This window comes from Lissotriton vulgaris, chromosome 11 (genome assembly GCF_964263255.1).
Source record: "Lissotriton vulgaris chromosome 11, aLisVul1.2, whole genome shotgun sequence".
NCBI lineage: Eukaryota > Metazoa > Chordata > Amphibia > Caudata > Salamandridae > Lissotriton > Lissotriton vulgaris.
In genome coordinates this window covers 204,424,875-204,496,963 of record NC_141699.1, presented here as the reverse complement: position 1 = coordinate 204,496,963, position 72,089 = coordinate 204,424,875, and positions in this window count along the sequence as shown.

Below are 72,089 nucleotides of genomic sequence, written 5' to 3'. Positions count from 1 at the left end.
CTGTAATGTATGCTGCCCCACTCTATGCCACTCCACTCTAGGCCACTCCACTGTACGATACTACACTCTGCAACATTCTATTCCATTGTACTCTATGAAAATCCACTTAAGAACACTCCACTCAATGACACTGCTGTCTGATTTGAACACTTTTTTATTTAAAAATAAAAGCCATTGAAATTCAATGACGAAAACAAAGTAAATGTAAATGTACATGAATTTATATAGCGCAAATCACCACTGGTTTCTAAGCACTTGCTTAGGGAACCCGTCCTGGTATTCCCCTGTGAGATAATCCAGCAGGGTATCCGTAAGGTGAAAGCCAGGCATCCCGCCGCAAGGGGCCATTATGGAGATTAAGCAAGCTATTGCCCAGAGTCACAGTGTGTGAACCCATTAATCGAGTAGGCACCGGAGCGAGGATGGTCGAGTTCATGGACATATTAGGACTCAAGACCCTGCCAAACCGGGAATTGAACCCTGGTCCCGGGCTGACGGCTGCTTCCAGGTCTGCCTCCTTTAACCATTGAGCCACACTACCCCACTAAGGTTAAAGGTTTGGTAAAGTTAGGGAAACTTTATTTACTCTTTCTATACAAACTACACTCAAACTACACAAACATTTGAAATTCTAAAGTTATATTAATACTAAAATGTACAATTTACAGACCACCATCAAATTACTATAACTTTATTTATTCCTTCTATACAGACCAAACTTAAACAACAAAAACATTTGAAATTCTGAAATACAGTTATACCTTTAATTCATAATAATTTATGCACCACCATCAAATTAGTGTAAATCGCACCTCCATACACAAAATACTCAACTCCCTAGCCCCACTTTAGTAATTATAATTTGCGCCTTTGCGGTGCACTGCTTATACTGTTTCATAGTACATCACTTGTACCATATATAACAATAGCACTTATAACAACAGTTATGACATCTCAAATGACATAATTTGTGAGAACCCTGTGCATGATAAAATTGCAAGTTACAGTTTATGTAGTGTGGTTAGTGAGTTGAGACCAGTGTGTATGGAGATACACGAGTTACAGTAATTTGATGTGTTGTGCAAATTATTATACATTTAAGGTATAACTATAACTTTAGAATTTTGATTGTTTGTTTAATTGAAGTTAGTGTTGTTGAAGTTGTTATAGAAGGAATAATTAAAGTTATAGTAATCTGAAGGTGCATAACCTAGACCCGAGTTATAAGTCATGGGGGTGAGCCAGGAGGGAGGGTTGGTGGCAGACAGATTTGGGATGTGGGAAGTTGGGGTTTGTTATTTCTTATTTGGCAAACAATGCAGGAAATCGGGATGCACGCCCTTATATTCAACTTTATCAAACTTATCCATTCCTGTGAGTGAAATGCGTGCAGCATTGGTATAGTGCCTTACCCTGTTGGCACTTAAATAAACAATGTAACGAGATGAGACGAATTTTCGCCCCAAACCAATTGCACTGGTTGGGCACAGTTTAAACATGAGAAATTTGGAAAAAAGCTGTATGAACTCCGCATGTAGAGCGTAAAACTAGCCAAAAAGGATGAAGTAAAGGAAAAGCTTTGGATTAAATTGATAAAAATGATTAATTGATGGTTGAACAGATGAAGGAATTCGCCAAGGAGGCAGTTTGAAGCTGTGCAATTGGTTTGGGGCGAAAATTCGTCTCATCTCGTTACATTATTTCTTATTTGCTCAGATTACCCTGTAGTGAAAGCATTAAGAGATGCACAAATACAACAACTATGACTAATGGTGGAGTTAAAATGTGGATAAAAGATGACAGATGCCAAATGGCACATAAAGCCAAGTATTTATAAGACAATGATCACATTGTTATAAGACAATGATCACATTGTTATTATGCAAACCCTGCAATGCTGTAATGTCTACTGTTGGTCAAAAAATGAAATATTCTGTTATGCTGTATCAAACCAAAATCAATAAAAATTATGTTTCAAAAAAATTCTGAAGGTGGTTACTGTAATTAAGTTTAGTTTGTAAAAATAGAATAAATAAAGTTTCCCTACCTATAACTAATCTGTAACTTTTTTATAGAAATGTATATAATAATAATAATAATCTTCATTCAACATTTAAAAATATGACCACTTAGTGCAAAAATGTCCAGAAATCTTCTGGGATCCAAGTATCCCTCATAGGTCTTAACATTAAAGCAGATCTTAAAAAGTTGGAAACATAGAAAAGTGTATAAACATCCTGATGACAATTTTAAAAATAACAAGACGACCCATGCCTGTTGAAATCGAAGCCGTTTTGGAGACCCTTCAGGAACATTCTTCTGGGATATGCATAGTGCAAACAGAGTAGGACAAAATGTAATGTGTCCTGTGAAGACCTATTGTCAGAGCCACAGGGTCCTCTCAGTTCTGTATTCACAATAAAACAGGAAGGCACAGCCAATAGATGGTGAAATAAGTTAGTCTATAACGAGTGAGTAAATATCTGTCATGTGCACTGGTTATGATAGATAAATATGGTTCTGTGCCCTGCATTGACTTGATTAAAATGCGTTCTCCCACCGTGGGCTTATAAAATTCACTATCAACATGTTGCCTCATAACATATTTAAAATACAGGTCTTTAATAAGTGCCTTTTCCTTAGTTCCCAACTTTTCAGGGTTAATGAACAGGTCTGCACACCCTAGTGTGGAGAAGGTATCCTTTACATATTTTAACCACGGAATTTTGAACGGATGGTCGAGGGAGAGACCGTCCTAGATTACCAGCCTATTAAAACCAACCGCTTCATTTGCCCAGATCTTCGCCCAACACAGTAGGGGTTTAACAGCCACCAAATCAGAAATGTATTTAGACCCCAATATACGCAGGGGTACTTTGAGGAACTTTAAGCAAGAGCCTAAAGGATTTGTTGTCTTCAGTTTGTAACTTATTAACCTCCTTGAATCCCCAAACCTCACTTTCATATACAACTTTAGAGTAGCAAATGTAATTGTATAACTTTAGAATCGTCCTGGTGACCAGCGGCCTAGTCAGTGAGCAAAATTAGCAATTGCTCCTGTGGACCTTATCAGAGCGAGGCACTTCTCCTCTAATAAGTGTTTAAAATTCAGTTTTCCATCAAATAAAATGCCCAAATATGAGAAGGCCAGTACTTTCCCTAAGATATGTGTGCCTATTGTATAATTGTGAGGCTTACTGGGCTTCTTACCAATTTCCATAATGTTGGGGGACAGATCAGATTGTTCATGAAGGTCACAAAACCGTCTAATAAAATCTGCAGACCCTTTGGGGTGTGAGCGAGGAGTACTGCATTGTCTGCATAAAGCAGAACAGGAACCGCTGTTGTGCCTATACTCGGGGTATCTGCATATATGGTCATCAGGGCAGAATCGAGGCCATTAATATATAAAGTAAACAAGAAAGGTGGTAATATACAGCCCTGTTTAACCCCGCTAGAACAGTTAAAATGGTCCGTGATCTTCCCCCCCGATGTGTATCTAACTACTGCCTTGGTGTTAGAGTGTAGGGACGTTAAGATGTTAAGTATTGCCAGTCCACCCCCAGCTCTCCGATAAGTGTCCAGAGTTTGCGCTGGTTCACTCAGTCAAAGGCCGCACTTAGATCCATAAATACTATACACAGCACCCCTGATTTAGCTAGTGTGTATTTAGCAGTGATAAGGTAAAGATTGAGGCATTGGTCTGTGGTAGATTTCCCAGGTCTGAACCCCATTCGTTATAATTCGATGGTCCTCTGCCCATTTCATTAGCATATTTAGAACCACCAGCACCAAAACCTTCACAGACAAATCAATGAGAGATATGGGACGATAGCAATGTGGACTGTCCTAATCTCCTTTCTTAAAAATTGGACAAAAGTGGCCGTGGACCATGATGCTGGTATTACTGATGCTACTGCCGCATCAGTAATGTCCCATTTAAAACCCTCGCTAGGAGTGGCACCCATACTTCTGTTTTACATCGGAAGAGGTCAGGCGGGATCCCATCTGGTATTGGCGCCTTATTCCGAGGGAGACCCTCAATTCTTGTTCTCACCTCGTCCAGAGAGAATATAATGGGGTTTGCTCTTTGCTCCAGGTTAGGGACCTGAGGTTGTTCTAATATACATATATACATATATATATTTACTGAAAAAACCATAGGTTTCAGGGGTGTTATAGTTAGCTGGACATTTCACAGATACAAAACCATTGAAATTCCGCCGTTATAGTTAGTTCAGCTAACTATAACTCGTGCCCCCGCAATGCATTGCTCATGACGTTGCATATTACATCATTCATGGCATGGTCAGTGACATCACTGATGACATCACTGATGATATCTCAGATGACATAATAAACATAGCTCGTACCATCGGGAGGATGGTAACCTCTATATGGCTTAATCCACTGACATTATAATATACTTTCCCCATTCGTACTTTCTGCAATTGTAACTATGCTAATTGTATTGTTTACATGCATTTCTTTCCTTACCTTAGCACGTATACTACATTATAGAGCTTGTTAGTTGAAGTAAACATTTTAAACTAAACAAAGTCTCTGGTTACTCACATTGTGAACAGGTATGAGTGTCTACGCGAAAGAGTGCCTTGTTCCCACAAATTCTGAGAGGACCTGAGTTGCATTGTTCTAGGATATCTAATCATTGGCAGCTCCGCTGTAGTACGCAGAACGAATGAGCCAGAGGTCTTCCACTGATATAATAAACATAGCTTGTAGCATGGGGGGGTGTTAAGCGCTATTTGGCTTAATCCACTGACATTACAATATGCTTTCCCCATTCATACTTTATACAATTGTAACTATGCTGATTGAATTGTTTACATGCATTTCTTCGCTCACCTTAGCACTTGTACTACAGAGCTCGTTAGTTGAAATAAACATTTTAAACTATACAAAGTTCCGCAACCCCTCCTGATCTTGTGCTGAGATCTGATTGGCTGCCAACTCTTCAAACCAGGAAGTATTGGCAGCCATCTTGGGACTAGGATAGAGCTAAGTGGCAGAAATATTTTTAAAAGGGGGGGGGCAAGGTAGAAATGCCCTGAACCCCCTTGGCCTTAGGGGGTGGTCGCACAGGGCCAAAAAAGCATATTTTTTTTACATTTTCAGTGGGAGCCATATTGGATCCATGGCTTCTGCAGGAAATGTAAACAAAAACAGAAGTGTGGGATCCCACGCTTCTGTAGTATTCGGTCCCCGGGTGGGCCAGGTCCCGGAGGCATTTTGTAAATCAATGATTTACATACCCCCCTATGCGCTGGGGACCACCACTTCCCCAGGGCTTTCAAATTTGTAACGGGGGCCTCAGGGACCCTCCCAGACCCAGGGACCACCACCTCCCCAGAGACAACTTCAACAAGAAAAGAGGGGCCCCTCCTGGAACCATTAAAGGCCCTGGGGACCACCACCCCCCAGGGCCAGCTGCTACTATGTCTCGGGGTGCCCATACCTGGGACATAGCTGTTTGCTGTGGCTTTGCAGAAGCTTTACAAATCCCACCAAGTCACAGCAAATGCTCCACTTCTAGCAAGCAAGAGTATTAAAAATGATCTTTCTTACTGGCAGCGGGGAAGAAGTGCTTTCACACACATGGAGCTGCCTTTCCAACAGTTCCCTGTGTGTGAAAGCAATGCTGGCCCCCATGGTCCCAATGGAATGAGGGTACTTTGGATCCACCCACTTTAAGATGGCCAGGCCCCAGGGAATGGGGTTTCCGGTGCTGAACTCAGCCCAGAGAGTGGGGCACAGTGCAGCCTCCATTCCCAGCTCTAAATAACCAAGCCCTGGGTAATGGGGTCCCTGGGTCTGAAATCAGCCTGGGGAGTGGGCCCCCCATCTTCTAGTACTATTTTAACATTATAATAAAAGGCCGGCCCAGGGGATGGGGTTCCTGGGTCCAAAATCGGCCCCGGGAGGGTGGCTGCGCGCCCACCTCTTCTATTATTGTGTGAGCTGCAGTGTACAAGTTCTAATCCTGGTAAATTCGTTCAGTCTGCAATGCATTGCACTGAAAATCTGCATGGAACTTGCAAGCTATGTGTTTAATTTTCGTTCTACTTAAGTTATTTAAATAAGTAGCAATGAGGTGGGCGGTAATCAAGGCCTACTAAGTGCCCAAAAATATTTTAATATGGATTGTACGCTGTAATTGGTCTTTATTGCATAACTGTAGACACGGAGAGTTGAACACAAAATTCATTACACCAGAAGTCATTTAAAAAGACATTATTTGCAGATGATCTGAGGAACATTTTCTGATGGGCATCAGGTCAGTAATTATTATCATTATTATTATTGTTGTTGGTGTTATTTTTGTAATTGTTGTTATTATTATTGTTTATTATTTATTGCTGTTTTTGTTTTGTTGTTTTTGTTACAATGAATTACTGTGCATACATGTAATTAGTAATTGCAGTAGTAGTAATTGTTCCTTTTAAAAATTAGCTAACAAAGCTGTAGAACCTGTAACACAATAAAAATATCAAGAACTAAAAAATTTACAAAATTATAGTAATAATAATTGATCACACAACTCAACAATGTTCGTTTGACTGAACTCTGGAGGAAGAGCTGGCCCTGCCCAGAATCGCGAGATGCAAAAAAAGACAGACCAATGTCAATGCTAACAAAATATATCGTGAGTCCTTACTCCTCTGCAATGGGTATGAGTCGGTGTGCATTTTAAGGGCAACCACCCAGAGCAGAAGTCCACGTGGTCACCCCTGACTGCAGTCCAGAGTTGACAGATTAAATCCACTCCCCGTGGAGGGTCGGGCAGCAGCGGCACAGCCACCTCAATGCAAACTCCTTCCTCGTCGCCACTGCGCTGCCCTCTACCCCTCAGCGCACCAGCCAGCAGTACTGCCTCCCTTTCATTCGTGTTCATTCGTACCTGACTAGTTTACTACCACTGACAGTCAAATAAATAGCACTTGTCATCGGTCTCCAGTCCTGAAAAAAGACGGTGCCATCTTGATTGATGGCGCTATCTGCCGCGAGCCCTCTCTCACACTCCGGGCTTGCCATAAGCGGGTTACCGCCAGCCGCCCAGAACGCAGTAGGCCTCGACAAACAAACAGCCAGCCTAGGGCTGACCCCCAAGCAGATCCCGCGCCCCGCGAGACTGCCCGCGGAGAATAATATATTGTGTGGGAGATCCTTGTCTGAGAAATCATTTTAGGAGGCATGAAGGAAAACAGACCCGCTTAGATATTGCTTCCAAGCGAAAAAGCATTAATATTCACCTTTGGGATGTTGGCGGGGAAATGGAGACAATACCGATAAGATAGGATGATTCCTCGCAATGTAGCCTCCCAATAATTATTACCCTGTTTCATATCTCCGCCAGCCGGTGATGAATGATCAAACGTCGCCGAGGCTCAAAATGCAGAGAATCTAATCTTGTGTAACATCGACAAATCAAGGCTGTTCATTATTGGAATGCTTTATTCAGATTGCACGCGGGGAAGCGGGGAAAAAACCCTGCTGCCGCAGATCCGTCCAGTTTTAAGAAAAATCGTGCGTGTTTCGCGGAAATAAATATTCCGCGCACAATCTGGGGCAGCTGCGTATGACACATAATAGAGACGCCCGAACAATATTGCCGCGGATCTGCTAATCTGACATTTTCAAACCCGTCAGCTTTTAATGAGGTTGATTCGGCATTGTCGTTCTGACAACTTACTTAGAGAGGAGATAAGATTTGGGTTTCCAAGGCGCCGAGATCTGTTACTTTTGCCCAAAGCCTGAACAGAATCTCACAAAAACTTCTTTTTTTTATTTCGACACGGTAATAACTCGCGCCGAGGCGTCTCTCTTCATCCTAATGGGATTGTAATGTCGTTTGACAATCAGCGCCTTTGAGGAGCAGAGATATTTCTAACTCCTGGTACATTCGTCTTTCACTGCGATACATTCTGCAGATTTGTATCATTAAAGTAATGTGGAAATTACCATTGAGGAGTGACAGAGCCACAAAGGGGCAGTGTTACGGCGCTATGTTGCAAGGTCACTGCGAATTCTCTTTGCATATGCCGTGTTACTCAGAGTGACCGCGTTCCAGCTGCAGATAAAGAAGTGTCTGACATACCGCTTTTGAAAAGGCAGCTTTTGTTTGGCGCCAAGAAATAGCTGCTAGCGCTCTTCACAACTATCCTCTGTGTTTCACTTTTCTGGGGCAAAGTCAAGCTCAGGACACTTTACACTGCAGTGCATAGGTCTCGTTTTAGGAAGAAGAGACCGTAAATGAGTAGGTCACAAGAGTAGAAATGTGGACATGTATACTACATCATCCTTAAGATTGCTTAATATTGCTTTACCATAATGTATGGGTGCTCACAATATACTCGTGGCATGCACAAGTAATGAATACCTGTATGTAAGGTATGTTAAAGTAAGGTATTCAGGTATATTGAAGACATATGAGGAGGACTCTAACTTGACTGCGTACATTATGCATGCACAAAGTTGTGAACAATATGAAATTGAATATAATTCGACAATATGAACTTTCCGGGAGTATTCATATGGTCGCACATGCAATTGTACATAGTCTACAAATGCACAGTGTACATGTTTAGCAAAGGTTCTTACAAACTTTTTTTTCCGCCTGCAAAATTTTATTTCCACCGGTGAAACACCTTTCCGTGTACACCCACTAATTTAGAGAACGTTCCTTCCTCCTTTCCCAGCCTCTCTCCTGCCGGTAACTGGAGTAAATATCCAATTTTGCTTACAATGTATATGCAACCTGGTAACATTTGTGAATATATATCCATTTACTCATGATGTTATGCATTCACTAAATTTCCACAGCATTCCTGGAGTAAGGATCAACTTTACACATACGTGCATATAAATAAAGCGAGTGCAATATTACGTGTATGTATTTCAATGTATGGCTATGAATTCACATTTTGTGAATTTGAGTCTATATATCATTCCATTTGCACCCTGTGTTGAAGATAGAGGTACAAATGGCTTGATAAATTGCCTCCATAATATTTTCCCACACAGACCACCCTATTCCTACAGGTATTCTGTGAAAATTGTAAATCGTTCCATGGTTTTTCAAACCCACGTGTCGGATCAATTTATGTGTTTAGGTGCACAATAAGTTTGGAAAGAGCATATCTCTATATCTAAGATTAGTGTTAGGTGGAATCCCAGGTGGATTGATTGCCGATGGCCACTCTGCTGACAATGGTATTGCTATGCCCACGTTTCACATCTGATTCTGTATGTATCCTATGTAGGCGTTGCACAATGGTCTCACTTGAGCACACAGACTACATTTACGTACCACGTTGTGAAATATGCATTATAAATTAAATAGATAAAATGGTACTTGGGCTTTTCCACATACACTAAAGTTACAACAGCAATACAAGTCCACACAGAGATACAGTAACCCTTCCACCCACAACGTGTTCTTAGTCCCTTATAAACCTTGGTTATGGTCCAAACGTCACATCCACGAGGGTTCCTGTTCCTCTTTTTCCATCCAATTCCACAATCCGGACATGTCCAATTTCTGTAATAATATTTATTTCAATTCATGTATGGATACAGGATCTTCTCCAAATTAGAGCATCAACCAAAGAGACAGAGAAGCTTCAACTCAGAAAAACAGACAATCAGATCCGTTTTTATTAATCCTTTTCTAGCTATTACATAGTGTCTGAACTTAATTGTCACTCAAATTGCCCATTACGGAGATGAAGAAACAGTTTTCGTGACATACTATTACATTGGAGTGTGTTTACTGGGAGAGACTTGTGACTAGTTCAGAAGAGCTGTGCAGCCTTTGTTGAACTTCAAGGGCCATTGCTTAATGTTGTGCATACATGTGTGTGGTAGGGCTTACTTCGCAGGTCATCCATCTCATAAGTACCCTCACAGGTGTGTCACATGATTTTGTTGCCCTCAGAAATGTTCTAGATTCTGCTTGGCAGTAGGGGTACAACTAAAGTCGAACTCTTAAGAGGGCACACTACCGTTCCCATTTTCAGGTCAGGACATGACTAACAGTTGGCGGCAGATATTTGATAGTCGTGTTTACTTGCCTTGCTACTGCATTCCAAGCTCGCAAGATTGCCTACTGCTCTTCCCATTCAGATAAATCCATATAGTTAGTCAAGACTGAACCCTCTTATTTCCCCTGAGGGCGAGAGTTGCGTCTACAGTCTTTTCTCCCTCTCTCCACGCAACCCATTGTAATCAACATGTAGTGTGTCTGATTCTGAATTCTCATCCGCCCCCAAGGAACAAGAAGAATTCTCAGTGTTCCCCTCCCCTGATTCATAACTGTTCCATACTATAAGCATGTGACCTGGAAAAAGTAACATGCAAACAACATGAACAAGGGCATAGTTTTTACCTTCACTTCAACAATAGTGATGGACTGCTTAGTCATACCTGACATTCCTTGCCTAGTATTAGCAAGTGGAGCAAAAGTCACTGAATAGGTGCAGATGAGTCTCAGACAGATTCACAAACTCAGTGGACATTATGGGAGGATTGCCCTCCCCATGGAAACAGAGTAACTGTGCATACCAAGGAGAAATGTTTCCATGCGGATAATCTGTACCTGATGCAGATGCCCTTAATCATCGTCCTCCAAAATTTGAGGTGTAGCTTTGAGTCTGAGCTGTGAATTGGCCTGACATGAGCTGCCACCATTTTTGCATCTAACCTGGCCCGGTGAGCTGGACATCAAGTTTGACAACTTAATTCTCTAGAGCACTGTGCACTAGCAGAAAACAAAAGGATGATCTAGAGACTGGAAGCATGGATTGCAAGCTCCCTTTTAGGCGGAGCTGTACATCAGGACTGAAGAAAAGCCTGCTGCTTCTGACAACTGAGGAAAAGAAGGAAGCCTATATTGTGAGCTTAGAACCTACACGTACTTACAGGAAGAACTACTTGAAATAGCTACAGAACCCTGCCAGTTTGAGAACAAACCCGAGAGCGGAAGGCCACTACTGTGTGGATCCCTGTAGTTTGTATCACAATGAAGGTGAGTGCCCTGGCTCTCTGAAATAAGCTCCATCTGAGAAAGGTGCCCCTTTGCATGTGGCACTTGATTGTAGAAGGGGAGACCTTGAGATTCTTTGTGTGGTGGACTAATGTATTCTACAAGTCTGCCTGAGATACTGCTCATTTCCTTCAACTTTTCTTCTCCCATGTGTAATTCTGTTTCTTTTAAGTATGTGTACCTTTTATGCACTTTCTCTGATGGCCGCATTCTGAACTTTATCATGCCAACTGTAGAGTTGATAAGAAGCTTCTACTCCTCCTTACCGGATAGCCACTGTACATCACTGCTGTACTGTAGTGAACTGTGAGTGACCACCAGTAGTGCAACACTTCCCAACCTTCGGTCTGTGTTCTTCAGCGGGGCCTCCTGGCTCCATCATTGACTGTCAAAGCAGCATTATGTGACCATAAACATTTTAAGAATCCGCTTGCTAAAAAATAGTTTCTCTCCTGGACTGCCCATTGCATCAGTATAGCCAGATACCCAAAGGACATAATAGTTTAGACAACGTGCTTGCAGAACATACAGAAATTTATAGTAACAAAATCAGGCCCTCAGAACTTAGGCCAAACAACAGTCTGAACTTGCAATTGTCCATATCTCACGTGTCCCTACTGTACTCTGTAGAAAAGGCGTTATTTTTGGAGCAATCAAGTTTTCTTTGTTTAAAGAAGAGCTTTATTTATAACTAAACAATATCATACGTACTATGCTGAGGAACTTATCAAATATGAAATGTCCTGTTTTCTGGTATATAATAGAACTGACTGAACAATTCAAAGAACTGAGCACTATTTAAGTGTTTAATATATCTGTGTTGTCCCACCCCACAATCTACCTTCAAGAGTCAGCCTTGACAGCTCAACCTCCTACTAGACAAAGCTGACCCCTGAAAAATGATACTAGGCAGGAGCGCAGGGGAATAGGCAAACAATAAAGAGAACAAAACTACTGCCTAGATCTAATGATTATAAGGGCTCTATTTGAGTCCCCAAATTTTTGAAATTAATCAGAAGCAGAATTGTAGAAACATGTGATGAATGGAAAAGCCGATTGGCACTAAGCATTTCTTTAGTCCAAGGGAAAAAATATCGCTAGTCAGGTTCCTAAAACAATCTGGCAAACAGACCGGGGGGGGTCATAGACCGGGGATTCAGTACAAAAGATTGGATCTCTTAGAGATTGATAAGCAGCACAGTTACCGAAAATACCCGAGAAACTGCCCAGAGCTGGAAGTAAATAACAGGGCAGACAGAAGGTGCAATGAGACATTGCTCGATGGACAGTTTCTGGGTCCCACACGCAATTCAATAAACCCTCAGCACAATGAGAGGGAGAGTGTAGTGAACTTCATACACTTGCGGGTTGGCCATCTTTTAAGCCTATTAGAAGGAGCTGATTGGCAAGGGTGCCCCGACATTCATGTACTGGCATTTTCCCACGGGCAATGTTCGTTGAGTCCCTTGTGTACAGCATTGAGGAAAAAGATCCAAAAAACCTCTCTTTTCTTTCTTATACTAGTAGGATCCTTTCCAGGGACTGCTCGCACTTTTTCCACGATGGACCACTTGATGTCAGATTCGTCATGGTTACTGTTCAAACAATGTTGGACCAATGGGGCACCATTCCTTCTAGTTCGGATGTTCGATTTGTGCTCCCCGATTCTCGTTCTACACTCACGACCCGTCTCGCCTACGTATATGAGCCCATATGGGCAAAAGACGATATTTATTACGTTGGACAAGCGAAAGTTGCTCATTTCACCCAGGGTGACAGTTTGGTGATTGACCTCAAGATATTGGCCCATAATAGCATTTGGGCAGACTTGGCAGGTACCGTACCGATGGTTGCCTAATACAGGGGCGGCTAAGATCTAGTTGGTTCATGCTAAATTGATCGTGTGTATCGTTGTTATTATTATTTTTTCTGAAGCTTACTGTTTTATGGCTGTGGTAGATAGTAGAACTATGAAACCTATTATGTGTTGCTGGAATATATATATAATCTATAATGTGAACAGCTCTACAGATATTTGAAGATGTTGTATTGATTCAGTGTTTTTTCTAACAAACTTTCCAGATTTGTGCTGCTGTCCCCCTCCCTTCACCACTGTGCCCTGATGAAGGTGCGGCCCACGCCTAGGCCGGACACCGAAACGCGAGTCGGCGCTTGAAGATAGTCCCAGAGTGTTCCTCCCCGGTCTCTGCCCTGCTCGAGACTCCATGGGTCTCTAGTTATTGCTTCATCAGTTGGCAACCTGAGTGTGTTTTGAGAGGAATGAATGAATTGTCCTGATGTATGCATGTCTGAGTATGACTGTATGTTTGTGTGAAGGGATGAGTGGGACTTTGTTTTCAGTGTTGTGATTATTTATTATGGATGCAGAACTATTTTCGCACTAAAATTTCTGAATTGAAAAATTTAAAATAATACAAATTAAAACTTTTTTCTACCATCTCTGTGGCCGTTTGATGACAATTGTTTGTACCAGTCTGCTTCAGATTAATTTCAGAAATTTGGGGACTCATATAGAGCCCTTATAATCATTAGATCTAGGCAGTAGTTTTGTTCTCTTTATTGGTAGCTCAACCTCCTACCTCATAAGGGGCAAAATCCAAAAGTAGATACTTTGTGAGCTTGAAGTAGTTTCTGATTCCTGTGGTTCCTGGGGCAACCCAAAATACCTGTCAAATATTGTCCTATTGCTCAAGAAGACTGCAAGCCTAGGAGAACTGACGTAACAATGTGTTGTGTAGTTCCTACTAATCCGTAGGATCAGTGCATTTATTGGACAACATAAACTAGGGGCTTAGTGCCTAGACTGATTTCGTACACCGCGCAGGATATGTTGGCTTAGAGATCAGCTAGCTTTCAGGGCTACCGTAAGCCCCCCTAACCATACCAGGGAGCGAATGGTTTTCTGGCAACCACTGAACATGACAAGGATGGTGGAAACAGTACAGAACCTTTCGCTCAGTCACTGGTGCTTACTTATTCTCAAAGAGAATACACAGTGGGACATTTTCAATATGAACCATTGTTATTATAGTATAAAATACAAGTGCTGCAATGATTAATGACAGAAGCAGATAAAAGTGATTACAAGCTCCAAAAGAGTAAATCGTAGATATAGTTCTACCATGGTGCTAAAACAATGTATATATGCAGAGATATAAAACAAGGCAGTAATCGAACATACTCCTACTATGCAAACCCTACTCTAAGTTACCTAGAGTGCGTGAAGGTGTGGAGCCAAGATTCCTCTCAAGGGATGATCCAACCCCATTACCTGGTGGGAGAGAATAAAGGTCCCGATCCTGGTCACAAACTGGACATTCCTCACCAGATGTCGGACCGCTGCATGAAGAAGTCTCAGCATGCAAGGACCCTCGGTGTCAGCTTAAGTGCCCCCTCTTCTAATCTATTGGGATGCACATCTTTTATAATAGAAAGTAGCCTTGCGATGTGTGTATAGATTAGTGATGCTATGGATCTGTAGATAGCCCTGTCGCCCCGTGGATGAAGATAGAGATAACATTTGAACATAGTGCAAGAAGAGACCTTGTCCATGATGTTCAGGGCATTGTGATACTGTTGTGCGAAGCTAGATGTGTAAACAAGCTTTGTTTCTGGGAAACTAATCCAACATTTTCCTACGCGCAAATATGTGCGAAAGGTCACTGCTGAAAAATAGGACAGCGTAAGAAATAAGCTGCTTCACTACGTAGGCCTAACTCGGGAAATTAACAAATGTACCACAAACTAAATGGATGCAAAGTGACTAAGTCTGATGGATAAAAGTATAGGAATGATTTGGGACAGTGTCAAAACCTTCCTGACATTCTAAGACTGTTCATATATTAAAAAGTAAGAATATTTACAAGGACAAATATCCTTAAATAATGCACACCAGAACCTGAGATCTCCACTCATAATGAGATCTCTTAAGAAATGTCACATTTCATGCTACTTTATTGCAGTCACTGCCAGTCCTGGATGCAACCGAAATGGCTTTAAGGTTTAATCATCTCGAGCCTGTGCTACTAGGATCAATTTTAAATAAATCTGGTGCAACTTTTTTGTTCACCTGTTGTGTGAAGAACACCAAAAGAACAGCAGCCATACTGTGCAAGGTAAGTCATTGACTACGCAGAGTTGGCTAATCAGGTACTGCATGAAAGATAAAACCCGCATTGCTTTTAAAATGGTAGACAAAGCAGCTTTGGAGATGTAAGAAGGGTTAACTGAAAGAATATTCAATGGTGTCCCATGTTGTGCTGCTTTTAGCAGTTTAACACTATGGGCCATATGTATGAAGCTGTTTTCCGATCGCAAACACTGTGAATCAGAAAAAAACGGTGTTTGCGATCACAAAACACCGCTCCGCTACGTAGGAGAGAAATCCAGCTCGCAAACTTGCAAATCGCTACATTTGAGATTAGCAATTTTGCGACAGATAGATTCTGCGAATATTTATGCAAATTCACAAACAACCACAGCACAATTGCAAAAATCTCAAATGTAAACTTCTCAATTTACGAATTCGCTAAACAGAATGTATGAGAAAATCTAATTCGTGAAAATCACAATTTTTGCTAATCGCTATTACCACTAAGTCTGAACAGGTGGTAACCATGTACATCCTATTTAAAGAGGCCCACAATGCCACAGTATTTTTACACAATTGCTGGGCTGTATGTAATAGCCAGGAGGCTGCGACTCAGCGCTGATGCACAGAGGAGTAGACGCAAGGAAAGGATATTTAGAGCGCACATTACCCACTTCCAGCGGACTGAAGAGGAGATCCATATTAATTACAGGCTGGATGAAGAGAGCATCCTGGACTTAATAGAGAAGCTCAAACCTATACTTGAACACCCCACATTCAGGACTCACACCATCCCCACCCATGTACAGATCCTGTGCTCACTGCACCTCTTGGCATCTGGGAGCTTCCAGGGGGTGATGGCCACAGCAGGAGGGGTCTCACAGAGTGCACTTTTGCGCTTTTTCCACATGTTCCTTGATGCAATGGTACAGAGGCTGCAGCACCACAGCACTTCCCCAGCACACCACAGGCACTAGACCAGACAAAGCAGGAGTTCTATCAAATTTCACAATTTCCCCACGTCATCTGCTGCCTAGATGTGACCCATGTCGCTATATCCCCCCCTCCCCGAACAAGTTTGTGTTCAGGAATCGCAAGTCCAACCATTCCCTGAATATACAGGTGGTGTGCAATGCCAAGCATATTATCACTGACATTGTAGCAAAATACCCAGGCAGCACCCATGACTCATTCATCTTCCACCACAGTGGGATCCACTGTCGACTCACAAATGTGAAGTTTGGTGAGGGCTAAGCATGGGCGAATTTTGCGAATTTGCGATCCGCAAATTTGCGGATTTGCGAATTCGCAATCTGCAAAATTTGCGAATTCGTGCAAATTTTTATATTTTTGAGTGTTCGTGGGTGTTCGTTGGGCGCTTTGCGTGTTTGCGGGTGTTCGCAGGTTTTTTTTTGCCTGGTTAATCACTGCAACCCTCTCGTTTTTTATGCCCTTCTGCCCTCTGTACCCCTCGTTTCTGTGCCCTTCTGCCCTCTGCCCAACTCATTTTTTGTCCCCTTCTGCCCTCTGTCCCACTTTTGTGCCCTTCTGCCCTCTGCCCCACTTAGAATGGCGCCGGCAAGCTGCCAGCGCCATTCTAAAATAGCTACAAAGAGCTTCAACAGGAAGCACTAATAGATAAAGTAAAGCAGGTGCTCGAGTTGAAGGTCAAATTAAGTTACACAATCATTAATCACCCCAAGTGTTCCATCGTGAGCAGCCTCATTGACCGGCACTCCCGGAGAACGTCTGTCTCCCATCGCGGACCAGTTAATTGCCTGGCCGCACTCCCTCGCCTGGTTCTGATTCAAGACACGTGAGGACAGCGCATCCGCGTTGTAGGCATCCGATTGGCCATATTGCTAGGCTCGATTGAGATGCATCAGACAGCAACTTCATTCACCGCCTAGAACCCATGCCACATCTAGGTTTTGGCACTTGAAACCATGCAAACAATTGAAGAGGCATAGACGTTCATGAATTGAGTATTTCCAAGACTTGGAACTTCATTAACAAACCCTGAAGATTGGGGCTTGCCATTAAACTTTAACCAGCACTTCGACAGAACTTTAACCCAACCTCAGTTTGAAGTACAGTGAACCCACTAAGAATCACGTTGGCTCGCGCACCCCCGCCAAGAGGGCCTTCTGAACTGAAGCCAAATACCCTCCCGGGTCACCAACTCGGTGTTATTAATAATTATGTTCAGGCAATATTAATTTCTTGTCCTGATGATGATCCCGTGATATCTGAGCTAGGGATCGAAACGTCGACCTTAAAGTAATTCATACATGTACCTATATAATACTATTGTGTGTATGAATGACTCCAGGATACACTGCTAATGTATACTAAATGCCAGTGACCTGTCAGCTCACTTTGTTTGCCTGATAACTTTCCCCACTTACCTTTACCCTCTTGCCCTCCCCTTCCTTGGATGGCACAGGATTGTGCCCCAATTTAACCCTTACTGCTTGGGTTAATTGCTGTAACTTTGACATTATAAACAATTGAATCAATAAATATTCCTTGGCCGGCTGGTCATGGAATTTTAAGACTATATAGAATTCCATTGTGATCTATATATATCAATTTTTCCTTATTCTTGTTTGCTCAGGACCTTTGTTGTTTTGATAAATACTTGCTACCCATGGTCCCGAGTGATTAAATGGGTTCCCCTTGTCCTCTTTAATGTTCTGTTCCAGCAGTGGCAGCTGTCCGCAGCTGGTCCACAGGACATGTGACCTGGATTAATCCCCTGGCCACATCCTGGCTGCAGTGTGCCACCTTAGGCTGCATGCTGATGCTGCACCGTGACAGCACTGAGGTGGCTGAGGCCAGACGGTTGACAGCCTTTGTGTATAGTCAAGGCGTGTGTTAAGGCGCTGCCTCTCCCTGCTCCTAGCAGGACGGTCCTCTCTTATCTCAGCACAGAGTGCCTCCCTGGCACCCGTCAGGCCCAGGAAGCCCACCCTAATTTGTCTCTGAATGGATCTTATGATTTTTCCCTGCAGGCGCTGCTCTTCAAGCATGTGCCCCTCAAGCCCTCTGAAGACTGTCTCCCCTCCTGCGGCAGGTGAACTTGTGGATGGACGTGCCCTGCGCCTGGATGGTATAGCTGGAACGGGAGTTGAAGGTGACCGAGCCCTGTGTTGTGGATCAGACTGTCCCTGGACTTGGTGGGCATCATCATCAGTGTCCTGTGTTTCCTCCTCCAGTGGTTGCAATGGTGGCACTGCGATGTGCCAGGGGCATTTTACAGGGATGACTGGGCTGCCCTCCTCCTCCTTATTCCACTTGCCTTGACGGCCCTGAGCTGTGGGTTTCATCCTCTCCTCCGGTCATCGGTCCCTGTGTTTCTGGTGGTGCTATGGACATAAATGCACACATTAATTTGGTGTCCTGCCTTGCATTTGTCATGCAATAAATTACACTGTTTGTAGTGACATGGATCCTGACTTTCTGTATTTTGCCTTTCCTGATGCACACATACTGGTTGAGCCTAGCTGGGTGTCACTGCTCCACTTGTAGGTGCATGTGACTACATCTTCCATAATGCATTGTTGTGTGTGCTTAGGTGCCTGCACTGGACTTGCATTTTGTTGTTTGCCTGCGTCTCTCCTGGGTGTGTGGGTGAAGTAGGGAGGTATTAGGGGTGTGATAGCATGCTTCTTACCTTGTCTTTGGTCTGGGTGGTCGGAGCTGTCAAGGTCTGCCACGCCCCTCACATTCTCCAGTAGCAGGGTCCCCTCGACCATTTCCTCAAGTGGTGTGGAAGCGGTAGCAGTGGAGGTCCCACCATCGGTCTTTTTAGCCTTCTCCAGCTTGGCAGCAACCTTTTCCTTTGAGTGCTGGCTCATGTCATACCAGCGTTTTCGCAAAGCCTCAACGCTGAGAAAAATGGCACTACAACACTAAGAAATGCAGAAATAACACATTTGTGGATGGAAATGTTTCTTGTTACCACTACAAACATGCAAAGGCAAAGCAATAGGTCTCACATTTTCTTTAGTATTGGCTTTTCTAATGCTTTTTGACGATGCTCTGTAGAATCGGGGAAAGCAGGTGCAATGTCACTGCAGCTTCTGGCAGCAGCATCATTCCCTAGTTCTGTGTCTGTGGGATGACCAATGCACATGTGAATAATGGGGACACCATGTTTTTGATTTTTTATTTACTGATACAAGAAGGCGGACGACTTATGATTGGCAAATTAAAAAAAAATAACTGAGGTCTCGAAAGTGATTTTAGCATTGTGTGGACAATCTGACAATACATGTCAACTACACTGCCAAAACAAAAGATTGTGAGTGGTTCAGGGAGCAATTAAGGAGCGGGTGGGGTGATGGGGATGGAGAACCAATGGTAAGTGAGTGGGAATGAGATCACAATGGAGGACCTTGCGCCTGGGTAAAGGGAGGCTGTAAATAAAAGAAAAACCTCAGAGCTGCTGAGAAAGCAATTGGCGAGCATAGAGGTAGATGAGACAGAAACATAGAGTATTGGGAGATTGGTGTTGACTGAGGTGAGAACAAACAGATGAGAGAGATAGCTGCACATGCACTCTTATGAAGTGCTGAAAGAAAAAGAAAAAAAGTAGCCCCTGTTTGTTGACAGTGGAAGACTACAAGTCAGCCAATGAAAAAGGCTATGCTCCAGGGAAGGGACAAACAGAAGAAGAAGAAAACAATCCATCAAATGAGAAGCAGGCAAATGAGAGTGACAATGAAACAAATGAATGGTAAGCAATGGGTGGGCTCTAAGCACACTGTAAGTTTTTGGTGAGCTATACAAGAACCTTTCATCAAGACGCAGCTAAACGCTATCTGATGTGCAAGACCTAAAATTCTGATGCTAACTTCACACTTTAAAATGCAGTAAAGATGTTGCAATACACATTGTAACGACACAAAAACAGGTCACCCTGGATCAAAGGAAAGAGAAAATGAGTGCAGGGCGGTTCCCTTTTAGAGGACGAATTCCCCCACCCACCCGTGGGTGGCATGCTTCATCATCGAGAAACTCTTTGCACTGCGAGACTGGTTGCAGTGCGGGCTATGACCCCTCACTGTGAGGGAGGAGCTTAGGGATGTTTTTAGTTGTAGGTGACAAGAGGTATACTAAAACCTTCAGATGAGCCAGGTGTGGAGGGAGTAAGTCAATGTGGTGGATGTGAAGTTAAAGCTAACTCCCTGGTATGTTGAAACTCAATTTTAATAGGACATCATGGTGGTCAGGGCTAAAATTAGCGTGCGAGCTATGCCTGGATAATTCAATTTAGCATTGTTCGGTGTGGTCATAGGCTCGACATGTTTCAGCGTTAGTACCCTCTGCAGAGGTGCCGTGGCATTTTCAGGACCAAATGAAAAGAAAAGTGTGTGAAGACGTGACACCGTACCAACATTGGTCAGTGTGCAAAGCATACAGACAACTGATGAATTGGTACATCAGTCGTGGTGTGCTGATGTTCAGCGGTGTCTCTATAAAAGGAAATTGAGTTAATGACAAGCATAAAAACATTACAATAACACTCCTTGCATGCCGTGCCAAACAATATATGTTTTTTAGAAAAATGCTGGGGCTACAGTAATAATAGAAAAGTCATTCTGAAGTTTACCGGGCTTTTGAGGGGAGCTAGTGGCAACTCATTCTCGGCGCACTCGAGGAGGGTTCCAAAAACGTAGAAAGAGGTCAAAAGGGGGCAAGTGTGGCTGTGATTCACAGTCAAAATGGCATACAAGGTATATACCGTTGGCTCGTACTCAGTATTAATAAAAAAGTGAATAATATAAATGCAAACTGCTGAAAGGACTGTGCAATGATAAGCTAATTTTAGTGCACAATGATAAGGCATAGAAACTGTAAGTCACATGCTTCAAAAACGGACCAACATTTCTGGAGCAGAGCAACAGGATCAACATACACTGCAATATTACTGGTAGTTGAGGTAGCGATGAATGACATCAATTTATGAGTGCCAAGCTGATGCTTGTATGGAAAAACAAAGGAAACCTATGAGCAGGCTGAGGTTCACCTTAGCAGGCTTGGAATGCAAGCTTGGTGGAAAATGGGGCAGCAATCACATGTGGTGAACCACCTACACCATAAAGTGTGTATAAAGTAAGGCATGAACATAAAATCCACTGTACCTGTGTAGAGGAAATGCCCCACACATAATAAAATACCCCGTAGGAAAAGGGGCTTAACAGAGGAAGCGTCCTCAACGATGTGCTAAACACAAGATGACTATGGAGGCACGGGGCGGGACGCGGGGGCCCTGCCACCACCGCAACTTATTTGCCTAGTGCAGGAGCATTGCAATAACCCAGACCCATGTATAAGCACGGGGAGTTGGGGAGGAGAGGGGAATACGGCATCACTGAAGTGATAGATCCAAAAATGGCTGAGAAGTGAAGGAGGAGAGGGGAAGACGTCTTCACTGAAGCACTAGCTCCGAAAATGGTTGAGGAGACAGGGGCGGGCCTCCTTACCATACAAGACACCATCTCCATCACGAACTCTGTGCACTTGGGAGCACATACAGACCCCTGTTCCCACCACATCTTCAACCTTAGAAAGAATACAATCGGAGACAACTCATAAAAGTTCTGAACACCTCCATCACATCGGCTCCTTCCCCGAAGACTGGAATCGTGCGGAAGTGAGACCCCTCCTGAAAAAACCCTCTGACAAACTTACAGAGCTTCAGAACAATCGCCCATCTCACTGCTCCCATTTCTGGCTAAGATCCTTGAGAAAGTGATCAACAAGCAACTGACCTACCACCTGGAGCACCTCGACCTCCAGACCCCTCCCAATCCAGATTTCATACCAGCCACAGTACCAAGACAGCCCTGATAGCATCCACAGATTATATCAGGCCCCTCCTAAACTGCAGCGAAACAGCATCCCTCATCCTCCTAGACCTATCTGCTGATTTTGGAACCGTCTCCCATCATACACTAATCAACAGACTCCACCACAACGGGATCCATGGACATGCCCTCAAATGGATAGATTCATTTCTCTCAGAAGAACCAAGACGATTCAACTCCCGCCGTTCACATCAGAGCCCAAGAAGATCATCTCTGGAGTTCCCCAAGGTTCATAACTCAGCTCAATCCTCCTCAACACTTACAAGACCCCCCTTGCACACACCTTTAGCTCACATGGACTCAGCATCATCTCATAAGCCGGCAACACCCAGCTCATCATGTTGCTGACTGAATACCCCTCCACTGCCAGCGGTAACTTGCATACCTGCATGATGGACATCGCCAACTGGAAGAGAGACAACTGTCTGAAATTTAACACAGACAAGTTGGAAGTCCTCATCTTTGGGAACAACACCTTGCTCTGGAACGATGCATGGTGGCCAGCAAGTCGCTGCCCAAAGCCTGCCCCAACAGACCATTTACGCAAACTTGCATCACCCTGGACAGCAAGCTCTCAATAGCAAAACAAGTCAACACAGTCTCATCGGCCTGCTTTAACACCCTCTGCATGCTTCACAAGATCTTCAGGTGGCTCCCTGTCAACACTAGAAAGACCATCACACGGGCCCTCTTCACCAGCAGGCTGGGCTATGGAAATTCACTTTACATAGTAATCATGGCACATCCCCTGAAGAGGCTTCAGACAATACAGAACGCAGCAGCAAGACTCATCCTTAACCCGCCCAGAAGGACCCATCTCACACCCCACCTCAGGAAACGACAATGGCTCCTGATACAGTAGAGATGCCAGTTCGAGATGCTGACTCACTCCTACAAAACCCTATACAACAAAGGACCAGTATACCTCAACAATTGACTGATCTTCCACCAACCAGCCAGACACATTCAGTCTGCCTCCGCTTCCACGTAAACGCCCCCTGGATCCATCAAACCAACAGTGGAGGACGCGCCTTCTCACACCTGGCTGCTAAGACATGGAACTCCCTTCCCCTGCACCTAGGGACTGCTCCAGCAGTTCAGGAGACAATGAAAGACCTGGATGTTCAAATGAGATACAACCAGCAGCAGCTACAGGAGCCTCTGGATCCTAACGGGTGAGTTGCTGTGCTCTATAAATGTTTGATTGATTGATTAATGTACAGTAATGTCAAGGCACATATATGCGGAGTTAAGAATAGTATATATATTGTTCACAATGTATATCTTTAAATATAAAATATTATTTCCACTTGAGAAACACCTTTCCTTGCACACACAATAATTTTGAGAATGTTCCTTCACCCTTGCCCAGCCTTTCCCCTGCCCATAACTAGAGTGAATATCCGTCTTTATGTACAATGTGAACGCCCCATAGTATTATATGTAGATATCCACTTGCTCGTAATGTGATGCACTCACTAGCTACCCTCACAATGCTTTGGTAGTCAATGAAAACAAATTTTGATACCACAGTATTTAAATCTTGATATTTAGATAGTATTCCTCAACTTGCCCTTGTTTGTTGTTATTGAGCTGAGAGATTTGCAAGCAGTGGAAAGTACTGAATTTAAATATGGGTGCTAAAGTTTGCTTTCTTTATTTTTCTGCCCATGCCTTTCTAACCTACAAGAACAGGGACCACTAAGACCAAACCAGGATATCACTTACTACTCATAATTGATGACCGTATATTAAAGAACAAGAGAAAGCATATACCAGAAGCCTAGGCCCAGAGAGGTGAGATACCTTTTCAGCATACTCCTAAAATCAATGATATTCCAAAGTGGAAGCTTGGATCCGTGTGGAAAAATTAATAGATGTCTTTAAAATAAGCACAAATTTTGGCTTGATTTAAGAAGTAAAAATTAGACAGTGTTAAACCGCTATTTCAGAGATGCTATCTATTTATTGACCAAACCTAATGGGCCAGAATTATGAAGCACCAAGTGACTAAGAATTTGGCATCGGAATCTTAGTTAGCCCATATAAGGCATGTAGAAGACACATGCAAAGGTGGCCAGGAATTGTGTTGTTATAGCAACATCTAATGTCTTTCTCATTTTTATGTAGGTTGACTTTAAAAGTGAGACTCAATTTGACACAATGTAGATTGACTTTAAAAGTGAGCCTCAATTTGACACAATCTTCAAATAAAAATGTTTATGCATCCCTGTTATTACCCCCTTTTCAGGTTTCGCTGAGAAATCTATTGTTAATAATATAAACTTAAAAGGGACATGCATCCCGCCTCCTCTCTTTCCCGGCTTCTCATTGGTTCCTGTGCGTGCAACTTAACTTTCCTCCATTTCAATTGGCTGTAGCATATTTTCCTGCATTCACCAATGCTTGTTCCTCGTCTGCTTCTCTTATCAGTTTCCCACTGCAAGAATACTGTTAACATCCGCTTTGGTGGAACTATATTTACATAATTTTTTGCCTTTTACTGTTGCAGCATATTTATATAACAATTTATCAACCTGAGAGACTAGTGAGTTGCATAGAATCACAGGATGTTGCGCACTCCGTTGAAACTTGAACCAGGATCCCCAGCTCTCGAGTCAGCAGCTCTGGCCACTGCTACATCCTCTCCATGCCTGTGTTATCTATCAGGGAGCTCTTTCCTTCTTCCCGGACAAGGATTGAGGAAAACAGCTCTTTATTCATTGCATAGGCGAAACTGATGAATTACCAATGCTTGTTGATTTTGAATTTACTTATTTCTGGAATTCTCAGTGGATTTCAGGATTACCCCAGGGACGCTAAGCTAGTTGCATGTTTCCACCTGTAATTCAGACATGTTTTGAGAATTCCCTTTTACAACAATGAGACTACATTTGCACATGCACAATTGAATATACTAGTCTACAAAAATGAAATGAAAATAAAATGCCTTTGCCTTAGTACAATTGCACTTTAGCAAAGCAGCCTGATCTATCCACATGAATAAAGTTTTGGCACTTTATATTGATGCATAGAACAAGCTAACTCGACATTGGGAGAAAAATTATTATATAAAGGAGATGATTTTGCAGCAGTCAGTGTGGTTCCATATTTTCCGTATGATGGAGGGAACGTGACGACAGTGGAAATATTTTCCTCATGGACAAGCCCCTCCTTCTGCATGTCCATCAACTTTTGGTGTGTTTCACATGATTGAATGTCCTATATATTAGGTAAAATAAGCAATATGTGGACTTCATTGTCTGATCTAAGCACATCACAATACATCACTCCCAAAAAGGGTAGACTTCATGACCTGCAGTGGCTGGGTCCAGAACCTGGGGTTTTGAAATGCAAAGCAGTAGTCCATCTGCACAGGTGTGGTGTGTTCCAGATTTTCTGAGGAGAATTTTATTTATTTACAAATAAAAGGGTTTCCAGGAGTAATAGCATATTAATTTTATTACATTGCTGAGCAGGGCGAGGAAGGCTCTGGCATGATAGAGGTGGAAGTCTAGGAAAAGGCATGTTGGTCTACACGAGGATGTCCCACAATACCTTGACAAATCTACCTAGATTTAGAAACAAGCCACAGTTCATCTAAAATACTCCCGAAAAACATTTTAGTAGCTTGACTACTGTCATGGGCCTAAATCACACAGGAGATGAATTTAAATCATGTGAATAACATTTGATCAGACTTTTCTCTAAACGTTTCCCATTTGTAAAAGCATGTTTTTTAAATATCTTGGTTGCTGGGTCCATGGCCGACTTCTTTATGAGACCCACAATTTCCAATTGTAAATCAGTAGTCACCTGACTGAATCAAGTCAGAATATTCTTTTTTTTCTTAATGATTAGGGGGCATATGTATGAAATCCCCGTTTGCAAATCTCAAATAGCGATTTTTTGAAAATCGCTATTTGAGAATTGCAAAAAGGGATGTATGTATAAAATCGCAATTTTTTTGCGATTTCTTAGTTTTCCTTAATTGCGATTCGCAAATTGCGAAATCGCAATTGAGGAATACTTTCCTATTCATTCCTATGGGACAGGAGGCCCATGGGAATGAATGTGAAGTCATTCTCAATTTGCGATTCGCAATTTGAGAATCCCAAATTGAGAATAATTTCAAGGGTGCAAGGGTGTCATAAGGACACCCTGATGCACCCCTGAAATGAACATGTGCGCCACATGGCACCTTTACAAATGCAAAAAAGTGCATTTGTGAAAGAAATCGCAAATTACCACCAACTTAAAGTTGGTGGTAATTTGCGATTTCTTAATGAGAAATCGCACAACTTGGGTGCTTGATACATAGCATTTAAGGAATCGCAATTTGCGATTCCTTAAATGCTTACGCAAAATTAAGGAATTGCAAATTTTGCGATTCCTTAATTTTGCAATGAGAAAACAGGTCATACATCGCGTTTAGCGATTTTTCATTCGCAAACGCTGTATTTTTGCGAATCGCAGCGTTTGCGAATGAAAAATCGCTTGATGCATATGCCCCAAAGTCTTATACCAGAGGGGTCCTGATGCCAACAACTGATGGCACAAGCTAGTGCAGCATTCTATTTCTTGCTCAAAGCTTGCTCTCATTAAGGTCTCAAGGAGCTTTCAGACAGGCATTCTAATGATCACACACGTTTTGGGTTGGAGCAACTTTTAATCCCATTAAACATTGGTTTTGGGTACAAAATTTGATGTCAACCATTTTCACTAGAGCTGAATATTGGGAATTAGGTTTGATAAGAGTATGAGAGAGCGCAATTTGAATAAAAAGTATATCTGTACCATATTCATAAGCATATCGCATAAAACGTAGAAGTTGTAACGTGAAATAGCACTTGTAGAGTAAAATTAGCTGATGTAACCAATGTAATAGGAAATGTATTTGTATTCACGTTAAATTAGAAGGCCCGTATATGTAGTGGGCTAATATAGGAATGTGTAGAAATGCTTACGAACACCAGAACGTGCAAAGTAGAATTCATGTACGTGTATAATTATAAAGCGGAGAAACGTTACGAAATGTAAAGTGAAGAAATGTGCAGCATATATAGCACGGTGTAAGCATAGGAATGAGAACACAACATTGTATTCAATATATAAATGTGTGTTAAAGGTTATACTGTGTAGAAGAGTTTGTAGGAATGTTAGCAAGAGTTTGGTCATGTGTGATTTTAACCTGACTGACCAAGGGTTCGCAGGAGTGTAGTCCGCTGTATGTAATTTAGTGGGCTCACAGGAATCGTGGATAGCTTTGATCTGAACGTGCGAGCCAAGAGTCAAAGGTCTTGTTAAATTTCAAGTGACAATGCTAGACGAAGTTTATGGCCTAAGTGAGATAAGAGACGTTTGGAATTTGGGTCTTGTTTAGAAATGACCGTTCACAGGACCAAATGAGGTTACGAATACAGTCGTAAAGCATAGAGTTCTGATGAGGTGATAGACTTTGCTCTGAAAGTGTCAACTGGAATGTCAATGAAGTCACCAGCAAGAAGACGAAGATGGCGTCTAAGAAGAAAGGTCAACTTAACGGACGACGTGAAGAGACGAAGCTATGGAAAGACCTAGAAAATGACATCATATGTATGTGTATGTGGTGGGCGTCAAGGGGCGTTCCATCCATACTGTGATTGTGTATTTAGGGACAGCACCCAGGGGAGAAGACAGCACAAGAGCTCAGAGCGCAGAACAGAAGATCAGAGCGCAGATGGCCTGAGACAAAGGCGAAGAGAGAAAGAGCAGAGCGCAAGAGAGCAGTAGGCCGAGGACCCTTAGAGAGCGGATGGGTAGGCAGAGAGGGTACTGCTTCTCGACATAGATTACCATTAGAGGCTAAGAGAGCTTGAACTTCTTTTGGAAGTCAAACTGCTGACACCTTTTTAGGTAAAAGGACTTGCTAGTAGGGATATCACCTAGCATAGAGTAGGGACAGATTTAACTTGTATTCTTTTCTTTCTTTAGATGACGCAACGGATCCACTTTGTGTCTATGCTTTTTAATCTGTTGATTCTTGAATTGACTTTGATCGTTTTCTTTTGTAGACTTAGGTTCTTTAGGGAATTTATGTTCCTTTTAGTTCCTGTGTATTTGTTGAATCTTATCTTGAGAGGATTGTATATGCACTTAATTTTGATTTTATATTAAACCTTTTAAACTTTATCAGTTGTAAGTGGTTCTTCAGAGTTGCGTCAGTCTATGGGGTTTATCTATCCTATGTGGGGTTTGTCTTTTACTCAATGACAGAAAATAATCGATCCAAATTAGATGAATGAGATAGGTATCAAAGTAATCAGAAAAGATATCAAAATCTCATTCCCCGCAAGTACAAAGTTCTCCAATCCTGTTGTTTTTGGAAGTAAATATCACTTTTGAAAGGCATAAGAAAGCACATGACTTGACCCTGAGATCTTCTAAGTCTGTAGATGGACTCCTGATGGTTAACACAAGGGTGCTTGGAACTTGTAGCGTTCCTAATATCTTTTCATTACAATGTGAAGACAAAAGTACTCATCTCTCAAATAAGATACTTACTGCTCTGGGCACACAGAGACACTGTCTCTGGCAATAGAGCTTGCTAACTCATGGTTTGTGGTTCGAAGTTCACTTACATGCCCCAGTGAGCGAGAGTTATCTGCATTTTTTAAAGGGAATGGATGTGCCCTCGTTATTCAAGTGATAACTGTAGGTTTACTCCCATGCTTGCCTTTACTCCATCGAGTACATACATGTATTCCCGTGCTGGATATAAGTTAAAGAAAAGAAGCCACATTTTCCTTTAAATAAATGTCTAAATGTGTACCTTTAGAAATAAAGGCTCTACCAATCTTTAGGACATAGGCAAATGCTGACAACAAATTGCCATTTCAGCCATCAATAATTTCCATGGCATTAAATCATGTCACAGATCAGGGAACGTTTTTTAAAAATATCTTCCCATCACTTGGGTTAGACACAATTTTTAAATTTAATCTGCTGTGTAGCAATACAAAGGTCCTGGGTGGGAATATCAAAGAAATGCACTAGCAAAAGTAGAAAATGTTGGGAATCTGGTCCTCTGGTGCGAGTAATCCTGGCTGGATTCTTTGGCGCCACCAGTTTCGCTGCATTTTTCTAGCTCATTTGGATTCAAGTGAGTTGGTACTTCAGTAAATCAAAGTAAAGAGGTTTTGTATTCAAGTTGAGGACTTTTGGTAGTTCTATCTACCTTCTGAGGGCTGAAGGAGACAAGGCATCACAGAAGGCTCGTGAAGCAATTGTAAGCTGTATGCCACTGGACCAAGAAACTCAATCAATTAAAATTGATTAATGAAGAGTGACCCTGCCACTGACAAATAGGTTGGTCACATCACATTGTTTTGCATGAAACCAGCCCCCCCATTTTTTCACTAGGGATGTTTACATGCCTTTCAGCTCAAAGCAACTGTTAACAAAAGTCACAAAGTGTCGATCTCAATAATATTCTAGTGCTGGAATTGAGTTACGACTCCATGGACCGGCATGGGACAACAAACTTTCATTCCAGTATTTACATTAGCAAAGTTCCCACCCAATTAATATTAATAAGGAGGGTGATTTGTTCTTGCGGGCAGTCCCTTTGAAAAGTCAAGGTTGTTATCGCCCCTCAGACTGCAAAGGATGATACTGATCACACCGCAATGGAAAACATTGCAACGAGACCAGGTTTTACTGAGGATCAGCCCCAGATTATATAGTACTTCATCCACACTTCTGGCTTTTCTAAGCAATATAAAACGCTGTTGCTACTACTGCAAAATTTAATAGTAACCAATTTACTGACTTCGGAAAATTGGAAGACTTAGTCGATCCTTCCGAGATGCAAACTCAGGACCTCCAGCTTCCATACTTTAAATATAGTGATCCAAGGGGATTATATTTTTTAACCCATGAAGTCCAGCCTCAGATAAATACATGACAAGATGTTATTATCCATAATAACAAAGTCGTTTAGTTATTTTGATGACATGATGATCAGTAAGGAAGCGGGCGTGGCTTCGGAGCCGAAGGGAATGGCGGCGTGAGCTCGGCGCCTACTCCCCGCTATTATCCTGACAAACAACGCGGCGGCGCCCGTGGGGGCCCGGATCGCGGGCCGGAGGCAGTGCGAACACATGCTGCACCTTTGACACTGCTGGCAGAGTGGTGCGCTGGCCTGCCAGTGGAGGAAAAGGCGATGGCGAGCCGGAGTACGGGGGAGCACAAAATGGCGGGCAGATCGGTAGCCGGGAATGACTGAACAGGGCGTCTGCATGTGAAGCGCCTCTCCGGGAGCAACGAGGGAGGAGGACAGCGGCCGATCGGCAGAGCAGGCGATCAGGCAGCGGTGCGGTGAGTCCAGGGGCCCCGGATTGAGAACCTCTGGATCGATCCAGGTTGGGACCCCCGTGACAAGATGACGGCGAGGGCTAGGGTGAAGAGCTGAGAAGCAGCTGAGACGACCGCCCTACGGACCCCTCGCCTGCTGAGACGCAACCAACATGCCGCCTATCTCGAGCAGCAGTGAGGTGAAGAGCCACGAAGCAGAAGCCTACGGTGCGGTGGGGCGCCTGGGCTGTTCTGGGGCTGGGGAGAGGACCGCGGACTGGACCTGCTCGCTAGGGGCGCCCGGCTGCTTTTGCTGCCGAACGCGGGGGAGTCGGATCTGGCCGGTACAGAGGTGTGAGGTGACCCCCTCTGGAGTGCCGCTACTTGCCCCCGTCAGGGGAGGAGGCGTCCCATACGGCACTGACGCGGCCCTGCCCCGGGTGCCCCGAGCCGACAGGAAGACCTGAGGGACGGCGGAGGACCCGCGGCTGCCCCGCGGGGGTTGGATGAGCCTGGCGGGGGAGCTGACGTTGCTGGTCGGGCGGGAGAGTTGAGGAGGTTGGCCAGAGGGGGCCCGGCTCCAGGGCCGCATAGAAAGAAGCGGTGCGCAGGGTCCGGATGCTTCCCTGAGGGAGACCTGCGCTGCAGCTTGGAGACTCTGGCCTCGGCGGTGGTTGATCGGCCCCCGGTCAAGCATTGGAGGGACTGCCGGGCCCGGGAGGAAATACTGGGGGGTGGTCCCCCTTTTTGGAAGCAAAACTTGGACACTGGGCGGGAGTGGAGGCCTGGGAAGCCAACCTGGGCTGTGGACGCTCTCGACGCAACCTCTGATCTGCTGAGCGGCCCTGAGACGGCGCGGACTGTGATTAGAGAGCAGACCTCCGTGCAGTGCAAACCCTACCGAGAAACAAGTTCCCTCCCACAGGGTGAGTGGGGTCTGTGCCTTGAGGTCCTATCCCTGATGCAGTAGAGCGGGGTCGCAGACCCGGGGTAGCACGAGGGTGGAACATTCACGCCTTGAGCAATTATTCAAAGAGGGAAGGGGCTATTGAAGACGCCCCGCGACTGCAACCGCCGGAGGTACGAAGAAGGAGAGGTTGGCGAGCCGAGGGGGGTCCGTGAGGCCCCGCCTGATGCCAAAGCTGAATACGGCGTTCCCGGTGCCCGGCCGGCTGCAGGGCTAAAAAGCTGAGGGGAGAGTGACGCAAGACCCCGTGACCTGAGGGGGGCCACTACAGATTAAGGACACTGGTGCATGGAGAGAATTCACACCATGGGGAAAAATAAAGGGAAGACCGAGGGAGCTGCGACCTCAGAGCCGCCGGAGGGTGGCCCTGCGGGGCCCTCAGACCTGCAGCAGCTGCAGGATCGCATTCTCGAGGCTATTGCGGCAACGAAAGATGCTCTGCAACACGACATTGCGCAGGTGGTCTCGGGGCTGGGACTCCTGAGGGCTGACCATGATAAACTCAAGGATAGAGTCAAAGAGACCGAGAACACTTTGGATGCGTTAACCCCAGCCCATAAAACCATGGAGGAGAGGCTCGCGGATGCCCTGAACAGGATACAAACACTGGAAAGGAGGGCCAAGGATGCCGAAAATAGGAGCCGGCGCAGTAATGTTCGAATAGTGGGTCTGCCAGAAAAAACAGAAGGGGAAGATAGGGTATCTGGACCATTGGCTCAAGACCACGCTGGCGCCAGAAGTCCTATCGCCATTCTTTACCCTGGAACGAGCTCATCGTGTCCCGGCTAGGCCCCCCAAGCCGGGCCTGCCCCGAGGCCAATCGTGGTCAAACTGCTGCATTAATAGGACAGGAACCTGCTGCTCCAGAGGGCCAGGGATGCGGGGCCGTTCCAAGTGGCGAACAGTAAAGTGACCCTTTTCCCTGACTACTCATTCGAGATGCAGAAACTGCGAGCCTCCTTTTTAACCATAAATTGCTAAATGAGGGCATCCGACACTCCCTGCTCTTCCCGGCTAAACTAAGAGTTGTACTGGATGACAAGTCACACTTCTTCTCCACATCGGCGGAAGCCTGGGATTGGTGGGAGACGTATAAGGCGGGCACAGACAGTGCCAGAGTTCAAGAGGAGAGGGAGCGAGCGAAGTCATAGAGGCCGAAGTCACAGAGGCTGCGCTGGCGACGACAGGGATCGAAGAAACCATCGGTGTCCCAGACGGAGGTGGAACAGCAGGCTACCCTACAGGCAGTGGAATCACTGTCGAGATTGAGTGCTGCCTCATCGCAACGGGGCTCGAACTTGGAGACTAAAGGCACGGGGTCAGAGTCGGAATTCTCTGAAACACGCAGCACCAAAGGCCCGCTGGTGACACCACAAACGTCGGAAGAGATCCTGAACATTTGATAAGCAGCTAACAATCGGAGAACATTCCTACAGTGAAAAGAATCTATGAACTGTAAGGTACTGCGGTTGTGGGTCAACGCCTGGGATGTCAGACCTCTGCTGATGGGTGGGGCGGGGAGGGCGGGTGTCCCTACCTTCTGGCCTAGACCACCACCGATTGCCCTTAAGGCACGCACGGTTATGACCGTGCAGTAGTCAAATTGTTGTGGGGATTGACTGAGTTTGGATGGGTACTGATAGTTTGGTATTGGGGCCTATTCTGGGGGGGGTGGCGGAGGGTATTGTTGGGGTTGTTAATATTTTTTGCACTGGAGGGGTCTGAAACATGCGGGGATTGTAATGCCAGAAGGTTTGAAGGTTAGTTGGGGAACCACCACCACTCATGCCGCCACAGAACTGCGAAAGACATTGGGCTGCAAACTATGGGACAATGGCTAGTGCAAATGTAATGCACGCCAACACTTGTCACTAGCCACCTTGACTACGTTAACAGCCTCTATGTAGGACTCACCTCATACCTGCTCAAAAGGCTACAGATCATTCAGAACTCAGACACAAGATTCGTCCTTGATCTCCCAAGATGGGCCCATATCACCCCTCACCTGAGAAAGCTTCACTCGGCCCCCATCCAAAAGAATTGGCAGTTTAAAAAGGCTAACCCACAGCTAAAAGACCCTTCACAATCAGGGTCCATCATAAATTAACCACCAGGTGAACCTCCACCAGCCCTTCAGACAACTGCATTCCACCTCCCTATCCCTCGCCCAGACCCACCATCTACCCAAGCAAAAGCAGGAGTCATTCCTTCTCCTGCCTGCCCGTCAAGACCTAGAAAGGCCTCCCCCCTCCACCTCTGAACCTCCCCCTCCCTGCAGGATTTCACAAAGGATCTGAAATCCTGGCTGTACGACTGACCACACTCAGCAGCAGAAACCTCAGTGCCTGGATACCCTCATGGATGACAAGCAGTGCTATACAAATCCCTTTGATTGGTTGATTGATTGACTTTTCAGGGGTAAGATTTACTCTTTCCACTCCAATCTACACAACTGTAGGGAAAGTGATGGACCGTGAAGTTATCAAATTTACTATCCCCACTCCAATGTAAGTAAAAGCAGGGAAAGTGTTTAACTTTGGAAGAGTTACATTTACTATTATCATTCCACTCTGAGGAGCTGTAGGAGAAATGTTGGACTTTAGAAGGGTTAAATTACTTTTGTACACTTCAATCTGAGCAAAAGTAGAGAAACATTTGGAGTTCTCACTTTCACTATTCCCACTCCAATGAAAGCAAAAGCAAGCAAAGTGTTGGGCTTTGGAGGCTTTAAATGTACTATTCCCACTCCAATATGAGCAAAAATAAGGAACGTTGGAGGGGTTACATTAACTACGCTCACTCTAATCTGAGCAACAGTAGGTAAAATTTTGGACTTTGGAGGAGTCACGTTTACCATTCTGGCTCTAAAGTAAGAGAAAGCAGGAAAAGTGTTGGCCTTTCAATGAGTTAGATTTCCTGTTCCTGCTCCAATGTAAGCTACATTAGGGCACGTGTTTGCCTTTGAAGAGGTGTGATATATGAATCCACTCTTTTTTATGTTTAACAAGCTTTATTAAGTAAGTAACAATTACCTAATAATAGGCTATGTAAAAATAAAATATCCATAGTATAATAAAAATATAAAAACATACAATAAAGCAGAGTAGAAACTATTTACACTTTATCAATAATAAAGGAAAAAGGGGGGAGTAAGGAAAAGAGGGGGTATATCATACAATTCTATAATTGAAGATCGTGATAGTAAATTGTAGACTTATTAAACCTAATCAACTTAATAAACTTATTATATTTATTAAAATTATCCAAGAGGCAGGCAAATACTAAAAACATAGGAAATGCAATATATGAAAAAGCGAGAAAGGAGTGTAGGGGAGAAAACCAGTGGCCAAATCATTTATGGAGGCTGGGAATTCTCTGAACGATTACGTGACACATGAATTGAAATCTTAATTAAAGAATTGGTTAATGATAACCAAAATAATTCCCTATTTACATATGGTTTAACAGAAAAAGCAATTGCAATGTCTAATCTATGGTAATGACAAATGTTGTTCCTCCAGGATTTCACTGAAAGTTTAGTTGAACATTTCCAATTAAGTGAGATCTGCTGGAAAGCTAAGGCCAACATCAAATCAAATAAACCCTTTTCATGTAAAGACAATCCCAATGAATCTAATAAACTACCTATAAAGTGATTAATGCTTGATAAAGGAGTCTGTAGGTTAAAAAACCAAAAGGAAGCGACAGAGTGGCAAGAAAAAAGAAGGTGCATCTGATTAGCCAAAGGAGATTGACAGGACCAGCAAACCTCATCATTAGAGTGTATAACTTAGCTATAGATGAGGGTGTATAGTATAAAGTGATAAAGAAAGAACATGGACTGAGTAGTGGAGGCTGATCTAGAGATCTTCAAAGACCTACCCCAGAGTGTGTCCCTAAATCTATGCTCCAAACACAGCCCAAATCCACTTCCCAAGCAGCCTCTATTTTAGATTTTGAGCTACACAGATCAAGGGGAAGGAGATGTTTATAGATCAAGGAAGTTCTGGGAAATGTAGTGGGATTATGGGAATGGGTTCAGTAGAGGCTAGAGAATAAAAAACATCTATGATTATTGCCATAAGAGTAGAAAAGGTGTGCCAGAATGAGCGAGGGCATTTAAAGGTGTATTGAAATTGAGGGAAGGAGCATGGAGATAAGCCATCAAACATATCCTGAACCCATATAATTCCCTTAAGTCTCCAGGATTTCCAAAAAATAGGTCCGTTATTAAAGGTAATGAGATGATTGTACCAAAGGGGAGATTGAAGGAAAGTATTCCTTGAGATAATTTCCAATCAATAATGAGGCTTTAATAATGAACAAGTGTGTTTAAATAATGGAAGAGAGGTAATATTGACCTTTATTAAGAAAGCAAGGACTTCCTTGAAAGAAAAAGGTGCAAGTAAGGATCATTCAATTGTGAGCCATAAAGGTGTAAAAGGGAGACTTCGGAAAGGAGCCATTTAGAAGCTAATTGAAGACAAAAGGCCTTATCATTCAGTCGAAAATTGGGAAAATTTACTCCTCTCGTAGATTTAGCTTTATGAATATATACCAAGGAAAGTCTAGATTTTTTATTGTTCCATAAAAATTTAGAGAGGAGTGAGCAAATATTTTTAAAATAGATTTTTGGTATGGAATCATAGAAAGACCATATAATAAAATAGGAGTAATCATCATTTTAATAGAATCAGGCCGTCCCAACCAAGAAAGAAAGAGATGGTTACAGGAGGAGAGAAGTTTAGAGATACAATCTAGCATAGCCTTCATGTTAATTTTAACTGAATCTAATATGGAGTTCTTAAACCAAATGCCTAGGTATTTGATTTTAGAACCTTTCCAACGGAAACCAGTGGCATCAAAGTGCTGTTTAAAATAAAATTTGATGATGGGAAGAATTTCTGTGTTGTCAGAGTTAATTTTATAACCTGAAACAAGAGAGAAATCTCAAATTTCTTACAAAAGAGGAGGGATGGAAGTTTCAGGATGAGATATAAAGAGTAAGATATCATCAAATGTTGATAGCCATATATAAAACCAGAAATGGACGAGTTATGGCGGATATGCAATAAGAAGGGTTCAAGTGATAAAATAAAAATGAGAGCCGAGAGAGGGCAACTATGACGTAGTTCACGGTGTAAGTTGAAAGATTGAGAAACAAGACCACTTACTGCTACAGAAGCCTTAAGAGCTGAATATAACAAAGATATCAAAGAAATGATTTTAGGACCAAAACCTTGCCAATGGAGGGATTTAAATAAAAAGGACCAATTAACTCTGTCAAAGGCCTTCTCTGCATCGATAGAGACTGCAGCAAGATAGTATGAAAAAGATGTGGCCTTATAAACGAGAGTTCTCAGATGTTAATCTACCTTTAATTAAACCACATTGCTCTAAACCAATTTTGTTTCGGTAGAAGAGGCTCAAGACGTAGCGCGAGCAGTTTGGCAAAGATTTTATAATCTATGTTTACAAGGGAAATAGGAAGATAGTTTTTACACTGTTTGGAATTGCGGCCATCTTTATGGATTAAACAGAATGTAGCATCTAAGAAAGTACCCTCTGCATTACCATTAGTGTGGAAACATTGAAAAAATTGTAGAAGTTTTGGAAAAATAAATTGTGAGAAATGTAGAAATAATTCTACCGTAAAGCCATCAGGACCTGGTGTTTTATTTTTCTTAAGAAGATATAAGGATTGAGATATTTCTTGGATAGACAGATCAGGTTCTAGAGAGCTAAAGTCAAGGTCCACATGAGATGAAGGTGGACACGATTAAGATATGAGTCAATAGAAGAGGGAAGTGGAGAGGATTCTGGGGTATCTAAAGTTTTGTAAAATTCAATTAATTCGTTTAAGATGTCCTGGTGTTTGAAAAGGGTTTTCCCATCTGATGAATGAATAGAATCTATCAAAACATGTTCTCACTGAGATTTAGGATAATTCACCTGTAGTTTGCCAACTTTATTATGTTCGCCGTAATACCGAGCATTCGTTCGAAGTATAACAGAAGAGGCGTTATCAGTAGTTGTTTTTACTAAAGTCGAGTTTAGCATGAACAAGCTGCTCTAGACAGCTAATATTAGCAAGCAACATTTTTTGCTGACTAAGTAAATGTCTCTTGTTTTAGGATACATAATCAATAATAAAGCCACGAGCTGTAGCCTTAAATGTATCCCAAAGCAATGAAGGAGAGGTATCAGGAGGTTAATTCAAAGAAAAAAATATTCTGTAAAGGAAATGAAAGAGGAAGAGAAAAGTAGATCCTGCAGAAGGGAATTATTAAACCTCCATCTAGAAGATTTGGGATACATTGAAATCAGCAACAACCGGGGCATGATCAGAAATGACAATGGGTCCAATTGAGGAGGAAATAAGGTTCTGTGTTAAGGCAGAACAAAGCAAAATATAGTCCAATCATGTCAGAGTACCATGTGGGGGAGAGAAATGAGACTTCAGAGTTGTCAGGGTTAGAGAGTCTCCAGGCATCTACAGGATGAGTCTGAGATATTGTTTTGAAATTGTTTGTGGGTCTTGTGGGGTATGAAACAGACTTGGGATTGTCGATCAATAAAAGGGTTCATAAATTGGTTACAATCAACACCCAAAATAAAAAAATTGTCTTTATGTTGAATGCATTTTTTTTGTGATATTAGGCCAAAAGGAAGAATCCGGTTGAGTTGGACCATAAATATTCAAAACTGGAAGAGAAATATTGTTAAAGAGCAACTTGACTAATAACCATCTACCTTCTGAATCAGTTTCCTTAGAAATAACAGAACATTTGAAACATTTATGAACTAGAATAATTACCCCAATTTTCTTCGTGATCGTAGGAGATACTAAGACTAAACCCACCCATTGTTTTTTAAGTTTCAAAGCTTCTGACTCTGTTAAATGAGTCTTTGCGATAAAACAGAGTCAGGATTATATGTAGCTAAATGGGATAGTATTATCTGCCTCCTTATGGGATTAATTAAACATTTTACATTCCATGAGATAACTTTTTTTTTTTAGTTTTCAAAACCTTTATTGACAAATGTAATGTAATCAAAATACACTTTTGCATCAGATCAGAGCATCGTACACAGTAGGTTATTAGCCGAATATCATAGATGTAATGACAATACCATCATGCAAGAGTCTAATTCTGTGAGGCACTGCTATGGCACAATAATTAACACATTGCTAAAGAAGGTGGGAACACCACTGTAGGGATGGGGCAAGCACGATCATAAGGGGAAGCAGGGAGATAGAGGGAGGCAGTTACTGACCAGCACCAGTGGCCGCCGCGGGCAGAGTGCTGGTGAGGAGCGCTGGGGAGGCAGCACGGCTCAAATGAGGTTGGGAATGAAGATTTGTCACTAAGGGCCCCATATGTCGATTGGGCGAGATCTCGAGGGAAGTCCCAGAATTCAGATAGCAAAGTCTGGCATCTCGAGGCATCTTCAAGCCAGTGAGCGAACTGGGGCGCCGGTCTGCGACCCCAGCACATGCCACCCTATGCCTAGCCAGGACGAGCAGCATTGCGATCAGGCAGCGAGAAGAATCCGGGCAAAATTTAACAAAGCCCAGCAGACACAACGGTGGGTCGGGCTGTACCGGTGCAGAGGTAATCTCGGAGATGGAAGCTCATACCACCAGCCAGAAATCTGACACCTTAGAGCACACCCACACGAGATGAGCAAAATCTGCTGCAGCGGCAGAGCAACGCATGCAATGATCATTAGGCATGAGTCCCAGTTTGTGGAGCTGAGCCGGAGTGCGGTATAGTCTATGCAAATATTTGACATGCATTAGGCAAAGCCGGTAGTTGGGTGACAGTTTCTTCATCTGATTGCAGCAATAAAGCCAGTCGGCCTGAGGGATATCCATGCCCGAATCCTTGCCCCGTGTCATGCGTGCGCGATCGGTGGAGATGGAGGTGGACGATAACGTGAGGGCATACAATTTGGTAACTATTTTACAAGGAGTGGGGGATGTATATATAAAGTCAAGAGCAGGCATCGAAGGTGGAGGCTGGGGGAGCATTGAATGCAACTCCGTACATATATATTGCAACTGATAAAAGAGTAAAGTGTCCAATGGACCAGAAGAGGTAGGAAGAGAATAGAACATGTCAGTGTCGTCAGACCCAAGCGGGAGGCATGTTTAGACATACCGGTCGGATGGAGAGGGGGAAAAGAAGGATGCAGTACAATCGGCAAGGCGTTAGCCGATAACATTAGGCATTTGAGAGTTGGCGTAGTCCGAACCAGGCCCAGCGCAGAGTCTCAACCGTGTCTACCTCAGCGCGTGGGCGACTCACCGGGGCAAACAGGGCAGTAGTCAGTGGCAAGGGAGATGCGATGCCAGCCTCCACCGCCATGTGTGATTGATAAGGGGGGGGTGAATCCAGAAATGTAGACAGCTGGCCTGGGCACTTAAGGCGTAAAGCTTAAAATTAGGAGCGCCCATAACACCTACCGACATGGGGAGGGTGAGGATATCATGCGAAATCCTGGGCTGAAGCCCACCCCAGACAAGAGAGATGATCAAGGAGCGAATTTTACAAAAGAAATGGGTGGTGAGGAGAATGGGGATGTTTAAAAAAAGGTAAAGGATTTTGTGTAGGACCACCATCTTGGCAATGACTATGCGGCCAGCAAAGGACAGTGGGAGCCAGTTCCAATGTGGTTTAGACTCTGGCCAATCCACCGTACGCCCAAAGTTGGCCCTTCAGATGTCGTCCAAGTCCCTACTCAACCAGATACCTAGGTAGCGGGTGGGGCGAGAGGCCCAAACGAAGGGAAAATTCAGCATGAATGGTTTGGTGACATCCGTAAGAGGGAACTACACTGACTTGTTCCAGTTCACCTGTATGCCGGACAATCCACCGAATCTTATTATCTCATGCACAAGAGGTAGGGGTGGGCAAAATTTGCATAGTCGCGCTACACAAAATTCCATGAAACTGTAAGAAATGTCCACGAACACGCAGAAATACCACGAACATGCCGAATTGTTTGTTTGCGATTCTTTTTTCCTGTTTGCGAATGCTGTTTGCATGCTCGGGGGGAAATATCTCATGAACACGCATTTTAAAAAATTACCAAAATTCCACAAATTCCGCCAGCGGAATGGAATTTGCCACCCAGGACTAACAAGAGGGCTGAGATTGTCTTGGGGATGGCGAACAGACAATGCAATGTCGTCAGCATACATGGAGACCAGGAGGGAGTGGGCCGAAAAACCTATACCCCTCTGAGTACGGTGGTGCCGGAGTCTAGCCGCGAGAGGCTCCATTGCAATTGCACAGAGCATAGATGATAGTCGGCATCCCTGCTGAGTGCCGTGTTCAATGAAAATAAGATCGGATACCTGACCATTGATTTAACGAGGAGCAGAGGGGCGAGTGTAGAGCAGAGATATTTTTCGTATGAACATATTGCTAAATCCAAGGCATGGTAGAAGAAAAAATAGAAAGGGCTATTCAAGCGTATCGAACACCTTGGTGGCGTCAAGTAGAGAGACCGTAGCAGGGAGATTGGGTTTGATTTGATGTAGAACCGAAAAAATAGTCCTGAGGTTATGCACGGAGGCCCGGCCAGGGATGCAACAAGACTGGTCAAGGAAAGCAATGAGGGGCATGAGGAGGAGAAGGCGGGAGGCCAATCATTTTGCAAACATTTTATTGTCAATATTAATAAGGGAGAGGGGGCAGTAGGAATCGCAGCAGTCAGCTGGTTTGTCCGACTTGAGTAGTAGCGTTATCATCGCCTTGTGGAGGGACTGCGGGAAGAGGCCATTATTGAAAGAATCATTGTACATGGCAGAAAAATGTGGTTCTAAGTGCGATGCAAAAGTCTTATAGAAAGAGGCTTGAAGACCATTCAGACTGGGGGCCTTATCACTAGGTAAGCTGTTTATGGCAGCAAGTATCTCTTCCTTGGCGAAGGGCTCGTCTAAGAATTTCCGATGATAATCCTCCAACCAGACCAACTCAATGGTTTCGAAATATTGTTCAAAGGGCTCAGGCAAGGGGGGAGTCGTCGGTGTAAAGTTGAGAGTAAAAGTCCGTAAAACGAGCCATGATTTCCTCAGGAGAGGTGGTTCTAGTGGGGCCACCATCTCGGACAGCCGTAACGTATGATGCAGCACGGGGGATGTAGAAGGTTGGCTAAGGTCTTTCCAGGCCAATCGCCTTCCCCGAAGCGAGGTATCTGTCGGCCTCTGCAGTAAATTCAGTATGCTTTTCCCGCAAGAATGCGAGGGTCTCGGGCCTGGGGAGGGCAGCTTGAGCAGCATCCAGAGCCTTAATTTCGGTTTACAGCATATCCAATGTGGTACAGATGGAATGAAGGACACTGGCTTGTTTGGAGATGCACTCGCCCCGTATTACTATTATAAAACCCTCCCACAGGATGAAGCAGATTCCACCAAACCAACATTTGAATCAAAATAGTTGGTGATTGCTGTTTGGATCTCATCGCAAAAGGCGTTATCGCGAAGTGCATTCGGAGGGAGCCGCCATGTGAAAGTTCGCTGTGGGGAGTGAGGGAGACGGAGACTAATTTGAACCAGCGCATGATCCGAGAAAGTGCGTGCCATATGAGTAGCAGAGGTGAGCCAAGTGAGTACATCCGGTGAGGTGATCCATAAATCAATGCTTGACCAGCATTCTCGAGCACCAGTGGCGCAAGTGCCCTCACGGGCATCGGGCCACACATGACTCCAGGCATCATATAACGAGTTGTCTGTAAGTATGGACTGAAGTAAAGTGGTAGCGCAAGGATGGGAAGAATAGGGGCCAGAGCAGTTCAAGGCCACCAAAAAGACGACATTAAAATACCCCCCCCAACAGGGCCCAGGGAAGAGATGAGGTGCCATATATGAGTAAAAAGGTCGGGATCGTCCGAGTTAGGGCCGTACACTGCAGCGATCATCATGGCTTGGGACAACAAGGAGCCATGTAGAAGCATGTATCGTCCTTCAGGATCCGTAAGTACCTGAATAGTATGCCAGGGGAGACCCCTACATATCAGAATGGACACCCCCCTTGCGTAAGAAGGAATAATACGAGGAATGTGATTCCCCCCAATTACGCAATTTGAGTCTGGTGGAGGTCTCAGGCAGCAAGTGGGTCTCCTACAAGAGACAAATGTCTACCTTGTGTCGCTGCAGGGGAGAGTGGATGAGCCTGGCTTTTCGATGATCAATAAGACCACGGATGGTCCCGGTCCAACAAATGGTGTTAGTCGTATTGTACTGTACCTAGGTAAAATGGGACGCAGAGCAAAAGGGAAGACATCGGATAAGGCCAGTTGGTGTGCTGCAACATTAAGGTTCTAATCCAAAGGAGAGCAGGATGATCGCCCTTAACGGATAGTTGGACTAGTTGGAAGCCCGCAACACAAGAAGGCCGAGGCATAGGGGAGACCTCCAATGCGCAAATTTCAGAAAAGAAAAAGTGGGGGAAGCAGTGCCAATCGGACAGAAGTGTATGTCGTGCACAATCTTGCTACAAAAAACATTAGTAGCGATAAAGTGATGCCATCTGATTACTAAAGACAGATAAGGACAAAACAGGAAAAAACAACAACACTCTAATCCCCATAAAACGCAGGGCAAACCTGTAGAACCCCCACCCGTTCCGCCGAACCTTCAGCGATCTGGAATGCAGAATATGCCAGAGTAAGAGCAGACAAAGTGCAGGCAACTGTATCACAAGAAACCCCGCACCCAACCGAACCCCCACCTTTGCAACCCAAAAAACATTTCCAGACAACCCGCCACCCGCACACCCACTCCAACCCCCCAATCAGGCTGAGTTACCTCCCCGACCCATCCAAGGGACCCACAATTGGGAGGAAGGAAAACAACAATAAGAAGGGGACTTATCCCGTGAGGGCATGGCAGAGCTCGGTGTACACTCCCGCAATAAGGCAGGGTGGCCAAGCTGTTGAGACAGCAGACAGAGTACAGATAAGAGTTCACCAATGCATCAGAACCAATCAGTCATTGTCACTGAGGTTGTCGAATGTAGCGTGCTGGGAGCCGGAGGGTGACTGGCGAGAAGATTCATCAAGTTTCTTTGCAAATGCAAGTGCATCTCTCGGGTCAGGAAACATGAGAGTCTTGCCACCCTGCCGGACTCTCAGCTTTGCCAATGGTAGGCCAGGTAGGTCAATGAGAAAGCAACATCCTGTTTTTGAAGGATCCACTTTGCTGGGAGGAATTCACGTCGAGCAGCCTGAACTACCAGGGTATAGTCTGGAAAGTATGAGAGCGAGTTCCCTTGATGGTTGATTTTCCCCCTGTCGCATGCTGCATGTGGTGTAGTGTAGTTCCTTTATCCCTAATAGGCTCTGCGCATTGGAATAATATACACTATAGATTTGACATAGGACTGAGGTCAGTATGTCTCTATCAAGTATATTAAACTTAATTGTCTGTGTGCCAGCTAACTCAGAGGTCACTAGAAACTTTCTCAAATACACAAGAAGGGATTAGTCTCTGACAACCACATAAACATGACAACTTTGTTTCCCCTAGAACCGAAACAATATCTTCAGAGTCGTGGAAACAATAGATAACTATTTCACTCAGTCAATCGTGCATGCTTCGTTTCTACAGAGTTGCATAGAAATAGAGAGACGTGCGTTTCAATAAAAGGGTTTATTAAACAATCTTATTTCTCATGCAAGAGATATGAACTGCTACAATCGTTAGACACAATGCGAAGTATAATGCGTACAGCGTAAACAGTAATATAAAATAATACTGTAATAGCATGGTCTGTTGCTATGACATATATAAAAATACATACTTAAATAACACAGGCTAAATTACTAAACTGGTGCTTCTAAAATACGCATCCCCTAATATTCCTAACCTAGGTCTAGTACTAGGGAAGAAGTAGGTGCTGTTTAGTTATAGTTTTAGTTCTGCCAAGAATTTGCCAATGGTTTCTCTAGGTTCTAATCAGCTCCATACCTTAGAATGAGAGAGGTTGGTATCTCTTTCCCTGGAATCGATCTCCCAACACCCCGCAAGGGGAGTCAGAAACGGTGAGCTGGATTCTCAGCAGGAGGATGACAGCTTCTGGTCAGTGCGTCAGCTGGAGAGTTGGCTTCCTTCGGCACTTGCTGTACCGAGCTGCGAGCTGCGTCCTGCAAGTAGGTAGTTGAACAAGTAGGGATTTCCTTGCTAAAACCCACGGACTACGGACCTGCTGTCACCGCGACTGAGGAGGGAGCTGAGGGCGGTTGTTGCTGCCTGTTTTGCCTGCCTGTTGCCTGCTCCTGACGCTGCCGGGTCCCGCTTCGCGGCCAGGAGCGGCTGTGAGGCTTTTAGGTGTGCTGCTTGACAGACCGGCAGGGCTGCGAGCCAGAAGCGGGGGACTCCAAGTTCCAGGAGCCCCCGCGCGCCCGAGGTCACCTGGGCTGCTCTCCCTGCCGGCTCCGCCCCCACCTGGACAAGTAAAGAGGCGCCCTTTTCACCAACCGGCGGATTTCCTTGCTAAAACCCACGGACTACGGACCTGCTGTCACCGCGACTGAGGAGGGAGCTGAGGGCGGTTGTTGCTGCCTGTTTTGCCTGCCTGTTGCCTGCTCCTGACGCTGCCTCTCGCCGGACCCGCTTCGCGGGTCCCGCTTCGCGGCCAGGAGCGGCTGTGAGGCTTTTAGGTGTGCTGCTTGACAGACCGGCAGGGCTGCGAGCCAGAAGCGGGGGACTCCAAGTTCCAGGAGCCCCCGCGCGCCCGAGGTCACCTGGGCTGCTCTCCCTGCCGGCTCCGCCCCCACCTGGACAAGTAAAGAGGCGCCCTTTTCACCAACCGGCGGATTTCCTTGCTAAAACCCACGGACTACGGACCTGCTGTCACCGCGACTGAGGAGGGAGCTGAGGGCGGTTGTTGCTGCCTGTTTTGCCTGCCTGTTGCCTGCTCCTGACGCTGCCGGGTCCCGCTTCGCGGCCAGGAGCGGCTGTGAGGCTTTTAGGTGTGCTGCTTGACAGACCGGCAGGGCTGCGAGCCAGAAGCGGGGGACTCCAAGTTCCAGGAGCCCCCGCGCGCCCGAGGTCACCTGGGCTGCTCTCCCTGCCGGCTCCGCCCCCACCTGGACAAGTAAAGAGGCGCCCTTTTCACCAACCGGCGGATTTCCTTGCTAAAACCCACGGACTACGGACCTGCTGTCACCGCGACTGAGGAGGGAGCTGAGGGCGGTTGTTGCTGCCTGTTTTGCCTGCCTGTTGCCTGCTCCTGACGCTGCCTCTCGCCGGACCCGCTTCGCGGGTCCCGCTTCGCGGCCAGGAGCGGCTGTGAGGCTTTTAGGTGTGCTGCTTGACAGACCGGCAGGGCTGCGAGCCAGAAGCGGGGGACTCCAAGTTCCAGGAGCCCCCGCGCGCCCGAGGTCACCTGGGCTGCTCTCCCTGCCGGTTCCGCCCCCAGAGCCCAATTAGCCATCTACAAAAGAGTTGTGTTATCCCCGCTGCGCGGGAGCGCGCGGGAGTGCGCCGGGAGAAGCCCGGGACAAGGGCGGGACCGTCTGTGGCCGTCCGGGGCCGAAGGAGGCCGGGCTGGGCCATCCCCCTTGATCTTGTGATACGCCATCTATTCCAGTAAGTGACACTGATTCTCTTGTATTCATATGGCGACTGCTACTAACATTAGTCCTACAACCAGTCAATCGATGTCTTTTCCAACGGAGTGTGGCCCTTTGGCCATTGGTCCCTTGGATAAATTCTTTTTCAATCGCTCACTGGCAATAGATAAAGAACTAACTTTGGCAGAGAAGCGCGCCGAGCGTAGACTATCCATTGAAATACTTAAGAAATCCATGGACAAGTCTTCAAATGTTGTCTACCCCACTTTGGTAACCCCTCTTTCATCAGTGAGCCTTCCAGTTACAAACGAAGGCTCTGAGGCCCTGGGCGACAACATAATCGAGACTCCTGCGACGGATTCAAACAATACTTGCAGTAGTACATCTCACCCATTATCGCTCTCAGATTTGGGCCTTCAAGTTATACCTGCCAATTCCAAAACTGGGGCTAAAAGGAAACGTCCAGTTGCTGTAAAAAACTGCAAAAAAATGGCCCGACCACCATCAAAAAGTAGGAAGTTACACACATCTCTGAACATTGGGAATACAGTCAATGAGCCAGTACAAAGAGTAAGATGTGTAATATCAACCACCCCTACTGTTCAGGATAATGAAGACAAAGCGGACGATTCTTGTTCGGTTCCAAAAGTACCAAGTAAAGACAATGATGTATTATTTGCAAATATGCTTCCAGAACTGGAAAAAATGTTTAGACTGGTACTCTCTCCCATAGAGGATAGAATTGCTAAACTCATTGATAGGTTAAACCACTTTGAGCAAAAAACTTTAGACAATTTCTATTCTACTAAATCCCTGATCAAAGCAAACAGGGTGGAAACAAACTTAAATCCCCAGGTCATGAATACCCCCCACACTCAGGACAAGGGTAGAAATCCTAGAAATGGCTCCCCCTTACCTGGCAAACAAAATAAACCCCCAGCAAAAGTCACTGCAAATCCCACAGCTAGGGCCGATAAAGCGACTTCGGGTTCTGAACCCTTACAGTCGAATTTGACACATCCCAAACAGTCCTCATTACCCCAGCCACAAAAACAACTGGCCAACATAAACATTGTGGCTAACTTGTGCCAACAAGTGGGTAAAGCAACAACATCTGCAAGCGCCACTACAAGCACATGTATACCCCCAAACACCAAGGGGGTAGGAAATGGGGTTAATGTTTATCAGCCGGCTGTTAAAGCCCCAACAGTGCCCCTAGCTAATAGCAAACCGGTGCAGAAACCTGCCCCTCAACCTGTTCCCCAAGTTCCCAAATCAATCCCAACGCCCTTGCCAAAGCCACCTCATAGAAAACCCCCAATCAATCTAACTCCAGACTCCTTCCCCTATGTGGCAGTTCTCATCAATGTACCGCCTTTACCCCCAGGACAGAGAGAAAACTTCCAGATGCTCAAAAACAAGACCATGCACTGGTTAAAAGAAAATCGTCCTCTGCCGGGTGGTGTAGATGGGCTAATAATAGGGGCTAGGAGAATTGACTGGATGGGCTACACTCCAAAAACCCTGGGGGGGGAATGTATAGTGGTTAATTTTCAAGATCCTAGGGTGGTGGGATGGATAACAAGGCAGGGATGGGGAACAAATAAGGGCGGAATTGGTATTGTGGACCTCACCTTTTTTTACCCCAGACCAACAAGTGTAGCCACAAGCCTACTAAACGAGCCCATAATCCCCCCCATCGCGCAATGGCCAGTTGCCTCATTACCTCCCTCCCATGCTAGTTCTAACTATACTTTACACACACACAATAATCCCCACGTAGGATGGCAGGACTTGGGTTGGGGATATTGACACACTGGTACTGACAGCACGGGCGGAATTTCAAAAGAAGTAGAGGCGTTGGGTGATGTCTGTGGTAATACCATTGCTACAAATGTAAAGGAGAACAACATCGAGGCTGGGTGTGTGGCCGAAGAAGGTGGCCTTAGAATTGGAACATCAAATTCAAATGCCTTATACCCTGTAATGGATGATTCAGTTGTGGGCTCAGTGGACGACTCAGATAGGCTGGCTAGTTTAGTGGGAATTTCTATGTCATCTCACAAATCTTCGCCTGCCAAAGCTCGGGAGGGAACTAATGCAGATATTGGCACCCTTTTGTCCTGGAATATCGCAGGGTTGGCCAGTAAGCTGGACTCCCAGCTTTGGGTAGATTTTATAAGTGGCTTCGACATTTGTTGTTTCCAAGAAACCTGGGCTTGTGATCCACTCTTTTGCTTAGGTTACGTGAACTATCATATACCTGCCATCAAAGGGGCAAGAGGGCGGCCAAAGGGCGGCCTAACTGTGTGGGTCAGACTGGGTTTGCATATTGACATAAAAAGCCTTGACCTGGGAAAAAGTGATTTACAAGCCCTTAGAATCTCTGTCGCAAAAGGCCAACCAATAGATTTATATAATATCTATGTGAGAGGTGGCACAGTAACAAACCCATCCACCATCGAGTTGATGTCTGATGTTATGGAGGCCAATTCCCAGGGAAATGCAAAGATAATAGCAGGGGATTTAAATAGGACTTTTGAACCCTTGAACTGTACAAACGACCTCAATGAGTGTGAAGAGGACAATCTCTGGGGAGTACCATTTTTAAACTTACAACCTGTGAAGCGATGGACAAAAGAGATTTTACTGTTAAATGGAATATGTTTGGAATACGGTATAAGAGCCCTTAATGGCAGGACACCTGGTGATAGGGAGGGCAGTTTCACTTTCGATAATGGTATTAGCAGGAGCCGAATTGACTACATATTATGTAGTCTCCAGCTGTGGAATGGGGTTGTAGATATGGCAGTTAGACCCCGGGTTGAAAGTGACCACAACCCCCTATGTGTGTCACATAAGTGGTGGAATGCAGGTTTAGGAAACCCTACTGAGACACCCGAAGAAACCCCTCATTTAAGTAACGATGAGCGAAGGCTAAAATGGCCCAAGGTGTTAGCAAACAAAGTCACTATGACATATATCATTAACAAGGTTGATGGTGCAATTTCCGAGATTGAAGCTGCTGTCCCAGTGGCTCCCGGGGACAATGCTATCACTGAAATCCACAATAAGTTATTCTCCTCTTTAAGACCATGCTTTTTTATAAAGAAAAGGAAAGGGAAGATAACTAAAGAAGTGGGCAGGTGGTTTGATAATCACTGCAGAGCAGCACGTCTAGATTTGGGGAAGGCAATAAGGAACAGGGATCGTGCTGCTGTGATTAAGCATAGGAAATTGTACAAAGCAGCCATCTATCGTGCAAAAAAGAAATGGGATGAAGACCATTGGGCCCAATTAAAAGAAGCCTCCGATAGTAATGATTCAATGTTATTTTGGAAAATTATCAAGTGGGGTAGTGGTGCGGGCCCAGCAAAACCTGATAATAATGTACCAGTGGAATCCTGGGTCGATTATTTCGGGCCCCAGTACGCGGAAAGCAATATATCCGTGACAGCAGAAGATATAATCCCGGCCTATGCAATCGAAGATTTATTCTCCCTTAGTGAAGCAGAAATTGCCATCAGTTCTGCGAAATGCGGGAGGGCGCCTGGCCCAGATGGTATCCCCCCTGATATTTTTAAATATGATGTGGCTAGATGGGCGAGATATATCCTGCTTGTAGCAAATGCCCTAGCAAAGGGGGCAGTGGTTCCAGACATCTGGAAAGGCGCAACCATTATCCCCATCCATAAGAAGGGCGATCGCTCACTGCCTGCAAATTATAGGCCCATAAGCTTAATAGCCACTGTGCAGAAAATAGTCGGAAGAATGATAACAAACCAGCTAATGGACTGGGTAGAAGACAACAGCGCTCTCTCCCCATACCAAGCGGGATTTAGGCGAGCTACTAGTACCATTGACCAGGTCTTTCGCTTCACAATATTGAGGTGGAAAACCGTTGAGCTGGGAAGGGGCAGCCTGTACGTCGCGTTTGTCGATCTGCGGGCTGCGTTCGATCTAGTCCCCAGGTACAAGCTATGGTCGGTGCTCCAAAAGCTGGGGATTCCTGCAGAATTGCTAACACTAATTATGCGACTGCACGAATCTAACTTTGCCAGAGTCCAATGGGGAGGAAGTAGTGAGACAACAGTGGACTTCCCTGTGGAAAGGGGTGTTAGGCAAGGTTGTTCTATGGCCCCTCTACTATTCTCGTTATTTATTAACGGGATAGTTGAGAGAATGCTGAGGGCTAGTGTCGATGCCCCTTCGTTGGCGGACACCAGGGTTCCGATCCTGATGTTCGCGGACGACACTCTTATTCTGTCCAAGACTCCCATGGGGCTGCAGCGGGCATTAAGCATTTTTGACGCTTTTTGCACGGAGCATGGGCTAGAGGTTAACGTAGGGAAAACTAAACTAATGGTCTTTTCTGCTGGAAGTAGAAGCTATCCTAAGATAACCCTAAATAATAGCAGGCTCGACATAGTCAATGAATTTACATATTTGGGAGTGCAGATTGCGGGGGGGACGGGCTGGACGCATCATGTGAATAAAGTAGTCCTAAAGCACCAGCAGCTATCTGGCGCCTTAAGGGGGGAACACCGTAAATCAAAAACAAAACCTATAAAACCCGCTCTGGCAGTGTATGATGCGAAGGTTTTGGGTGCCACCTTATATGGCGCTGAACTATGGGCTTGGAACAGTCTGATGGCTCTTCAGACCTCCGAAAACAAGTTCATGCGCGGGATTACTGGACTTCCACAGAGCACCCCTCTGATCCCATTGTTTATGGAGCTTGGTAGACACACGATCATCGACAGAGCTCGTTTGCGACCAGTTCTTTACTGGAGACGCCTCTGGACGACTCCAGAAATAAGACAGTACGCGGAGGGCTTTTCTTGGATAATCAAGGAAGATATCTTCCACAAGATAAAATGGTTAAAACATCTGAAGACCATGTTGGTAAATCTAGGGTTTTCAAACCTTTGGAACAACCCTGAGGGAGAAACCTTCCCAAGCAAAGAAGCCCTCAAAGAGCAATACTGGGATTGGGTGGGAGGCAAGATGTTGAATGATACCAGGGCAGATTCAATGTCTGGCCGTTTCTTGGAGACCAAAATTTCACCTGTCCTAGAAAATTACTGGGATAACATCACGGTACCAATGGACAGGAAACTTATTTTCCAGTTAAGGTCAGGATCTATCCCCCTTAAGAAATTGACATCTGGTTGGCACAGACCCACTAATAGCCTATGTCCTGCCTGTGAAAATGCCGAGGAGAGCCTAGGCCATTTTCTCTTTTCATGTGAAGCCTATGTGAATCCAAGGAGGAAATGGCTCTCGCCGGTATGCAAAAATTTGGGGACACGAGATAGCTCCGTGGCCTTAAGAATCCTATGTACAACACGCCAGGATTCGATAGTCATGGGTGTCGCCAAATACATGGGTTGGGCTTGGGCGATAAGACGACGGTCCTTAGGGGATTGCAGGTAATTTAGGGATTCCTTTTAATGAATTAATAAACTTTTATGTATTGGTATAAATTGTTTTATCCGTAATGTTGTATGAGCTGCACTGTGTTTAATGAATTTTTACTATGTATTATGTATTTTGTGTAACTGTTCTGATTTTATGTGCTTTTATGAGAATTGTCTCGAATAAAGCTTATACAAACAAACAAACTGCACCAAACCACACTGTGCTTTGCTATAGCAAGTGAAGGTATATTTATACCTTGAAGGTGTTTTAGGAATGCCAGTATTGACATAGGAGTCGGACATATGAATGTCATGAATGAACCTCAAAGGAATAGATGTTCATCCATAATAAATTAGTTCTTGGAGAAATCAATATCCAGGCAAGGGGAAGTCCCTTCTGCTTAAGAGTCTGGTTTTCCAAAAAATCGTTGTGACGTAGATGAACGGATGGAAGTAGCCATGCCTGTATTTGGGTAACATGGGCTATGCCTAAATAAGGACTGGATGTCTATGCCTATGTAAGGGCAATGTGAATTATACCTATATAAGGGCATTAATGCATACAGAATCTAAACCAATAGACAACACCCACTCCACTTCCGTATGTACGACGTTACTAAACATGTTTAACATATCTAAAACATATCTACACATGAAGTGTTATAGCCCCTCCAAAATACATTAATATATGCATTAGAATTGGTTGTAAGCATAAAAAATGCATCATGCTGTACACATTAAAGCACGAAAATATACATTTATGAAATGGCTCGTAATACAGAAGGAAAAAGGCTGAAACCATTTCATGTCAGATTACATAAAACTGTTTGTATGTGGACAAGGTCATATATTGTCTCTTGGAAGTATTCAAAGAATTCTTGTTCTTTATGAATTGTTCTACTATAAGCAGATTACTTGTGCCACAAAAATGAAAAATGAAAAAATGTGGAAAAAACAAATAATCATAGAAAAAAGTTCTTTGTTTTCAAAAATGAAGGTCAAATTCAAAGTCTCTCAGAACACTGTGTGCCAAATTCAAAAGTCAGTGTTAGCACTTGGAGAAAACATGAAATCTTCTATGTCTGTAAACAATTGTCTATCATTGTAGGTGACAGTTGGATTACCTCTTTTAGAAGATTAACTGCACATAGATGTGAAGCATCACCTTCAGCATTGGTCGCATCAGCAATGTTCTAATCGGATGTTACCTGTGTACCTGTAGTTTCCTCTCGTACCTCAGCATCAGCATTTTGCGTCTGTGAGATCTCAATGAATGGGGTCATCAGAATTGATAGCCCCCATTGGTAGGGACAACACAAAGCATGGGCCGTTACCAGTTCAAGCAAAGTATCAGTATCTGTTGGCATGACTTATGGGAGTGTTAGACAGATGTCTAGCATGCATTCTTCTCCGCATAGCAGGCAGCGTAGAACAAGTAAGATGCAATCTTGCCAGATTGGGGTGAATGACAGAAACCATGTGGTATTTAATTCTCGTAGACGAGTTCATCCCAAAATTTGGACGATGCGCTCACGACACTTCATCTCCAATAGAGCTCTCTCTATGGTGCTTGGAGTGGCGCTGATGATTTGGCTTGCCATATCGTAGCAGAAGGAGCAAAAATAGTATACCTGCAACAAGTCCCAAAAGGAGGGGCAGTCCACCAAACACACAGTACACAAAATTTGGAAATATTCAGAAGACTGCTTGAGAAGATGCTAACAGTCTGAAACATTCGTTCTTAAATAGATGTACAATACCACTGTATCAGACTTGTTTGAGATATGACTTAACATTACCGAGAAATGTATAAGGCAGCTTGTAGTTAAAAGAGCATGTATCTCTGCAGAAGTCCTTGCGACTTACAAATATTAGGTCTCTTTGGCCGAGGTCAGTGGCACATTTTTTTGCAAAAGAAAGGCTTTAATTCTGCTAATTCGTATAGAAGAGATGTTCAGTGAAGGACATAATGGCGACTCCCTGGCTGTCTTGGTTTTAGGAAACAATATTTGCATGAAGCAAGTGACCCTGGCTGACACAGTTACTAGATATGGTATACCTGGAAACATTAGAAATTGTAAAGATGTATTGCACACCTGAATGTTAGTTATGACTTCACAATATGAAATTTAATTGGCTGTTTTTGGGTCCCTCTGGGTGTGATCCCCTCTGACCCTGGGGGATCCTAAATTTTAAATACACGACGATTGCAGCACCAAAAGAATGGCGCTGTACCCACGGGCACTCCTCTGAGATTTAATCCCTACAATTCATTTCAATGTAATCCGTTTGTTATAGATGTAAGAATTCACAATCACTTATTGGTAGATCAATGTGATGACTTCTTTAATCCAGTCTTTTATCCAAATCAATTCTTCAAAATTATTGACATTATTGATCAATTCCATCAAATTTCAACAGTACATGACTATCGCTTCTTCATTTAATATCCTCTCAAATTGCGATGTAAGTATCCCTATGCATTTCAGGACCCAGCCCTTCTTCAGGGGATTCACTTATAATCTGAAATTCAGAAAATCTGAGTTTTACTCGTGGGGAAGTTCACTCCTCCTACAAAAAGCTCATACCTAGGGTGAACATGCTCTTGAAAAAACGGAAATGAAAAGTAAGTAAATGGGAAGTGACTGTTTGTGTCTGGTCAAACACAAAAGAACTGTGAAGTGCATAAAAATCTGCGAAAGGAACAGAACCCAATAGTGCATCGTGATTGATTAAATGCAGGCAAAAATGGGAAAACACATAAAGGATTTAGGGTGTGGGATAAAAATAAAACTGGAGGTGTGCCATAAACGATTAATACCTACGAGGGTGGAAGGACATGTGCTCGTTACGGTGAGGGTCGAGAGATTGCTGGTTCGATCCTACTGTGTTCGTTGTTAGTCACGAATGATTGTCTGCTTGCGAAAGAGGAAGGAACCGGGTGCTTAAACTCTTACCGCATGAATGAATAGGACGGCATGTCAAAATTTCCTCATACCAAGTTTGTCGGTAACGCGGAACTCCGGTTAAGGGATCCCGTGTGTTGATGAGAGAAAACAACGATGAACTTGTGTTTGGCAGCCAACTTAAAGTGGTAACTGGACCGTAGTAAAAATCAAAAACTGACCCTAGGCTGTGTATGTGGAAAATGGGTTGAACCACGAAATAATGTGTGAAACTCAAGTTGAAAAAATAATAAAATCTAGAAGAAATAGGTGACAAAAAATTCAATATCAGTTCATTTCACAATAAACGGTCAGAATATCTGATGTTACAGTGTGTAAACATAACAAGGTAAATGAGAGTTGATGTAAACAAGTCCAAATAAAGAATACATGATATACTGGGGATGATAGATTGAACCCTGTTATGTCAAAATGATAGAGTGATTACCTAATGGTGCCATGGTAAAGTGAAAATGAAACATAATATGAAATTGTTCATCCCTCATACAATTTTACAATTAATGTTGCATTAAAGAAAACAGCTATATTCAATCCGATCATTAAGATCTTTAGGCTGACAAGTATCAAGTCTTTTTATCCAAATCAATTCGCGCTGTAGTAGTCTCTTCCTGTTGTCTACACCCTATTTGAGAGGGACAACCTCCAATACCAAAAATCTAATTTGGCTGATGTTATGGTTATTGTTAACAAAGTGTGCAGCAAATGGAGCTTTCATGATCTTGTTCCTGATAGTACTCTTGTGCTCCATTAGACAAACCTTTATTTTTCTTTCAGTCTTCCCTATGTAGGGTAATCCACAGGGACATTTTAAGAGGTATACCAAATTTTTTGAATCACAAGTTGCGTTGGTAAATAGTTTCATTGTTTTACCTGAGGTTGGATGATTCAGTGTATTACCTGGGATAATACTGTGACAATGGCTGAAATTATGACATGGTCTAGTGCCCGTGAATTTGGTGTTAGGTGTTGTTGGTGTACTTTCCAATAAGTCTTTAATGTTTTTAGATCTTTGGAACGCAAAAAGTAGAACATAATTAAAGATTCCATTAAAATCAGGTTCAGTTTGTATCATCGGCCAATTTCTCATGATAATTGTCCATCTAGACGAGACAGAAATCCACTAACAGACCCGTTTTTGTTTCAGAATTTTCAACTAAAAGTTCACAAATCAAGAAAATCATCATGAGAAATTGGCAGATGTTATAAACATCTCATCAACACACAGGATCCCTTAACCGGCGTTCCGCGTTACAGACAAACTTGGTACGAGGAAATTTTGGCACGCCGTCCTATTCATTCATGCGGTAAGAGTTTTAGCACCCGATTCCTTCCTCGTTCGCAAGCAGACAATCATTCGTGACTAACAATGAACACACGATGATTGAACCAGCAATCTCTCGACCCTCACCGTAACGAGCACATGTTCTTCCACCCTCGTAGTTATAAATCGTTTCTGGCACACCTCCAGTCTTATTTTTATCCCACACCCTAAATCCTTTATGTGTTTTCCCATTTTTGCCTGCATTTAATCAATCACGATGCACTATTGGGTTTTGTTCCTTTCGCAGATTTTTATGCACTTCACAGTTCTTGTGTGTTTGACCTGACACAAACAGTCACTTCCCATTTACTTATTTTTCGTTTCCGTTTTTTCACGAGCATGTTCACCCTACGTATGAGCTTTTTGTAGGAAGAGTCAACTGCCCCCACGAGTAAACCTCAGATTTTCTGAATTTCAGATTATAAGAGAAACTCCTGAAGAAGGGCTGGGTCCGGAAATGCATAGGGATACTTACATCGCAATTTGAGAGGATATCAAATGAAGAAGCGATTGTCATGTACTGTTGAAATTTGATGGAATTGATCAATAATGTCAATAATTTTGAACAATTGATTTGGATAAAAGACTGGATTAAAGAAGTCATCACATTGATCTACCAATGAGTAATTGTAAATTCTTACATCTATAACAAACGGATTACATTGAAATGAACTATAGGGATTACATCTCAGAGGAGTGCCCTTGGGTACAGCGCCATTTGTTTGGTGCTGCAATCGTCGTGTACATACTTGGAAACATGCCACAGCAGCCGTGATCGTTCAACATGAGGTAACTCACATTCGAAAGTTGTCCAAATATTAGATCAATCACTGCAGCTGGTGAACCTTGCAGGTGACAGGATAAATTGTTAGAGGAACCATCGGAGGCCCTGGGTAAATTAATACCCTGACAAAGGAGAGAACCGCTTAGTGCGTTTTCACAGTTTTTACCGCTAATAAACACTCCACTTCCCTCACTCCAACATCTGTGTGTGCATGGTAAATTCCAGAATGTCTTGATGTATTCTTTACTCAACCTTTCATATGGGCCTGCTGGTATGTGTTTTAGGTAATACTGTAAATAGAAGATTTTAACAGGCAGAGTGATTGTTCCATTTATAATCCATTTAGTAGCTGGTTTCTCTGCTACCGTATATGGCAATCTTCCCAGTTTTTCAATGCTCAGCACCTTAAAGTCTTCTCCCCTTTGTGCCAGTTTGATCTGGTTATCAGTAAGGTTGAATTCTGAAAACAGTGATGTAGTATTGACTGAACGCCAAGGCACATAGCCTGAACAAAGGTTTTGCAATGTCCAGCCTAATAGCATGATAGAACGTAATTGCGACTGACCATATTGCAACATGACCAAGTCCTGTTCCATGATGTCTATGGCAGAAGACACTATACTGTACAATGAATATATCCTGGACGACAGAGTTGTTAACCCATTGTCAACTACAGAGAGAGTTTTCTCTAAATGAATGCAATCAATTTCTCGCATTCTTTCTGCAGTCTCTGCTTGCGTAATCTTCCATGCTTCATTATATGCAGCATATATACCGGCATATATAAAACATTTATGACGCAGTTTTCTTGGTCCTAGTAGGAATTCCCTAAGATCTGCGCCATCTTTAAGAAAAGATAAGTGTTGTTTTACATCCTTAAGTGTAAATCTTTGTAGCCAATAAAGGCAGAGCTTCCCTACACTGTATGTTGTTACTATTCCAGGATGCTGTCTTTGAACATATCTTGGGTCTGGCCTACTGTATTTAAACCCTTGTGTTTTATTCAGGAATCTATCTTGTCAGTTGTTTGTGTCTGTGGGCCAGATTAACAATTTATTCCAATCTGGATCTGTTCTGTTGTGAAGCAAAATAGTATGTATGTCGACCTCCCCCTCTGAAGTGTCTTCACTATCAGGTGTAGGTATGGATGGATTGTTCATGTCTTCGATCTTGGCTAACCCAAGGCAAGACATTTGATGGACAGTGTCATTCAAAAACATAATTTGCTCAGGTATTATACAGGCGTTAAATAAAGCTTCTACCCCCTGTACTTGCCAATCCTTTGTACCCCAGACAGAGTTTGTCTCAATGTTGTCTTTCCAAAAGTCGAAACATAGTACAGACAGTTAAGCATAAAAGGCTGCAGAATACATCTGTTTTGTGTTTGTTTACATAGTTTTCTGCCCTGTTTTGTTTACATTTTTAAAATAAAATTATTCTGGATTGGATAATTTGAACCCTGAAAAGTATGGAAACTTATTAGCAAAAGTTTTTGAGCTATCCTTTTGCGGCGTAGCACAATGTTCCCATTGGTTATACATGCATACATTTCTAGGCATTGTTGATTTGTGCAAGAAATGATGACCATAGTGATTATAACAATACATTTGTTCATAGTCTGAAGAACCTTCTAAATATTCATGATTAGTGTGCACTGCAGACATTTTCTAAGTCTGATATCATATTATTAACAGCCTAGAAGTCCCAATCATCAGAAAAGGTACTAGATGAAATAAAGTCACTTAATTAAATCTTGAATTGATGTGGAATCTTCAACAGCTCCGGCAGGCCAAAAATGTCATATTCTGTTCTGTCCCAAGCTATACTATCAGGTACATGAATGGCTGTGATGTTCACTGTTGACAAGTCTCTTTGTTCAAGATGAGATGATTTGTGTGGGGTGCTACCCTCAGTGATGACCACCTCCTTAAAGCTTTGGCTTATTGGCTGGACGGGAAGCAAGATGGCGACCGCTTAGAGGGTGACTGCAGAACTGGCGAGCTGGGTCAGGTCGTGATTAGAAAGGCCCCTACAGGATTACCGAATCCAGCAAACTACCTAAGGAATTAGGAAAAGAAAATAGCCCACACTTCTATGTTGGGGCGGCTGAGATTTCATTACAGACTCTGGGCGATTCTCACAAAGATCGGGCTGCGGATAATTCAACGGACCATCTGGAAGTATCTGCCTCACCTGGTGATCCCGCGAAGTAGAGGAGGAATGGCTCCAAAGTTAGCAGCGAACGCCGCTGGACCCAAGGTGGCTGCGGCAGCCCGAAAACTGCGGAGTGAGGCTGTTGCGGGCTTAGCCGCGTCGGAGCAGAGTGTTTCAGAGCAGACATCGGGAGACCCGCAGCGGACGCTTACACCAGACCCGCTGAGGAGGGGGATAGGCGGGGCCACGGGGGAGAATCGTCCAACCGGCCCCTCGGTAGTTGACATGCTGATGCGTGGTAAGGAGTCGCTGATTGAGAAAGCAGGGGCGGCAGCGGTACAGGCAGCAGCACCCAATGTGGTGAAGAACGGGAGAGGGAAACGAAATGATGAGGTGTTCCCAGGCAAGATCCAGGACGCCTCTCAAGGCAGTAAACCCAACTCAGACACAACAGGCACTGCTTCGTTAATAGCCCCCCTGACACTGACATTGATAAAGAGGGGAATGCTCCGGTAATAGGCAACACTGGGGAGGCTGTTATAGTTGATACACCCAGAGAGACAACAGCCCCCCTGAGGCTGATCCAGAATGGTGAGATTAGTGGCGAAAACGCAAATATTTCAGACAAGGCTTCTGCACCTAGAGGGGCAGAAGATGAAAGGGGGTTTCACGATCCAGCTTCTTTGTTGGGGATTGGTGATTTGATGGTGGCATCGGATCTTCTAGCAGGTGACAGACCGGATCTGGATAAAGACAAAGATAAGGAGCCTAGTGACTGTTTCTTTTCTGTTTCTGAAGGGGCTGAATGGTCCGACAATGATCGGAGCTCATCGCCAGGGGATAGTAATATGGACTCAGACCCTGAGGACAGCGATTTTGACCCACCTATAATTGGCGAGGTAGAAAGGACCTGAAATGGGATTATTCATCTGCTACCCCACTCCCTGGTAAGCTCCCATCGGAATCTGCCGCAACCCCCCCTATGTTTGAGATTAAACATCAGGCCACCCTCTCTCACAGAGAAGAAACACGCCAGGACAGTCGAAAGGCTCAGGCTGCTATGAGAAAGATGCAAGGGGTCGTAAGGAATCTCTCCAAGGCATGTATAAATGTAGGAGAGAGGGTGACGAACCTCAAGGAAAGAATAGTTGTGACTGAAGCAGAAGCGGCCACCGCTTCTATTCAAGTGGAGGCTCAAAGCGCGCAAATTAAGGATATCTAGTGGAAGCTGGAAGAATTTGAAAAAAGACAGAGGAGGAATAACCTTAGGGTGTTGGGGGTTCCAGAGAGGCGGAAGGGTCAGACACTAGAGCCTATATAATTGATCTGTTTGAATCTGCCTTTCCAGAGTTGCTCGAGTGGAACTCGTCAGCCGAAATACACAGGGCACACCGCACCCCATTTAAAATACGACCCTCAGCAATAGAGGGGGCTAAACCCCGGGCGATCTTGGTATTCGTAGGGAATTTCCTCCTGTGGCAGGCAATTTTTATTTATTTTATTTCAGATATGTAATGCGCATGGCTGCCTCACGACGAGGCATCACAGCGCAACCAGAAAACCAAGATCAGGAGCCAGAAGGTGTAACACAGTGATTAGAACACAGAAGAAGGGAAAAGCCAGGTCTTTAAGGCTTTTCGAAAAGCCATAGGGTTCGGAATAGCTCTGATAGGAGCCGGGAGCGAAATCCAAAGTTCTCAATGAATGCCTAGGCACATAAGGCTCCAGCAAGTGAGATAGCCCCAATGGAGCTTGGCAGGACAAGATCTTATGAGATATGCATAGTGCCTTAAACTGAATGCGCTGTTCGATGGGCAACCAGTGAAGTTTAGCGAGCACATGCGCCACTGAGCAGGATCTAGGCAGTGCAACCAGAATCCGGGCCGCCGCGTTTTGGACCCTTTGCAGGCGCTTAATGCTGGCCTTATTGGCACCCAAATAGAGGGAATTACCATAGTCCAGTCTGGACAAAATTGATGCCTTGACAATGGTCTAGCGCACTTTGGGCGGGAAAAAGCCAAGACGAGGTTTAAGGCCACGCAGAAGCCCAAAACAGACCCAAGCAACGGCTTTTGATTGTTTATCAAAGGTCAGGCCATTGTCAAACCACACACCCAAGTTCTTCACAACCTCCTTTGGGAGTGGGCCGGGTTTGAGGCAGTCCGGCCAGCACTGTTCGGACCATAGCTCCCGGTCCTTACCAAACAGCAAAATCTCCGATTTACTAGAGTTCAACTGTAAACAGTTAGCTGCCATCCAATCAGAGACTGCTAGGAGATCATCTTTGAATTTCCCAAGATTGGTGTCGCATTTCTTCGAGAAAGCAATCACCAATTGGGTGTCGTCGGCATATGACACCAAGGACAGCCCCCTGCCCTTTCCCACCACAGCCAGGGGTCTAACATAAATATTGAACAAGAGTGGGCTCAATATTGATCCCTGCGGCACCCCCTGGTCCAGAGCAACCTCCTGCGAGCAGAAAGGAGGGACTGACACTTAGAAGGAACTGTCCTCCAGGAAAGACCGGATCCAGTCCTAGGCCACATCCCTGATCCCGATTTCCTGAAGGCATTGAGAAGTATCTCGTGGGAGACCGTATCACACGCAGCACTTAAGTCCAGGAGGATCAAGGCCGCAGAGTCCCCAGCATCCAAGCTATCCCGAATGGCTTCTGACACCACCAGTAGCACAGACTCAGTACTATGCCGAGATTGAAAACCATGCTGTGATGGGTCCAGGATATCATTCTGCTTGATGAATTTAGACAGAGTGGAATTCACATGTGATTCCACCAACAGGATCGCGGCGTACAGGACTGGAGATTTTTTAATCCCGGTGCTACTTATTATTGCCGCAAAAAACGCCATCACAGAACGTAATCAATAAGGAATATCAAGGATTTGTGGCACATATCACCTAGACACGAGGTTATCTTCGAACCGGACAAGGAAGTTTGGAGAATTTTATTGATGACTTCCAGGCAGACACATAGCCATGGATATCCTCTGAAGCAAGGTGTATAATCTTCAAATCCCCTGCTATACAAGTGGCCCATGTGGTAAAGAACAAAGAAGTTGCCATTCCTTGTGTAGGGTCGTTTGATCTGCACTATCGTGATTAATGGAATACAACTATAAGCAAGCCTGAAGAGGGAGGTTGGACCTGTTTTAAACCCTCTGAAATGCGTTGCTCTGTGGCCCATTTCATCCTATTTGTCTCTACAAGACTTATGGTGCAATGTATTGTTTTTGAAAAGATAGATCCTTATGTATGATGAACTAATGCTATGCTGCTATATGAATATTAAGTGATTCTGTGCAATTTAGGATTGTCTGTTTTTAATGTGTTTTTATGTTATGTAAAAGGTTTTTTTAATGATTTATTCGCTTTTGACACAAACCTATTCAAATAAATTCCCTTGGGATATATACTTTTTATAAATCTCATTTCCAAGACTATTTCTCTGGCAATCTTTGAGTCTGACCCAGTATGTGTTGAATGGAAGTGTTGTGCAAGTGAATATGATGCTGCTATAGCTGGTATGCAATAAGAGAATAAAACCCCAGAGGGAATTATTTTTAGACTTGAATTCCACCAACTTGGCCAAAAAAGGGAGTTGGGAGATAGGCCAGTAGTTTCCAGGTTCGACTGGGTCTAGGGACTTTTTTTTAGCAAATGGATGACTTTAGCATGTTTCCACGCCCAAGGTACAGATGTTGACGACAGAGACAGATTAGCCAGATCTAAGCTTACAGGAGATTTCAGGGAGTGGAACTGATGAAAGTGGGCCGGCGACAAAGGGTCGGCCGAAGAGCCTGATTTAATTTTTGAGCTGAGGGTCTCAGATTCCATGGTTACCAAGGGAGGAAAGATGACAGAATGTTACCCCCCACTGGGTCCCCTACTCCTAGTGCCTGCCTCTCCAGTGGCGGAGCCGCCTTTGGTAGGCCCAAGTAAATCTGCTCTACTTTGTTGACGAAGAACCGCGCCTGCTCATCGCACTGAAGGTCGGAGGCAATAGGAGAGGCCCTGATTGCACAACACTCTTCATACCTTTGAGCAGGGAGAAGATGGTCTTAGCAGGGTTTGAGCTGGCCAGGATTTTATTGGCCACAAACTCTGCACGTGCTCTCCGAATGCCCTTATGGTACTGTTTAATGGCCGCCCGATATTCTAGCTTAGCTGCTGCGTCAAGAAAGCACCTCCAGGCATGCTCAAGCTGCCTGCAGACCTTCTTTGCTGCAGTTAATGAGTCATTAAACCTGGGGTTAGAAGGCCCTCGCCCCTTCCCTCCCCATTGGCCCGGGATGCAACTATCCAGGCCGGACATCAGCCATTCTTGAAAATACGAATTTGCTGCATTCACATCTGGTGGAAGCTAGGGCCTGTGCCCAGACAGCCTGGCAGAAAAAAGATCTAAGTCTAGCTAATGCCAGGGGCGTATGAGAACTTGGGCTGGTCGAGTTGAATCAGCTTTGCCCTGCAATTGTAGTGAAAAAGAGACTAAGAAGCGGTCAGTCCAAGCCTGCAGGACCGGCGAGTAGATTTTTAAAGGACTAAGGTTGGAGATAATAGGGTCCAGTAAATGGCCGGCCACGTGTGTTGAACATGCTGCATCAACTGGAAGGCCTCCAGGTCAGCTAAGAAGCTGGCAATCTCAGCTTTTCCACCATTCTCAAGATGGAGATTGAGGTCCCCGAGGATGGTAAAATTCACCGCCTTGCCAGCAAATTGACCCATTTTACTCAGTAGATCTTCCCTAAACAAGCTCGAGGGCACGGGGGGTCTATAGATTAGGAGGCCGGATACTGTAAAATTGTGGTTGAGCCGGATTTTGAATGTGGCGCTTTCACAGTCTGCTATGTTCTCCTTACACAGGCTAATAGAGTAAGCCTCCTTCACCACCACTGCAATATCTCCCCCTCTCCCCCTCTATTAATGGTCTCTAACACATAGCCTTGAGGAAGAGCCAACCAAGGCTCTGCCACTGAGTCTTGAGGAAGCCATGTCTCCTTAAGAGTAGAGCATCTGGGGACTCATCAGATAATACCTCTGCGTGGTGTTTCGCCAAAGAGCGGCAATTCAAGCTGAAAAACTTGTACTCCATAGGGCCTGATGGACATAATCCCCGCTCCGCTGGGGCTAGCTTGAATGCACAAGAATCACATTTGAAAGGCTGATCCAAAGAGATCAAGTGGGAGGGTCTTGTTTTTTGTCCGCCCCGATTTCTGCCACGCAACAGTGGAGACTGAGGCAGTTAATTAAACTATTCCAAGAGAAGAATATCCAGATATACCTTATTAATCCAGCACAACTGAAGGTGATACATGGTGGAAATACCCGGTATTTTCTTTCTGAGATAAAAGCCAAAGAATTCCTGGATGCTGTAGGCAATCAAAGGGAATAATCTTTACTGTCGGGCTTGCAGGATTTATGGTTCAAGTTTTGGTTGGGGGATGCGGGCTGCTAAGTAATTATATGAATTATGGTTTGCTGCTTCTTTCTTTTTTTTGTTTGTTGACCTGTTAGGATTGGGGGTAATGTTAAAATATTGAGATTGGCATAGAAATGACCCAGGTCACTACTGCTGCGTTCATCACATGTACAGCCCTAGGTCTGAGTGCTTCATGAGGGTGGCGGGAGTAAGGGGGGAAGGGGAGGTGAAGGATGGGGGTTGGAGGGGGTTGAGGGGTTGGCTGGGGGTGGGAAGGAAGGGGGGGCAAAATCTAAAAAAAGAAAAAATAGCTGGTGCTATCAGTTTTTTATGGTTTAGGGCTATCTATACTGAAACAGTTGTTTGGGCTGTTCAAAATGGAGGTGACAACCCAAAAGGAATAAATGGGGAAACTTATGATATGTTCAGTAAATATTGGGGGCTTAAATGATTGGAGGAAGAGGCAAAGGCTGGGGCATTTTTTTTAGCACAAACTATATAGATGTGTTATGCTTACAGGAAACCCATCTGCCTTGGAAAAAAAATCTATTAAGTATAAAAGGATTTGATTTGTTGGCCTGTTCCTCACAGACATCTACAGTTAGAGGGGTGTCAGTACTAGCTAAATCCAGGTTGGGAGGGTCAAAGCACCATGGGGCAGATACTTTAGGGAAGTGGGCACTGTTTGAGCTTGGTGTACAATATGTGCGATCTATGGTTCCAATCAGGACGATCCTGAGGTATTTTTTTTGGGAAATCGAATTAACGAATTGGCCTAGACCTATTAAAGTGTGCGGAGATTTAAATATCGCCGCCGACTTTACAAATAGGGATCCTTATGTAGGGCGAAAGCCTAGGGTATTCCGAGCACTGAGCTCTTTAATTAAGTCACACGGGCTAGTAGATGTCTGGGGGAACAAAGAACCTAATAACCTGGGGCTAACCTATTTTTCATGTCCATTCCAGAAATATACTAATTTGGACTACTTTTTGGTATCTAAAACAGAATTGAAGAGATTTAGTATTATTAAGCTTCCGAAAATGATGTCCGATCATAGTCCATTAATTTTGCAATGCGATTTAGAAGTTTTTCATAAAAAACATTCAAGAAGGACTTTCTAGAGGAAGCTTTTAGCAGACACCAGATATGTAGAGCATTTAAGGAAATGAGCCCAAGATTATTGCAATATGAACCATTTTAGTGCATCCAGGAATAATGTCTGGGATGCATTTTGAGTCCCTTGCTCACTTTGCCACTGGATTCAAGCAAGCCGGGCTGAAGACGGCTGGAATGCCAGAAACCGGTCCTCAGAAGCTTGTTTCCGGTCCAGGTAAGACATGGCTTGGCAGTTCGGGTTGGACTGTTCCCATGAGGCACAGGGTCAGACTGATTTTAATATAGCCATGTCTGAACTGGGGTGGCAGAGTGGGCTAAAGAACGGTGATGGATTAAACTCAGATCCTTTGACTGGGTGTGAGTGTTTGATTGATTCAGATGCTCCGTCCATCACCACCCCCTTTTGTACCACTGGGATGCATTTAATGCAGCTCTGAGAGGTGAAACAAATTGCTTCTCTGCCAGGCTTAGGAAAGAGGCTTGTCTAGAAAATTAGAGACTGACTGGTCAGCTAGCAGCAGCAGAAGAGCAACATATGAGGGATATTGGGCAGGGTAAGGAGGTGGTGGGGAGCCAGCAGAGGATTTTTACTATCAAAGCAGAATTACATAAGCGGATAGCTCAGAAAGCAGCTGGGGTAAGCTCTATGAAAGCGGAGAGCAGACGGGCAAATTATGGCACTTCAGATTAGGCAAGGAAGCAGCAAGAATATAATCTCAAACATTCAGGAAGGTGACCAGAATTACTCGGAGACAAATGATATTCTGAAAGTTTTTTAAAAGTTTTATCAAAAACTGTATAAGGAAGAGATTGGTCCAGATGCTGTTAGCCACGATTTCGAGGATAAAGGCCCCAAGCTAGGTAATTCGGATAGAGAAATGTAGGATAATGGTTTGGTAATAGGTGAAGTGCTTGAAGCACTACAGGAGTTAGCAGCGGGAAAGGCTGCAGGGCCAGACAGTATCCCGTTAGAAGTTTATAAAAGTATTCAGAATGTGATTGCCCCAAAACTGCTGGATCTATTTAGTGGGGTAATGTGTACCAGTCAAATTCCAGATTCCTGGAAGGAAACAAATATAATTGTGTTTCATAAAAAAGGGAAGCCCAAAGAGAACCCTGAATCATATCGGCCAATATCCTTCATTAATACGGACACTAAGATCTATGCCAAGGTTCTAGCTAAAAGGCTGGGAAGGATCATTGGCAGTCTGGTTTCCCCATGGCGGCATGGGTTCCTCCCCAGCCTAGGGACAACTGACCATATCAGGTGGGCCATTACTCTTTTTGATGTGCAGGTTGCCATGGGGGGACGGATGGCCATGATCCTTCTAGAAGAGGAAAAAGCCTTTGACCGCATTACTTGGAAGTATTTATGGGGGATATTGGATCGAAAGGGCTTTGGTCCTAAAATTATAAGAGCTATCAAGGCTATGTATTGTGATTCTAAGGCCAGAATTCAGTTAATGGGAGATAGCTCAGAAAAAATTCACATCTCTAGGGGGACACCTCAGGGGTGTCCCTGTTCACCTATTCTTTTCGATCTGTCTATAGATCCGCTGGTTCGGAGGATCTTGGGCTCTGACGACATTAAGCTAGTAGTCTTTAATAGGTTTGAGACCAAACTGTTGGCCTATGCCAATGACTTTTCCATAATTACCTCGGAACCAGATAGGGCTACAGCAGTTCTTGCAGGGACAGCTGGGGAATTTGGTCGCTGCTCGGGGTACCTTTTGAACGAAGCAAGACTCAGATAATCTGTACCAACAATGTCAAAAGGTACGATACAAGATATTCTGATTCAGCAGTTTATTTAGGAGTCAGGGTTAGTTCAGTGACAGACTCTATTATAAAAGATAATTTTACCCCGCTTTTAAAATCAATGACGGCAGACCTCAAAAGAATAGATGCCCTACACTTGTCTTTAATAGGGAGGGCCAATGTACTGAAAATGACCATGCTCCCCAAGATCCTGTATATCTTTTGCTCTATCCCGTTTCTGATAGAGGAGGGCCTGATTAAATCAATAGAGGCAGTTTTCATGAGCTTTATCTGGCAATATGGTAATATCAGGCACTCAATGAAATACCTGTCTCTACCGCAGGAAAAAGGGGGGTTAGCAATTCCGAGTGTCAGATTCTACCAGTGGGCCTGTCTGCTAACCCAGATGGCAATATTATTTGATCCTGCCACAAATCGGTCTGATACCCCATTTGGCAACCAAAATCCACCCTCCATCTTTGAAGGGCTGTTGGGCAGAGAAGCCCTGGGGCTTCTGCTGCGGATAACCGATCGGCACTATTAAAAGAAAATGCGGTACAAGGTTTTAGATAGTGTTTGGGAGGTCTGGAAGCTAGTGCAAAGATCATTGGCAATTCCGGAAATTAACTATTATTCACACTCTGGAACTCCAAACATTTTTCCACAATTTAGCAATGACAGAATGGGGAGGATCTGGGAGCAGCAAGGAATTAAAAAAATAGGTGACATCTTTGAAGGGGACAGCCTGATGAGGTTCGATAATATTCAGCAAGAATTTGGCATCCCGGCTAATCAAGGGTTTAAATACGTCCCACTATAAAATTTTAATAGGGATTAGACCACAGATTTCCCCAGGGGGTAGAATTAATATGATGGACTACATATTAAGTGGAGGCACTAAGATTAAAATGATACATAGGTCCCTATTGTTAGGGATTCAAGTCGACTTGGAAAAGTTTGAAGCCACCTGGGCAATGAAACTTGGGGATCCGGATGTTGATGTGGACAAAGTACTGCAATTAGCAGGGAAAATCTTCTGCTCCATGAATTTGAGAGCCCAACACTATAAGTCCCTTTTTAACTTATACTTTACACCAGCCAAACTATACAATTGGGGTAAAAGGGAGGATGATGGATGCCCCAGGTGTCTGGAAGGGCCCGCTTATTTACTACATATGTTCCATCAATGTGAGAAATTAAGCACACTCCGAGGGGAAATCGAGAAGTTCTGGGAGGGGATGCTAGGTGTTAAGATTAACCTATCACCTACCCTAATAATATTAGGAACTGATAGTAATTTGGGGTTGAATAAAGAGAAAGAAGCTCTTGTCTTCATATCTGTGGCAGTCCTCCTGATTCTCCTCTCAGCGGGCTGGAAGGACACCTTCCTTCCAGATGTGGCCGGCTAGACTTCTGGGGATTCATAATATAGAATCCTCCCTATATGTGCATAAGGGCAGGAAAAAAAGGGAACTGGGGCTGAATATCTGGGCCCCTATTAAGAGGTGGAGGGACTCTCGTTTATAAACATGGTCAGACTTGGATGAAAGACAGTAAGTGGTAAAGGGTTCTCACTATTTATTGACCCGTGATAGAAGCCATTCCTGCAAAGAGATCTTAGTGTACTATTATCCCGAAGTAATGAAATACAATTTTTCTGTTTGTTTTAACTGTTTTTAGAAAGCCCTATTCTAGCCTATATAATATATAATTGTATCTGTTTTAAATCTATGTATATTGGATTGTTTTAACAATAATGCAATGTAAACTATATTTATTGTTGACTGTACCAGGTTTTTTTGCTAATAAAAATATAATTAAAAAAAAGAAGCTAGTTGACTTAGAAGTATAAAAAAGAATGGCCTGACTGGCCAGATCTTGTGTTCTCCTATTATAATACAAGTCTCATACATGCGGATCAAATAAATATCTGCAGTGTAAAATGCAGAATGAAGGCTTCCAACCCTCAGAGAGGCAGAGCTCTAAAGCCTCAAGAAATGCCTTTGACTTGATACCAACATAATTTTAAGGTCTAGCCCGAGCCAGCCGCATGCACTGTTGCTTGCCATGATCTATTGTTTTAAAGAAAACAAAAAACTCTCAAAAGGGGCTTTTAGCCCACCAAGTAATTAAAAAAAGAGATGAATTGTGTGGTTTGAGGAGTAAGTTGATGTTCTTACTTGCTGTGTCCATTTTGACATATCTTCCATTCATCAGCATACCCAGAGTTATCACCAGAGTTAACCAAAGTAGAAAACAAAATATTCCCACCACAATCTAAAGGTCAATACATGGTGAAACCAGATAGGTTTTTCCAGGTGATGAAAAAAGTCAGTTGCTTGTTCTTTGAAAGTTTTTATTGCTGGCGTTGTTTCAGGTTCGCTGGGATCCTCAGAAAACGTATCAAAGTTTAGCCAGAGGCAGTTCTGTCAATTGTAGGGATAGCATCAGGATTTTTTGAAATCGCTGGAATCACTTGATCACTTGTTACTTCATTGTAGACAGGTGTTTCTTTATGAACTGTTATTTGGGTCTCAAGAGGTACAAGTTCCATAGCTTTGTTGCATATTCCTTCTTTTCTCACTGCAGATTCTTCAAAGGTGATGAGTCTCTCAGTTTGAACCTCTTGGATTGTATCTAGTGGAGTGTGTCTGCTACATGGTCGTAGTCCACTTGGACTTCTGCCTGGTATCTGCCACATAGTCTGGTTTGATCAGGTCGATAGACACAAACCTGTTCTCCTTTTTACCAGCAAGAGGCGGTAGTAAAACCGCTTTTGATCCGTGGATTGCTAGGACAGGTACTGGTTGTCTGTAAGAAGGCCCAAATTCCCTCTTGTCCGCAATCTTTTCTCTGACTAGATCACTAAGCTGTGGGATCCAGACAGGCCTTGCTGGGATGGTTGGTTTTTCTCCAGTGGTGGTTGGCTTCAGGAACACGTTGCTTTGTTTCGATCTTAATTCATTTAAGTCCAGTAAAACAGCCAAACGATCTTTGATATCAAATCTTTTTTGTTCCACCACTGATATCTGACAATCAAGGTCGGCGACCAACTTCTTGTCCCAAAAAGGACTTCATATGGAGTGATACCTCGTGGATAACTGTTAAACATTGCTTTATGTCCCATTTTTTTCTCTCCACAACTGAATTTCCCTCAGGATGGAATGGACTACAATACCGCAATGCAACGCCCCAACTGGCCATGGCTTCTTTGTAAGCTCGAGAGCTAAATGCAGGACCCTGGTCAGAATGTAGCGTGCCGATTGCGTATGTGCCGATAAAGACTAGCACGTCTATTATAAGAGTTCGAGCATCAGCCGAGCGCTAAGGCGACATCCAAACTAACCTTGATTTAGTGCTTGTGGGACTGCATTCGTATATATGGACGTCAGCGTGTAGATAGTGTAATGCTGTCTAACAACGCTGTCTGTACTGTGCTGACTATGCTATAGACTGGTATCTGGTATCATTCTGTGTTGCGATTTCTATTGTAGTCTACACAGTTAATTACAAATAGGTGAATGTGTGCATTCATTCCTGGCCACCAGTACGTCCCTTTTAACTCTAATATTGTTTTATAGATCCCCTGATGTATCAGACCCTCTCCCAGATGTACTTTGTAAATCAAAGCTGTCCTTCGTTCCCTGTTTGGAATGACTCTACCCCTCACACCAGGAATTCAAGCAAAAGGAACGTTGTTCGCATCAATTATATATGAGTATTTAAGTGGATAGTTTTGAGTTAACGTACAACCGCTGCCTTTGCTTGTCGCATTGACAGCCAGCATTATTTCACTGTCTATTTTCGTTTTTGAACAAGTGATGCAGCTACGGAAGCCAATTGTACAGCCCCCTTCACGACTTCATCAGCCAATGAATTCCCTTCAACTGAACGCCATCACTTTAATGACTCAGCGTATGAATCACGTGTTTTGTAGTCCTTCTCATAACTGAACGAATTGTTCCCAAAGCGTTTTATGCTTAATCAAACCACCTTTTGCATCTTTGAAACTGTTTTGAAGTCAATTCTGTAAATATTCATTATAAGACTGTACACAATAGACAGAATCGCACACTATGAGTGTGGGGAATTCACGATCCGTATTTTCAAGTGCCATTTTGAATGCTTGTAGTTCAGCTCGCTGAGCTGTACAATCTCCTAGAGATTGCGTTTTAGTGACCGTTGGTCTAAATTTGCCATCATGCATACAACCTTAAATGATCGCGCACGCCGCACTATAGGCTTGTTTTCCCCACATAGCGGGATGTGCTGATCCGTCCGTATAAATTATACATTCATACTGGTCAAGAGGCAAAATTTCAGTAGGCAGAGAACTTTCTTGTTCGTATTGTTAAATATATTGTGTTTTCAAATATGGATCAAAATCGTATTCAACATCTGTTGCAGTAAGAGAATTAACCCATTGTATCCATCTCGGATGTAAAGATTTAGCATTTGGAATACTCGCTTTTGCCACTGCCTCTAAGGCAGGTACAGGAGTTACAACCATAATGTGTTTCCCCTGTGCTAGGGCTCTTTCTTTTGCTATAGCGGTTTGAACAGCTGTCAGATTTTTTTTGTAGAAGTGAATTCTATTTCTGCTTGTGTGTACAAACTTGATTTGTAAGTTATTGGAACTTTTTCACCTTCATTAAAAGTTAAGTAGGTGAATCCGCATTGACCCAGAATGATTCAGATCACTAGGTTCCATATGTTTACGTTTGTTTGCAAATGTGTAGTTGCTTACATGTCTTTTTGTAGTGAACGCAAAAGTGTTTTTGTGTCCCATTTACTGTTTTAAAATCAGGTTTGATTAATTCGTACAGAGGTTTAACCCTTTCTGCGTAGTTATGAATGTAAGTTCTTCCAAAATTTAGGAAGCCTAGAATTGACTGTACGTTTTTCAGCGTTCTCGGAGGTTGGAGCAGCGCACACTTTTCTAGAAAGTTTGCTGCTAGGCTTTTGCCTTCACTTGATAGTTCATATCCTAAAAAGAGGACATTTAAATGGGCAATTCTAGATTTTTTTAATTGAATTTATAACCCTCAGAGGCGAATCCAAGTATAATGGTATTCACCCTATCCAAGTCATCATCTGTCAGATAGATGTCATCCACATATGACAATGCTTCATCATCATAAGTTTGTAGTAACTCTGTTACTCTTGGTGAGAATAACCCCGGACTATTCTTGAATCCTTG